The 72,089-nt window shown below is 44.8% G+C and overlaps 2 long non-coding RNA genes across 2 annotated transcripts; one reads left to right on the top strand and one right to left on the bottom strand.

Annotated features, from left to right (window-relative positions):
- The first annotated feature begins 50,595 nt into the window (after positions 1 to 50,595).
- Positions 50,596 to 55,124, top strand: LOC115032130 (uncharacterized). Its single transcript, XR_003837762.2, has 4 exons — positions 50,596 to 50,848; positions 51,304 to 51,439; positions 54,332 to 54,440; positions 55,020 to 55,124. It is a non-coding gene; the product is annotated as an uncharacterized LOC115032130 (long non-coding RNA).
- Positions 55,125 to 55,317: 193 nt separating this feature from the next.
- Positions 55,318 to 58,841, bottom strand: LOC115032129 (uncharacterized). Its single transcript, XR_003837761.2, has 3 exons — positions 58,646 to 58,841; positions 55,641 to 55,779; positions 55,318 to 55,456 (listed from the first exon to the last, which is right to left on the bottom strand). It is a non-coding gene; the product is annotated as an uncharacterized LOC115032129 (long non-coding RNA).
- Positions 58,842 to 72,089: the final 13,248 nt, after the last annotated feature.

Here is a 72,089-nt window from a genome sequence, read left to right as displayed (position 1 = left end):
TCACCCACATTGTGATCCAGGCTTCCTGGATCTCTGACACTGCAGCTGTGCCTGGGAGCCCAAACACTTGATGCCACATGCCGGAGAAGTAGACAAATGACTGAAGCTGATTTCCTTGGCAGCTCTGTGATATCGGGGAACAAGAAGCTGAATCAATTATTCGTGTAGAAGTAGAAAAGGGTAAAAATGGCTTGGCTTTGGAAAAAAATGAGGTGCTGACACGGACTAGGACATGGATAAGCCTTAAAATCCTGCTAATGAAACCGTCATTCCAAAAGGCCACATAGCGTCCACATGCAGGAGATGCCCCGAGTAGGCAAATCTACAGGCAGATCATAGATTTGTAGGGGCATGGAGCTAGGAGGAAGGAGAGTCAACTGTTGGTGTTTCTGTTTTATTATTTTATTGGTTCTTATCCCTTTACCTCCCTTCCAACCCTTATGCTACCCTGATTTCTGCTAACCCCCCAACACTAGGTAGGAGAGAAAGAAGGTCAGAGGGGAAAGGGGGCATAGACCTTATAGGCTACTTGCTTGAGTAAGGGGCAGAGCCTCTCTGTGCCCTGGCACCTCCTAGGTGGTCAGCTGCATCGGGATGAAGATGGCTGTCTCCTCTCCAGTCACTGGCTATCAGGAACTCACCAGAGTGGACCCTGAGGCAGACTTCGTACTTTCTATGAGATGCATATGGCCACAGAAGCGGCTGCTGATGCCCTGGGTGAAGGGTGGACAGACACGAAGAACAGGGATAGACAAGTCTGTTCCTGGGCTGACAGATGCTACTGTGCCTCACTGACTGGGCTCAAAAAAGCCAGCGGGATCAGGAACTTCACAAGCTCTCTAGAGTAGATGCCTGCTAATCTGTAGTCAGAAAGTCCTTAATGTTTAAGGCGCTCAATACAAACCAGCGGTAGCAAACGACGCAGCAGCAGTAGGGACAGTAGTATATAATTATTTTTGTTGCGGCTTCATAACTGTAATTCTGCTTCCGTTATGAATCACAATGTAAGTATGTCCGATATTTTGATGGTGTTAGATGACCCCTGTGAAAGGGTCATTGGATTCCCAAAGAGTCTTGACCTACAAGTTGAGAAACACTGATAGTAAGAAGCCCAGAACCAAAACTAAAGCATCCTCCTCTATAAATGAGTAATAACCATAATTTCTAACTCCTGGAATTGCTCTGGGGATGAAAGCAGACCATACATATAGAAACATCCAACAGAAGGCCCATGTATACGGTAGGTACTCAGAAGTCAGTGGCTCTGTAAAGTAGGCATTCATTTCAATCTACCTCCGGGCAAAACAATACATGGAGTCCACCCAGATCCTTCTTCTAAGCCACTTTAACCTCTTTCTTCGGTGCTAAACGGAACACTGACATTTGCTTAATCTAGAGCTAGGTGTGGCACATGCCTAGAATCCCAGCACTCTGGAGGCTGAGGTAGAAGGGAGGGTTGTGAGTCTGGGGCTATATCCTGAGAGCCCATCTTTATAACTCTGTAACAAATGAGAGGTGAGCATTGTTGTATTCTGGGAGTTGCCTGGATGCATTTTTACCTAGTTATAGGCAAATAATTTACTTGCAATCTTAAGAAAAAAAAAAAAGATGTTGCTTGTGAGATGGAAAAATACATAAGGAGTGTAAGGAGTGGGGACACCACCAGGAAGCCCTCCAAGCCAAGGTGTCACTTGATGGGAAAGGCAGCTGTGGCCTGCACCCCTATCAGCATCAGTAAGCTGAGTGGGGGGCCCTTTCTGGGAAGCAGGAAGTGTTGCTGTCAGATACTCAGTCCTATCATCTTGTCCCTACCCTGTGGCATTGTCTGTGGCAAACAAAGGAAACCCTGAACCGGGGAGATACAGGAGAGAAGTCCTCAAAAGGTGACACCCGCCCGTATCTTGGAAAGCATGTGGTAAGTGTGAGATAGTGCCAGGGAAGGATCAGAGAGAGGGGGAAGGCTTTGATATCCTTTGAAAAGGGTGCTGCGCTTACGAGAAAACTAGTTCAAAGTTGAATGAAACACACAGCAGGTGTCAGGCGGGTGCAGAATCGAAAGTCTTGGGCTATGGAGGTAAAAAGCTTAGAGGATGAGGTTTAGGAGAGAATAGTGTGTGTGTGTGTGTGTCTGTGTGTGTGTGTGTGTGTGTGTGTGTGTGTGTCTGTGTGTGTCTGTGTGTGTCTGTGTGTGTCTGTGTGTGTGTCTCTGTGTATGTATCTTTGTGTGTGTATGTATGTGGTATGTGTGTGTGTCTGTGTGTGTCTGTGTCTATGTGTGTGTCTGTGTGTGTCTATGTGTGTCTGTGTGTATGTGTCTGTGTGTGTCTTTGTGTGTGTATGTGTGTGTGTCTGTGTATGTGTGTATGCATGTAAGGGACACACATTTAGCCAAGGGTGCCTGACTGTTTGTCTCTGCCCTATATTTAAGTGCATGCCCTTAAGGACAAATCAACCTGTGTCCATGTGTTACATGTTATGTATGAGAGCCAGGGGAGGTTCTCCGGCAGTGGGAAATGTGGGAGGTGGGACTGTGATGGGGTTTGGCAGTTGAGGATTAAGGAGCAGGAACTCCAAACTGAATTCTGAGTCCACCTGTTAGGAACTCATCAGACCATTACTGTCAGCTCACTGCCAAGGCTGCATCTTTTAAGAGAAATAGTGTCTGTTTGTGAAATAGTTGCCCAACCTCACTCAGAGCTAGATAGATAGTTAGATGACTGATAGATGATTGGTAGATAGATAGATAGATAATCAATTGATAGATGATAGATAGATAGATAGATAGATAATCAATTGATGGATAGATAGATAGATAGATAGATAGATAGATAGATAGATAGATAAAAGTTTAGAGTTTCGCAGTTTTCTTTTTTTTTTCTTTTTCTTTTTGGTTTTTCATGACAGGGTTTCTCTGTGTAGCCCTGGAACTTACTCTATAGACCAGGCTGGCCTTGAACTCAGAAATCCACCTGCCTCTGCCTCCTGAGTGCTGGGATTAAAGGCGTGTGCTTTGGTTTGTTTGGTTTATACATTTCTATGGTTTTTTTTTTTTTCTTAACGAATCCGGGAGGTTTGCCTGCATGCGTGTTTGTTCACCACTTGAATGCCTAGTGTTCAAGGAGGCCAGAAGAGGGGAATGGATCCCTCCAAACTGGAGTTCCATGTGATTGTAAGCTGCCATGTGGGTGCTGGGAACTGAACCCAGGACGCCTGGAGGAACAATAAATGCTCTAAACTGCTGAGCCATTTCTCCAGCCCCAGTTTTGTGGGATTTGGGGACATGATCCCACTCTGTAGCCCAGGCTGGCCAGGAACTTGATTGGTAGAGCAGGCTGGCCTTGAATGTGTGTTGATCCCCCTGCATCACACTCCCGAAAGCTAAGTTTATAATTATCAAATGTAAGCCATCACATCTGGCTGAATTTGTGGGGCATTTTTTGCTCTTCCTTATCATTATTATTATTATTATTATTATTGATTTGCTGCTGCTGCTGATGATGATGATGATGATGATAAAATATAGAGGGATATGTGTATGATGATGGAGTGGGAGGGGCGTGCCACAGTGCATCTGTGTGGATCAGAGGACTTTAAGGAGTCAGATCTTATCTCCTACCATAGATACTGGGACTGAACTCAGGTAGTCAGTCTCACACAGAAAGCTTGTTTACCCTCTGTGCCATAGGTTGGCCAAGATTGTGTTTCTTAATCACTTCTCTATTAAAAGCAGCCAAGTTGAACCCACTGCATATAAGCACCTGTACTGAATAATTATCCAGCAAAGAAATCACTCAAGATCTCAAAGCTTTTTCATTGGCTAGAACCGCATCTTAGTCCCGCCTTCCTATTGTTTTTAAGTACCCAGGTAATGTTAAATGTTACATTGTTTACATGACTTTGCTTTTGTGTCAAAGTGTCTGTTGATTCAAACACAGTGTAAGCCAGCTTGCCATTGCTGTAACAAAGACCTGAGGTGATCAACAAATCAAGAGAGAGGTTGCTTTTAGTTTATAGTTTTGGATGTTCCAGTCCATGGCAGATTGGCCCCGTTGCTCCTTTGCCTATGTGGAGGCAGGCCATCATGGCAGGACCATGTGGCAGAAGTCCCAAGCAGCAAGCAAATGGGAAGGAGAGGGAAACTGAACACGGTGCTTGCAGAGCAGAGGAAACCGAGTTCTAGGCCAGCCTGAGCCACATAGCAAGATCCTCTGAGATAAAGAGAAAGAGAGAGCAAGGATTCCCACAATCTCCTTCAAGTACACACAACATCTTGAAAAACTCCCCTTAGGCCTTGTCTTGTGAGACCCCGACTTAGAGCATTTCTCCCTGGAAGGTAAAGCCCCTGGACATTCCCCAAGCTTGTTTTTCCTGATCTCTAAAAATACAGCCAGAAAGAAGCTCTTTGTTCTCTATAGCCAGCAAAAAGCCTTTTTGTTTCTATACTTTACAACCAGAGATGCGATAATTGTAAAAGACCCAGCCAGGCACTTGCCTGGCTTCCTGTGCGAGGACACGGAGATAAAAATTCAGAAAGAACTCACTCCCCAATCCTGCTGCCTTGTAAATTTCACCAAGGACACCGGGAAGAGAAGAACTCCTCCCAGCTCCTCCCAGCTCCTCCCAGTTCCTCCCAGCTCCTCCCAGCTCCTCCCAGATCCTCCCAGATCCTCCCAACTCCTCCCAATTCCTCAGCTAGCTGTTAAAAGCCCCCTACTGTCACCACTCAGGGTCGAATTCCCCTGCCCTGCATGGTGGAAGGAGTTTGTCCTCAGCTATCTGATAATATCTGATAATAAAACCTCAGCTATCTGATAATAAAACCTCTTGCAGTTTACATCAGGTGTGGTTTTCTCTCGAGTCATTGGGGTGCTGGCCAGCTCATCCCAGGACTTGAGCAGAGGCCCAGCTTCGGGAGTCTTACAGTCTCTTAAAAGTTCTCCCACCCACCAAAACCACCAAGCTGAAAACAGCCTTTATATGCATACACCTTTGTAAGATATTTCAGATCTAAACTACAGAAAGTAAAGAAAACGCACAGTTGATATTGCAAACAAAAGCTAAAAATGGTGACTCATACCTGTAATTCCAGCACTTAGGAAGGTGAGGTAGGAAGGTCATGAGTTCAAGGCCAACCTGGGCTGGATGGTAAGAGATTGTTATTGCTGTTTTTAGAAGCAGGGTTTACGTGTATGAATGTTTAAATGGTATTCTAAGATCAACTCCAGAGCTCATAGATCTTCCGGGAAATTTTCCCAAAGGAGGAACAAGCATTATGGGGAAACAAAATTTCCCAAAGTCTTAGAAAATTGTGATGAATTACAAACTACATTTCAGTCCACAAAAACACCTTCTCTGAACAACAATGCACACCTGCCCACAAGTGACACCTCCCCACCCCCAGTTCAATGTTATCATGTGTTGCCTGCATGCTCACCCTCCCCCTCCCCCGGCCCCCCAGTTATCACACCCAACTGGATGACTTCAGTGGCTCTGTTCATCTGGCCACATCCACGAAGCATCCTGCTCTTGTCTATATCCCCATACCTTCTTGTCCTTGAACTTCCCTGACACTTGTCTCTCTTCCCTGAACACAAAATAAACAAACTCTCCAGCCAGTTTTTCCTAGATCCGATTTTAGGATGGTGAACGATTGCTAATGTTTGTCTGGGAACTGCTGGGCTTGCGGGATTTTCCAGCTTATATTTTCATTTCGTTTTGGTTGGTTGGTTGGTTGCTTGCTTGCTTGCTTATTATCCAGTTACAGCATAGCTTTGCCCATTGAGGTCATTTTGGGGAATTTATATTTAGACATACACCCACAAGGAGGGTAACAGGCAATATTTTCATGATATGTTTCATTAGACTCTTCCATATTTTACATTCCTTAGCCACAACTGGTTATTTTACACACACACACACACACACACACACACACACACAAACAAACAGGAGAGTAATTGGCGTGTAGCTTCAATTCATTCTTGTTAGTCACTCTTGGCTGACAGCCATCTTTGTTAGTCTATCTAGGAAAGCATAGTCCATTTATCTTGCTACTTAAGTACACTAGGGAAGAGGTGGTAGCCAGACTCAGATACAGACTCAGAAGGTTGGAATTGTAACATTTGTTAAAGAGACTATATCTTACCCCATCTCACTCCCTGATCACACCAAAATCCCTAAGCAGAGAGAATCTCCATTGACATCAGGTTCCTGGAGGTTGCAAGACACAGTAAAGACCCACAGGGTGAGAGAGATGGTGCCTCTTTCAGCAGAGAAGACCCCAGCATCAACATGTGCATCTTACGAGGGATATGGAAGAAAATCAAAGGGAACCAAGGAAAGAGAGACAGCTGCCCCCTGAGCCCTGTGTGGTCTGTCTTCTGTGTAGTACACAGTACAGTAGATTCACATTTCTGATGTTTCTATTTCTCCTACTCTGTGCTGATCTTCTGTCTTGAGAACTAAAGCTGTGGACTGAAAAGGAGCAGTCTCCAGATACTTCTGCTCCAGGGAATAGACAACCAGCTGACCTGACACACCCAGATAGGTAGGGAAAGGCAGACCCACAATCTCCAAGAGCTAAAAGGCTTGGGAAAATAAGACTTCAAGACCAGCAAATCTCTATTGAGCATCTACTAGGAAGACTTGCTCACACACAAAACCTCTCATCCATATCTCCTCAAAGTGTTGTCCTCCACTGGTATTTCCCAGTTTAATAAAGGGAAACTGTGCTGTTTCGCTTGTTAAGTCTCCAAACCCAGCAATCATCACTGACTAATTGGTGTCTTCACATTGCACGTCCTGTCAATTCTTTTTTTTTTTTTTTTTTTTTTTTTTTTTTTGGTTTTTTCGAGACAGGGTTTCTCTGTATAGCCCTGGCTGTCCTGGAACTCACTTTGTAGACCAGGCTGGCCTCGAACTCAGAAATCCACCTGCCTCTGCCTCCCGAGTGCTGGGATTAAAGGTGTGCACCACCATGCCCGGCTCTGTCAATTCTTTAAAGAACTATTTTCAAAGTCCGCCCACTTCATGCCTCTACCTTTCTGATCACCCCTCAAATGGATTGCTTTAGAGATCCCAACTCCCCTTCATTTCTGCTAGCTTGCACTCCTCCAATCCATTCTCTGCCTAAAGCAATGGCCAAATTAGACCATCCTTCCTCTAACAATCTGCCAAAGCCCCCACATCTCACTGGCTGTAAAATGTCCATACTGCTCATGGTAACCTGCATCCATTTCTCCCTTACCTAATCCAGGGCTGCCTCTATGGCCGCCTCTTGGACTGGCCTCCCCTTAATCTTTGGACTGGCTGCATTCATGACTGGACATGCTCTTCTCCCAGACAGCCAACATTCAAGCTCCTTTCCTCTTTAGGGTTAAATGTCATCTCATTAAAGACTCACTGACTATAGCAGGGCTTCATCTCAGATGATCCCTGACAACCCTCACTCTCTGGTTCTCACGACATCATGCAGCTCCTAACTCTTGATAATGAGATCCAGCAAACTGCTTCTAGCGAATAAAGTAGGCAACCATGATGGAATGACACTTTGCAAGTTAGGCTCCAAGAATGTTCTGTCTTTCATCTTAGGTCCGTTCCTTGATTTCTTTCCTCCCTTTCTGACTCTGAGGAATACCTACTATCACACCATCTGTGATTGTATAGAACTCAAAGCGCCAAGGGATGGTGAAAACCACCCTGCTGCAAGGCACTGAGTTCTCTTTGCCCAACAGGCAGCCTCAGGCTGGGTCCTGCCAACTGTTCCACAGCAAATAGAACTTCCTGAGAAGATCTGAATCAGGGGCACTAGTTAAGCCCCACCACATTCCTGGCACACGGAAAATATCCCATAAATAAATATGTTTTGTTATACACCTCTGAGTTTTAGAGTAATTTGTGTTACCAAATGTGTGTGGGCTCATCCCTTTTCCACCCATAACTGTTCCCAGCCCTGTCTCCATACTATCTCATGCTGGGGCTGTTGGTTTAGCTCAATCATCTCCACCTGGCTTGGTCCCTTTCCTGTTGCTATGATAAAAAAAAAAAAAATACCCTGAGAAAAGCATCATGGAGGGGGGGGGTGTTTTACTTTGCAGTTCATAGTACAGACCTTTATGGTGAGAAAACCACAGCAAACCCAAGAAGCAGCAGCAGATCACACTGTATCCACAGTCACAGTCAGGGAAGCTGGTCACACTGTATCCACAGTCAGGAAGAAGTCAGTACATGGACACAGTGCTGGCTTTTCCAACATCATCAGGTCCAGGGTCTTCCATCCCAGGAATGATCCCACCGGTAATTAAGATGGTCTTCTCACTTCTCATAGTCATCCTGGTTGAGACAGTCTCTCACAGCGATAGCCAAAGGGATACACACCTCCCCAATGATTCTAAACCAAGATAACACTAGCCAGCACACAAACACACACATGCACACATCCACACATGAACACTCACTCACACACACACACAGACTCTCGCACACACTCACATGTACACTCACACATACATGCACACACATACTCACATATATACACACACTCATACTCACATATGCACATACACACTTACATTAACATACATTCACACGTATGCACATTCACACATATGCACACACTCACACACTCACAATCACACACATGCATGCACACACACACACACGGTTTCCACAGGTCAGTGGCATTTGCATGTTTGTTCAGTGCTGTATCTTGGCACTAGAAGCACACCTGGCATAGAGTAGTGCCTTTGAAAAGGGTTGAGGAGTCTGTATTGGAGGAGAGCTCTGCAAAGTGATGAAAACCCAGCTTCACCCAGAAAAGACTGTGGCGTGTGTTAAATGAACAAAGCAGACAGTTTGTCTGATCTTTAGCACTTTCTTAACAAAGTGTGTTTCCTCCCCTCAGGAGAGACTTAGATCAAACAACAACAGGTATAGCAGATAAGAGTGTAATTTTCAGATACTTATTTTCACAATACTTGGCAAGGTAAAGAGACATAGCTTGTTTAAATTTGGAGGCAGGCACGGTGTTAGCGGCTGTTTTACGTTCTACGTCTCATGACATTTATCCCCTAAAAGCACACACATCCCACTTAAAAAGGTGCCTCACCTTTGGCTCTCTAAATTGCTCTATAACTCCATCTCCTAAGTTCTTTCAGACCTTTATGGGCTCTGAATTAGATGCTCACTTTGAGAGCCATTCAGAGAAAAATAAAAATTAGTTCATCTGCCACTCTTACTGAATGGCCTCTTAAAGCCCACTGTCTCCATAGCAGTTGCCAGACAATAGGATAATCCCCAGAGCAATTGGCAATTATTGCCCATTTCAGAGCCACTGTGTGGCTGCCGCTGAAATGGAATCATTGGGTAGATGATCTTTGGTTATTATGGACCTGTGTGCCGATCTCCGGCAGGAAGCTGTGTAAGCAGATCGCTTCTGCAGAACAATGATGTTTAAAACCTTAACAGTGTCCATGCAGTAGGAGCAGTTTTCCTAATAGGATCGGGCTGAGGATAAACGAGATGTCTGACAAGCCACTCCGCTGTACCGTTATTTCCTGAGCCCTTCGGGGACTCGGCTTTATTTATTGTTCTATTCTAAATCGAGCATAGTTTCCAGTCACATGAGAGGGGCACTGTGGATGTGTGTGGATTAGAAGATAAACAGGCAAATGGAAGTTATTACAAGCCCCTGGATGAGGGTTTCCTTGTCTTAAGAGCTGGTCTGTCCTGGGTGGTCCCTGCTTTACTGAATCGCCTCGTTGGTCTTGCCTTGAAGATGCACGGATATGGAAATCCTGGCTAATCACTTCCTCAATGCGTGACATTGATCCAGCTACTTAACCATTCTCCTGCTCAGGTCCTCTTTGTAAAGCCAGCACCATAGCTTTTATAGGCTTATTAAAAAGGCTCGAATGAGCTACCCCAAATCGTTAGTACCAGTAACTAACGCACATGGGCAATCAGTACATAATTGCTTGGTAAAGCTAGAGCCGTCTGCTACCATAAACAAAAAAGGCATCCATGTGTCCTCTCGGTTCTCCCTTCATCAGACTTGACTCAGACACCCCAAGCTAAGTGAGGAGAAACTCGAGAATACAACTCACTTGTATTCTTCTGTTGCCTAACCCCTTTTACTGAAATTTAATTTCTCCGTTCCCAAAGTGCTCTCAAAGATCTATCTTTGAGATCCTCAAGACGTGTAAGTGGTTGATAGAAGATTCAAGACCCATTTTACTTATGCATAAGTAATTAAATTGCTGGGGCTGGAGGGAGAGTGCAGTGGTAAAGTATCTGCCGTGCAAGCTGAGAATAGGAGTTCAGATACCAGCTTCCACGTGAAAAGCCAGAAATGCTGGGGGCGGGGGGCGCTGTCACAGAGACAGGTGGATCCTCAGTGCTCCCTAGCCAACCAGTGTGCTCTGACCTCAGGGAGAGACCTTGTCTCAAAATCTAAGGTGGAAAGTCATAGAGGAAAACACTTCAAACAAGTTGTCTTGAGCAGGGCCTAGGCCGTCAGCTTCGTTTGTTCCGCAGCTCCCAGACACCCCTTCTCTCGGGAACTCCTCTCCAAGCTGAGACTGGTCCTTGGCAAATGCCAGCCCAAACACATCTCTTAACTACATACATAGTAGATGAAGCTGCCTGGGGAAAATGAGATTCTTTGCAGGCCACCCCTTCTGGACTTACAAACTTTGGAGTGCCTATCCCACAGTGCTTTGTGACTAAGGGAGAGGGAGAGCCCGTGAGAAGCTAGGGCTAACCCTTCTTTTATCTGTTCTCTTGGAAGCTGGGTGTAAGGTGCCCATGTCCTCTCTGGGCCACACACACCAGTTGCTGTGGGTGAGAGGAATCCTGGTCCTGAGAGGTGACAGCCGTGTTCACATCTCAATCTGTTTTATTCACCCCACAAATGGCAGCCTTGAAACTCCCAGAGGAGAAATCACTACAGCTAGGACATAGCATCCTAGCTCAGCTGACTAAATCCAACAAGGAGGAACAAATTAACAATGATTGTTATTGCTACACGCCAGCATTGTGCAGAGCCCATTTATGTATTATTACATTAATTTCATCCTTAAAACAGTCCTTTCGAAAAATTCCTGAATAGACCAGCAATGGCTTGTGCTATAAGATCGAAAAATCAACAAATGGGACCTCATAAAATTGCAAAGCTTCTGTAAGGCAAAAGACACAATCAATAAGACAAAAAGGCCACCAAAAGATTGAGAAAGGATCTTTACCAGTCCTAAATCAGATAGGGAACTAATATCCATATATATAAAGAACTCAAGAAGGTGGACTCCAGAAAATCAAATAACCCCATTAAAAATGGGGCTCAGAGCTAAACAAAGAATTCTCACCTGAGGAATACCAAATGGCTGAGAAGCACCTGAAAAAAATGTTCAACATCCTTAATCATCAGGGAAATGCAAATCAAAACAACCCTGAGATTCCACCTCACACCAGTCAGAATGGCTAAGATCAAAAATTCAGGTGACAGCAGATGCTGGCGAGGATGTGGAGAAAGAGGAACACTCCTCCATTGTTGGTGGGATTGCAAGCTTGTACAACCACTCTGGAAATCAGTCTGGCGGTTCCTCAGAAAATTGGACATAGAACTACCAGAGGATCCCGCAATACCTCTCCTGGGCATATATCCAGAATATGTTCCAACTGGTAAGAAGGACACATGCTCCACTATGTTCATAGCAGCCTTATTTATAATAGCCAGAAGCTGGAAAGAACCCAGATGTCCCTCAATAGGGGAATGGATACAGAAAATGTGGTACATTTACACAATTGAGTACTACTCAGCTATTAAAAAGAATGAATTTATGAAATTCCTAGGCAAATGGATGGACCTGGAGGGCATCATCCTGAGTGAGATAACCCAATCACAAAAGAACTCACATGATATGTACTCACTGATAAGTGGATATTAGCCCAGAAACTTAGAATACCCAAGATATGAGATACAATTTGCAAAACACATGAAACTTAAGAAGAATGAAGACCAAAGTGTGGACACTTTGCCCCTTCTTAGAATTGGGAACAAAACACCCATGGAAGGAGTTACAGAGACAAAGTTTGGAGCTGAGACGAAAGGATGGACCATCTAGAGACTGTCATACCTGGGGATCCATCCCATAATCAGCCTCCAAACGCTAATACCATTATATACACTAGCAAGATTTTGCTGAAAGGACCCTGATATAGCTGTCTCTTGTGAGACTATGCCGGGGCCTGGCAAACACAGAAGTGGATGCTCACAGTCAGCTATTGGATGGAACACAGGGCCCCCAATGGAGGAGCTAGAGAAAGTACCCAAGGAAGCTAAAGGGATCTGCAACCCTATAGGTGGGACAACATTATGAACTAACCAGTACCCACCCCCCCTGGAGCTCGTGTCTCTAGCTGCATATGTATCAGAAGATGGCCTAGTCGGCCATCACTGGGAAGAGAGGCCCCTTGGTCTTGCAAACTTTATATGCCTCAGTAAGGGGGAACGCCAGGGCCAAGAAGTGGGAGTGGGTGGGTAGGAGAGTGGGGGGGAGGGTATGGGGGACTTTTGGGATAGTAATTGAAATGTAAATGAAGAAAATACCTAATTAAAAAAAATCCCCTCATCCCTTGGATCTGATGTACTTTCCTGACATTCATTCCAATTTTTATTAAAATGTCTGCAACCAAACATAGATAATGTGTAAGAGCTGCCCTCATTTTTGTGCTAGGAGTAGGTTAAATGCCTTGGGTTAAACTGCTCTGTCTAAGGCCCTTTTTGGTCACAATTAAAGGAAGCAATGTCAACAAAATAGGGCCAATAAGTTTTCTAGGGGTAACTGAAGTAATTCTTCCTCCTGGAAATACCAGAGTCATTTTTTCACAATTAGGGTTGAAGAAGTTTTAGGTTGAAGCTAACTTCAGGAATGACAAAGCAATAGCATAAGGAGAAACTGATTCTTCGACGATGTCGCTAAACATTGAATCATAGGACCCTATGGCTGTTTCCTTGATCCTCAGGTTTTCTCTTACGTGGGAGCTAAAAGTAATATTGTTCATCAGTGCACTCATTATGAGTTTGGTCTATGGTAAACCCATTTTCTGTTACTGTAACAGCACACCCGAGGCTGAGAGGCTTATAAAGAAAAAAGGTTTATTTTAGTTCATCGTTTGGAAAGTTCATCAACATGTGCAGTTCTGACCTCGGCTCAGCTCCCGTGGATCCTCATGACAGATGGCATCACAGTGTCATAAGCATGAGGCAGAGGTCACTTGGGGGAAAGAGAAGTTAAAGAGACACTTGGGATCTCATGAGAACCATTATTCCCTTCCAAGGATACATGCATCAAGGAATGAACAACGTCACAGAAGGCTCCGCCTCTTAAAGGTTCCATTGGCTCGCACACAAACATCTAAATCGCAGTAATGTTTTATTGCCCAAACATTCTAGGCTCTGGTAAGGCTGGACTGCCACAGTGACGTCCAACAATTGCAGAAGGGCCAGTATGTGTTCAGGTATGTTGCTCAGATCCTTGATTTTATGTAGACACCCAATTCTTCTGGAGAATTGCTGTGCTAGCCCAGCAGTCCCGCCTTGGTCTCCGTGGTTGAGCGTGTGCTGCCCTCAGTCCTACCTAACTCATGGTGAAATGAAGGCCATGGAAGAGTCTCACGTCCCAGAGCCAAATGTGACACAAGACTTCCGTTCACATTTGGCAACACGCAGCAGTTAGAATGACTTGGAAATGGCAGGGGCCATGTGCCCAGCTGCTTACCTAGTACCACCAGGGAAAGCAGTGGATTGCCATCAGACTTAGCCACGCCTACTGTCAGGGAGCCCACCTATAGGGACGCAACACTAGGAAAACGCACTGTGGTCCCATGTCCGTGGGTTGTAAAGCAAGGGTTGAAGCCAATTCATCAATTCTTCTGGCTGCTCCACGTATGTGTCTGCCTTTCTCACAATTCCAGAGCCTAAAATGACGTCAGACACCTTTGTCAGCATGCGTGTCAGAGGTTGCAGACGCCTGCTCATATCCTGCAAACAGATAACAAGCTTTCTGCTGACCCCTCATCGGTGACCATTTTCTACACGTAGGGCTGAGGTGCTGGGTCAGGGATGAAAGGGCAACCACCTCCAACCTGACCCATAGGAGCGATCTGGGCGGCCACGCTTAGATGCTACTGAAAGATTACAGAAGGGTGTAGAAGGCAAACAAGGTTAGAAATGTCAAACATTCAACCTGGGGGTAACATGTAGCCTGGAGAAAGAGGAACCGCGGCCACTAAAACATTCAGCCTGGAGGGGAGCCTACAGCCTGGAGAAAGAGGAAACGCGGCCACTAAACAGCAGAAAAACAGGCAGAAAAGGGAAGCAGAGGGCATCGTGCAGATAGGATGAATTCGGATCCTTTCAGACAAAATGTGTCAGAACATTTCTATCTTTCTTTTTTAATGTTGACTAATTTGAATTGGCAATGCCTTCTTTCAGTGGGGTTAGATTCCCCTCTCCTATCCTAAATTCCGGGCACCAAATTCCTCTCCGCCAACATCCTAAAGAGTATCAATTTCTTGGCCATCTTGCTTGAACATTTCATAGAGAAACAAATCCATTCTTTAATTTTGTTACCTAATTTTCTGCACCCTGGTTTTTTTTTTAAATAAAATATCTTGGTAATCTTTTGATGTGTATTCATAAAGAGTATTGCCATTTTTATGGCGACAGCATATTTCATTGTATAGGATGCCCATAATTTACTTAACTATTTCCCTGTTGACAAATATTTGCATTGTTTCAAATCTTCTGCTCTTACTGTAACACTGTGAGCATTTCAATCACTCTAGATAAATAAGTCTATAGAATAAATTCTGACAATGGCGTTCATACGGTGAAGTATTCAAGATGTACACAATTTTGAAGGCTGATTCCAAATAACTGTTCGTGAAGTTATACAAGTTTATTACCTCACTGGTAATGTCTGAGAACACCAATCTCCTCATATCTGTCTACCTTTGACTTCCTTCTCACCATGCAACAGTGGTGCCCAACTTCAGGGTCCCAACTCTTTGGGAGTCAAATAACCCTTTCACAGGGTTCACCCTAGACACCAGAATATTTACACTATGATATCTATACCACGATTCACAAAAGTGGCACAATTACAATTATGAAACAGCAACAAAAATAGTTTTATGGCTGGGGTCACTACAACCTGAGGAACCGTATGAAAGGGTCGCAGCATCAGGAAGATTGTGAACGGCTACCCTGCAACATTAAAAATGACTATCTGTAGCAATTTGATCCCTAACCACAGCAGTATAAAGCTAGCTATCTCTTAATGTGTTTAACAAGTACATCCTCTTTCTTGTGGATTTTATTTTACACATTTTTCGCATTGGACTTGTGGCCTTTTTCCTATTAACTTATGAGAAAGTTCTATACATAAAGAAGATGAGACCTTGTTCACTCAATAAACTGCAAATGCTTTCCGACTTCATATTTAATTTATGGCTTTGTGATGGTACTTAAAAAAAAAGATGTTCTCTCTCTCTCTCTGTCTCTGTCTCTGTCTCTCTCTCTCTGTCTCTCTGTCACTCTGTCTCTGTCTCTGTCTCTCTGTCTCTGTGTGTGTGTGTGTGTGTGTGTGTGTATGTGTGTGTGTGTGTTGGTATGTTTATGTGCATGCCTGCAAATGTCCACAGAAGCCAGAAGAGGGTGTCAGATCCCCTGCAACTGAAGTAGCCGGAGGTTGTAAGCCCACTGATGTGGATGCTGGACCTCTGCAAGAGCAGGCAACATACCGAACTGCTGAGCCTTCTCTCCAGCCCCTGTGTAGCTTCCTGCATTGCAGGAAACCCGTATCCTCTGCTCACTTTCTGAAGCATCACACTGAATTGAGGTGAAAGAAGCTGAACCTTATTAGAAATGAGGAATGGGGCACAGCCAAGAAGGAACCACACCCTTCGTGGTTTCTTCTTTCCTTCGACACCATCACTACTTTCTGGTGCTAGTGCTGCCCCAGAGCTCAGCCCACTGACTAGACAAAAATCATCCCTCATGACGTCAGCCACCACAGTCCAAAGGAAGGCGGGCTTCCTGGCTGAATCAGAGAGAAATTGGTGCTCTGAGGTCTCCAAAGGATGCAGTGACCACAACAGATTTCCTTATGCTGAAGCTACCTCCTCAGACCATCCAATTATAAGAGTCCAAAGAATCAGCCTGCAGATGACTTGGTAACTGAATGAGGAAAGAAAAGAAAGGAGGGGGGAAATGACTAATGGAAATCACACTGTAAGCCAGGGGTGCGCCACACAGGACCCAAATTGCCGGCAGCAGATAAGCGAGTAACCTTGGAACCTTTCCGAATGAGGGAGAAGGGAGCCCTTTTCAGAGGCTCACATATCAAACGCAATACAGAGGAAGTGGTGGGAGGGGAGACACTTCTGTTGTTGTTGTTATTATTGTTAACATTTGTTTATTATTATAAGTAAGTACACTGTAGCTGTCTTCAGATGCACCAGAAGAGGGCGTCAGATCTCATTACCGATGGTTGTGAGCCACCATGTGGTTGCTGGGATTTGAACTCAGGACCTTCTTAAGAGTAGTGCTCTTAACCGCTGAGCCGTCTCTCCAGCCCCACGATACTTCTTTTAAGGGTCTAGGAAGAAAACTAAGCAGTTCTATAACAATACCAAGAAAATGGGCCAAGACTGTTTGCAAAAAGAATGTTTCCTGCATTTCTCAGCCCGATCTGTGGCGGTTTCGGAAAGCCACCAGCATTCTGTCTCATCTGAATCAATTCTGCCCCTGCCTTCTAGGATCCTGGGAGCCTTACCCTTGTTCACCACCACCTAGTCCAGGCCTCTACAGTCTATTGGCTCTCTGTGTGCTTCCTTTTTCTCCGACTGGCCTCTCTATATATAACTTTTGCGCTGGACCCTGGCAGTGCAGTCCCATAACCTGGCAGAGCAATCTTCCCCATGCCTTGGCTTCTGCTTGGCTTCCTGACCCACGTTCGGGCGCCTGTTCCTGCTGGAACACTGCCCTGAACTTCAGCCTCCTTGGCAAGGGCACCAGCAGCCCTGCCAGCATCCTGTTCCTCTCGGAGACAGGACAGAGTTCTTTTCCAACCCGGATGGTACTCCAGGCTCCTCTATGGCCACTCTTCTCTTCCTGAGCACCAACTGAATATTTCCATTTGCCATTGTTCCATCCGGTCCTAGTATAGATCTCCCTCCCTCCCCTACGTGGGAACTCACAGATACCTGTGTCAGCAAAATCAAGTCCGGATTCATCACACACCAACTCCACCCACTTTCAACCGTAAGTGTGTTTATTAAAAACAAGAAAATCAGAGGTCCAAAAACTCCAGGTTTGATTAATCCTGCAGCCACTAGGAGAGACTGGCCAGCCAGCTGCTGAGCTACTCATGGTGTGATCTTGGACATGGTGGGAGAATGAACACCACAGGGATGGAAATGAACACACACCGTAGGAGCTTTTGGGGAAGTGGGTTTACAGGAGGCTACTGTTGACTAGCATCCTGGCACTATAATATCTAGAGACAGAAAGACATTTCTTGGAACGTTGTATTTTGGGGAGAGAGAGAGAGAGAAAGAGAGAGAGAGAGAGAGAGAGAGAGAGAGAGAGAGAGATTTTTCTAGAAGCATCGCAGCCCACTACATCCCCCTGCCATCTCGTCCTGGTTGTGTCCCGGTGTTATATGTTTTAGCCAAGACTTCCAAATAGATAGAATGGCAGGTCCCCTGAAGAACATGAGCAACTGCTGCCTCGCTGTTTGTTGTGTGTTCTCTTAGGTGGGAGATAGCTAGCTGTACTGGCTGGTTTTGTGTGTCAACTTGACACAAGCTGGCATTATCACAGAGAAAAGAGGAAATGGCTCCATGAGATCCAGCTGTAAGGCATTTTCTCAGTTGGTGATGGGGGGGGGGAGCATCCATTGTGGGTGGTGCCATCCCTGGGCTGGTAGTCTTGGGTTCTATAAGAAAGCAAACTGAGCAAGCCAGGGGAAGCAAGCCAGGGGAAGCAAGCCAGTAATAAACATCCCTCCATGGTCTCTGCATCCATTCCTGCTTCCTGACCTGCTTGAGTTCCAGTTCTGACTTCCTTTGGTGATGAACAGCAATATGGAAGTGTAAGCTGAATAAACCCTTTCCTCCCCAACTTGCTTCTTGGTTGTGATGTTTGTGCAGGAGCAGAAACCCTGACTAAGACACTAGTCTTTCTGCTTGGACCCTTCTGGAGGACTCAGTGTGTTTCTGAACTGAGTAGACTGTAACGTCAAATGACGTCAAATGACTGAGCTCATCTGTAACGTGACTGTGACTGTACCTGAAGAATAAAAGACAAGAGAAACAGCCAGCAGAGCTAGAGGTAGAGAGCAAGGAAAGGGGGAAAATGGCATAATATGGTACCCAAATATGAAAATTATCCCCAAAAATGTAAATTTAAAAATATTCCAAAGAAGTAATCTCTATGGAATGCATACAGATTTTTTTCTCGCCATTCATCAAATGATAAATCATAATGGATCAAATGTTATCTAGGAAGAGAACTGCTCTTTTCTTTATATGGAAGCCTGGACTTCCATAAACAATGAAGCAGTTGGCTCAGAATTAGTATTCTCCAGCCAGGCTTAACCTGCTCCTCCCTCCAGCAAAGATGCAGCCTGTGAGCTAAAATGCATCTCGGGTTTTTGCGGAGACACTGCTCTGAGGTTGCAAAGTTATCAGGATACGGTGACTTGTCTGTCCCTGTACCACTATCTACACCAGCTTGCTTGTAAGAAGGAACCTGAAGACAGCTCTGATCATGTCAACATGGCATCTAAATGGCCCTTCTCTGAGCCCCATCTAGTTTCCTAAGCCTCTCTCTTTGATTAACAAAAACAAACCTTTGGGGCTAGAGAGATGGCTCAGTGGTTAAGAGCATTGATTGCTCTTCCAGAGGTCCTGATTCAATTCCCAGCATCCACATAGCAGCTCAAAATTGTCTATTATTCCAGTTCCGGGACATCCAACATCTTCTTTGAGCCCCAGTATATATATATGTGTGTGTGCGTGTGTGTGTGTGTGTGTGTGTGTGTGTGTGTGTGTGTTGTATATATATAAAATGTGTGTGTATGTATATATATATATGTGTGTGTGTGTGTGATATATATATATATGTATATATGTGCTGTGTATATATAGTATATATATAGTGTGTGTATATATAGTTTGATATATAGTATATATATATAGTTTGGTATATATTATATATGCACATATATATAACATATATGGGTTATATAATATAATAATATGTACATGCAAATGTATATATTTCAATTTCTATAATATGTATATTTATCTGTTTTTTTACACAAGCTTTATATAAATTTGTATTGCTTAGTTTTCTGGTAGATGTAATAAAATCCTTGCCAAAATCAACTTAAGAAAGGATGGGTTTACTTTGGCTCATAGTTTGAGGGTAGAGTGCATTGTGGGAAGGAGGTCACAGCAATGGCTGAGGCCACTGGTCACACTGGGTCTTCAGTCAGGAGTCAAAGAGGTGGGGGCTGACACCCAGTCGTCCTTCTTTCCCTCAGTCTGGGACCCCAGCCTATGGGACAGTGGCATTCACATTTGGGGCGAGTCTTCCTTGCTCTGTTAAAACTTCCTGAAAACACCTTCATGTGTTTCCACTGTGACTGTACACCCCCTCAAGTGACAATGTGGTCCTCTTAGCTTATTTTAATGTAGAAGAATTTTCTGACATATTTATTTATTTATTTATAGTCTTGACAATCTTTGAAAACAATACACCAGTAAAAAGAAATCCTCAATTCTGGACCATTTGGTTTTTACGCCAAGGTATCATTTAACCTGTTTTTCTAGTTTGAGTGTGCGGTTAAAAGACAAGCCTGATTAGACTCAGGCTGAGTTTGTCAGGAGCCCTGAGTGGAAGCGCATAGCCCATTGAAAGAGTTTGATAGAAGGAAATTAAATGAAGAGGCTGTTTTCCAGATGTGTGGGCGGGCATAGGGAGTAACACCGATGGGGGCTGTCTGCATCCCTGTCCTCAGGACTGAGCTGATGAATAAAGCTCTATGGGAGTTGTAGTTTTGAAAGAGATCCCCCACGTGAATCCTCAATCTAAAAGTAACACAGCAGCCATTGCCTAGCATGCACGTAGGGAGAGCATAAGGCAGTGGAGCCTAGACACCATCCCACCCCTCCACCCTGGGCATCCCCCCCTACGCACACACACACACACACACACACACACACACACACACATACACACGACCATAGTCGATAGGGAAAGTCTCCAACACCCAGGGCTAAACCAAGACAGACACCAATGTGTTGATAAGGGTAAATGGAGGAAAACACACAGCTCAAACATTTTGGCCTAGGATGCTTATAAGATACAAACAACCGTGGAATGAAAATATTTGAAAGAAATTATACTGACCCGGTTCAGTATAATTTTTTTTTCCTTTATATCACTCCCCCAAACTATCTGCATAACAACAATTTACAGTGTGCCACCTATTATACTTAATTAGGGAACGATTTAAACTATACATGAGAATGTGCAGGCACTATACGGAAACCGGTTTATATAAGAGTTTTGAGCATGCATAGGTTTGGAAGATCATAAGGAGTCCTGGGACTATTCCTTACAAATGCCGAAGGCAGCTTCATTCTCCAAGATCTTAGTTCAAAGGTCACATACAAGAAACATCCAATAAATATTCACTGTGTTAGCAGGTGGGGTGGGCTACACCTTTAATCCCACCCAGCATGCTTAAGGCAGAGGCAGACAGAGGCAGAGGCAGGCAGGGGCAGACAGGGGCAGGCAGGGGCAGGCAGGGACAGGCAGAGGCAGGCAGAGGCAGACAGAGGCAGACAGAGGCAGAGGCAGGCAGAGGCAGGCAGGGGCAGGCAGGGACAGGCAGGGACAGGCAGGGACAGGCAGGGGCAGGCAGAGGCAGACAGAGGCAGACAGAGGCAGGCAGAGGCAGACAGAGGCAGGCAGAGCTCTGTGAGTTCCAGGACAGCCTCTGGTCTTCCGAGCAGGTTCCAAGACAGACAGAGCTACACAGAGAAACCCTGTCCACATAAATAAATAAACAAACAGACAAATAAATAAAAATGTGCTGTATTGAGCTCCTCTGTGGAAGACCCCCAAGCTGAACCTAACAACCTCTCACTGTTTCAGAAAGTCCCCCACCAGGCCCCCAACCATTCCCCTCCTAGTTAAAGAAACCATTCAGTCACTCAGCCATCTTTCACACAATGTATTCTTTTTGGAAGCCCAGGGCTTGCATTATTTCTAACTATGAAAACATACCCGGGGTCATATAATACACCCACTTCATTCTTTAAATAGAATAGATTAGTTTTTAAACGGGCATCTCAAGTGCTCGGCATTTGCATGTAAAAGTGTCATTAGGTTGAAGTGAGAGTGATGCTCAGTGCTTCACAAAGGAAGTGATTGAAAAACCTCTGTGGGCTGTAAAGAAAAAAGGCCGAGGTGTACTGAGACTGTCAGCCCCCCTCCCTGTCCCAGCCAGAGGCAAATGGATACATTGTTATATGAAACCCGGAGGCTCCCTTTGGCTGGAAGATCTTTTTGTTTTGTTTTTTTTTTGTTTTTTTTCGAGACAGGGTTTCTCTGTGTAGCCCTGGCTGTCCTGGCACTCACTTTGTAGACCAGGCTGGCCTCGAACTCAGAAATCCGCCTGCCTCTGCCTCCCGAGTGCTGGGATTAAAGGCGTGCGCCACCACGCCCGGCTCCTGGCTGGAAGATCTTAATTGAGCTATGTAGATTTACCAGTCCCACCTGTCTTGTGACTACGCTAAATTGGTTTGGATCTAAACCTCATTATCCCCACATAGGAACTTCATAGGCTTGGCAATATAGACATCTGTTGGACTGCATTTTCTTGTCAGTAAGACTAGAAAGCTGAATTGATTAATATCTATAGTTACCAAGCACTCTAACTCCATAAATCTTTTGGGACTCTGTAATGGATCAGGTATATACTTCCTATGATACTGACTGAAAATATCCTAAATATATATTATATGTAAATGCATATAAAATACATATACTATATGTAAATAAATATCATATATATATGTATATATATATATATATATATATATCCTAAATCTTCTGAGTGAAAGATAATTTGTTATCTAAAGAACATGTTTAGCTTTATTCAATACCTTTTGATTCCCAACAAAAATATTACAGGCGGGGGGGGGGGGGGGAGGGTACGGGGGGGGAGGAACTACCAGACGTACTGAAATTTTCAGTGGATTCAATTCCTAGTTCTGCCAACCACAAACTGTATGAACTTGGTCAATTTACCTACCCTTAGCACAATATGCAGAATGTCTCTGATGCCAGACCTTACCCATCAAAGGCTGCCCGGTGTGTGGTGGTGTTTGAAGGTGGGGGTCTCTGGAAGGTGACAAGTTCCTGAGAGCAGAGTCACCCTGAACGTTTTAGTACCTGAGAAGTACAACCCTGGAGAGCTGAAGCTGCCCGAGGTCAGAGATTAGGGCTGCAGCATATCAGGATCTGTGAAGTCCTTCATCTTGGGACTTCTAGGCTTCAAGAGGGTAAGGAGTGACTTTCTGATATCTGTGGCAGGCTGTTATAGACGCCTGGAAAGACTGAAGTGCCTGGTGTTTCAATCCAAAGTAAATCAGCTGTCCATCTCTACTTGTATAGGTGTGAAGAGTCAGTAGCCTGCAGGACAGTCCCTGGCATCTTACTTGGCACCCTGTGATGAGTTTATTTATTCACATATACATGTGAATATATATTAGCATGTATATGTATATGATGTATGTGAAGATGTATATGAAGACATATATGAAGATGTATATGAAGATGCATATGATATATATGTATATGATATATATGTATATGAATATGTGTATGATATATATGTATATGAATATGTACATGTGTATGTAATATATGTTGTATATGTTGCATATGTGTATATATATGTATATATATGATGTATATGTGCATATGAATATATATTGATTCATATTGTTTTTTCAAGATAGGTTTTTTCTGTATAGCCCTGGCTGTCCTGGTCACTCTGTAGACCAGGCTGGCCTCAAACTGCCCATCTCTGCCTCCATCGCGCCTGGCACTGATGAATGAATATTTACTGGCATGATCCTTGTTAAAGTCTTTATGAAAATTATTGATTGAAACTCCCAGGTAAGACTGCCCATCATGTCAATTAAGGTTGGCGATTAATATTATCGATTCGACAAGTCCTAGACTATCTAGGACACAAGTCTCTGGGCATGCCTGTGAGAGGTCATCTGGATCAGGGTGGCCCCTGAGCAAGTTCGTGAAGCATTACTGAAACTGGGTGAATTGAACTGAGAAGATCGGCCTTGAATGTGGGTGGCACCACTCATGTCCGGGATCCCAGATGGCATAAAAAGAGTTGAGGGGGAACTTTTGTAGCTCTCTGCTTCCTGTCTGCAGATACAACGTGACCATTCAACCTTAGGTTTCTTCACTACTGTGAAATGCTTCTCCCAGAACTGTGAACACAATCACACCCTCTCTTTCCCTCAGCTGCTCTGGTCAGGGGGTTTTATCATGCAACAGGAGAAGAAAATATAAGGTTGCTAGTCTACATTGACTAACTTGATGAAAAAGAAATTTACTAGAAGGATTTGGGAGGGCTCAGAACCCTCAAGAAGGCTAAAGAATCAGGCCCAGCAAAAAAAACAAAAAAACAAAAAATGAACAAACAAACCAAAACAACCAAGATCCCTAGAAGGCCTGTGTCACCAGAAGTGTCAGAGTCTCTGGTGTTATTACTGGAATAAGTGAGCTCTCTTTAGTTTTTGTGTAGCCAAGTGAGATCAGGTTCCAGGGTGGCACCCATTTCGGTGAGTCCTACAACTTGTTCTGCAGTGTGGCTGGGGTGAGTGAGATAATCTCCATTACCAGCCCGGCTAGAATGGAACGGAGTGGCAAGAAATACCCCCAAAGGAAAATAAATATTCCCGTCGCTGCCAAAAGATACTGAACAGATAGAGGACTGCCAAAAATCACAACAAAAATTTCCACTAAACACCCCGTGCTTTTTGTATTTTGGCATCGAGGAAGAGTTTGGGAGATAAAAGTATGTGCGGAAAGTCTTAAACGCACTGCCCGTGCCTGCAGTTTCAGCTCTTGGGAGGTAGACGCAGGACAGGCCTGGGACTAAGGAGGTGTGGGCTTTGATCCCAGATATGACCGACCGACAGCAGCTCTGCGGCTGGCTAAGCTGCTAAATTTTCATTGGCCACACCTGGCTGCCCAAAGGGCCTTCCTCTTCCTTATGAACAGTCTCTGCTCCCAGGTAGATCATGAACATAGCATCCTCTAGGGATCATTGCATACCCGTGAGCCAAACTTAGTCCTCTGCATCTTTCTCCGTCATTCGCTCTTTGTCTCACCGCTTTGGTGAACTGTTGCTCTCCAGAGTCTCACAAGCACTGACTGATTTTATGTCCTTTTTTTTCCAATCTGGATTCTTGAGCCCCATACAAATCTTGTCCCATTCACTTTTGAGTGACCCAGATAGGCCCCTTTGCCTGCTTTTTCCGTCTTGGTGCCCACCCCCCTTTATGAACATGACTTATAGGCTGTCTAGATCACCCAGATCATCCAGACCCTCCGACTTCATAAAGATCACATCCCACAGTGCTCCGCAAATCCCTATGCCATATCTAAGGGCCCAGCTTTTTGACTTGCCTGTGAATTAAGTCTTATCTGTCAAGCCTGGTTTGCTGGGTCTCAAACACTTGCCTTTAAACTCCCGGTGCTCCCAGTAATGCCACCCATTACTCTATCGCAGTACTTCTCAACCTGTGGGTCGCGACCCCTGGTTGGTCAAACAACCCTTTCATAGGGGTCACCTAAAACCATCAGAAATCACAGATATTTACATTACGGTTCATAACATTAGCAAAGTCACAGTTACGAAGTAAGAGGAACTGTATTAAAGGGTTGCAGCATCAGGAAGGTTGAGAACCACTGCTCTGTTGTCTTCTAGTCACTGATATGCACAGGGACCTGAGCCAGTGGCTCATATGAGACAGTATACACGTAACTTGTCCCCTCATGTCACCTCGCTTTGTGCAGCCCTCGTCTCAAGCATGGGCGAGTACTTACATTACTCAACATCTCTACTTCTGCAACACTGGGACCCCTCTCCTCCACTTCCTCACATCCCACAGCCTAATGAGCTAGACTATAAGGAACTCTGTCACTTATTTAAAGCCTTTCCTGGTTCAGGCATTCAGAAGCAGAAACGGGCCCTGATTATCAGTTTCCTGTTCTGAGTCACTAGCAAACCTCCTGCCTGCCTGCCGAGTCACAGGAGTTTTCACTTCCTCTGTGGTAAATGTCAGGCCTGTGGGTATCCGCCATTATTTCTGCCTCTCTCTCTCTGTTTTCCTCCTTGCTGCCTGATTCTTCTCATAGCATCCAAGTTTGGGGGAGGTCCCCAGAAGGGCTTTTAGCATACACTCAGCTTGGGTTCTCTTTCTCTTGAACGCACTACACGCTACAAGGAAAGCCACCTGTGCCTTTACCTCATCCTCTTGTTGATGCTTTTTCCTGTCAAGCAAAAGGATAAGCCAAAGGCTGCTGTCCGTCCATCTTCCCCTTGTACTTCCTTTTACTGCAACTTACAAGAGTGTGTTCTTTCTGAGCAGACAGCCGATCCTCAGTTATATGTTCTTGTATATGGCCTTGCCACCCACAGCAAAGGCCATACAACTGTGACCACAGCTGCTTCTGACTCCGTTCTAGCTGATACAACTTTCAACAAATGTAGTACATTCTGGAGTCCATCAGCCACCGGGTGCATCTCCACGCTCAAACACTAGACCAAGGGCACATGCTGTCATGTGCCACACAGAGGAAGATGCCCACCCTGGTATTACCATGAAGATTCTCCGAAGAGGTCAGCTCAGGACCTTTGGAAAATTCCACCAGACCCCTCCCCTCCTGGAAGAGAGGGGTCATGGAGTCTGTAGGCACTCCTCCCCTCCAGAAGGGAGAAGCTAATTACATTCCTCAGAAAGACCACAGGGTGGACCAACCATCAGCCACCTGCCGATGAGGGAAGCATGTAGACACAGGGCAGACCAACTGTTGGCCATCTGAAGATAAAGAAACCCCTGGCTACCTCATTCCCTAAGGACTAATCAGTTTAAAAATCTCACTGTTCTGCCAATCACACTGTTCCTAGTGGCTATTGCTCTATTCCACCCCTGAAAACTGTATAAAAACTGGCCGAATGGACTGCCCAAGGTCACTGCCTCTCCTTTGAGTGCAGGACGACCCCAGCACGCTGGAATAATACATTCCTCATGCTTTTGCATCGATTCCCGGCTCATCGGGGGTGGGGAAGGGGAGGGGGGTCCCCGGTAGCTAAAGTTCATCAGAGTCTTACACCTCAACCCTTAGATGACTCAACCTTGATCACATGAGTGATCAACAACATCAGGGTGCACACAACTGCTACTGCTGCAAAGAGGCATCCAATCCCATATGGAACGGAGAGAGGTAGCCACATTGGATATGCCCCTGGGTGTGCTCCGCCCTCAGATGTATCAGCCTTATTTTAACTCTTTATCACCATCTCAGGGCCATGGAGCTGCCCCTCACACATCTTTGGTTCTGTCCCTTTTCAGGCACCAATTGTGGTGTGTGACTTTTCCTATGGGAGACATGAACAAATGCCTCTTTACCCCAGTTAGGGCCCCAATAACAACTTTGGAAAGGAGTCTCCCAAGCCCTGTAACAGTCTGAGCTTCCTCACCCTCTTCAGACTCCCACCAAGAGTGTGGTGGTTTGAATGAAAATGGCCTCGCCTCATAGGCTTAGGCATTCTTGGGGGTGTGGCTTTATTGGAGTAGGTGTGGCTTTATTGGAGTAGGTGTGGCTTTATTGGAGTAGGTGTGGCCTTGTTGGAGGAAGTGAGTCACAGGGCATGGACTTGAGGTTTCAGAAGCTAGGCCCAGAGCCACTCTCTCTTCATGATACTTGTGGATCTAGATGTAGAACTCTCCAGCACCATATCTGCCTGTATTCCACTATGCCTCCTGATATGGCGATAATGGACTAAACCTCTGACCTGTAAGCCAGCCCCAATTTAATGTTTTCCTTTATAAGAGTCACTGTGGTCATGGCATCTCTTTGTAGCAATAGAACCCTAGCTAAGATAAGGAGAGAATATGTCACTTCACTGAGCTAGGCCCACATCATGATAACACAAAGCTCCTCTGGGGGAGCTTTATCATAAGACATAGATGAGAAGGGTACCACAAACCAAGAGGAATGGTCAAGTGTGTGGATCTGGTTTCCAGTCTAGCTTTGTTATGGATAATGTAGGTCATAGTAGAATATTTAATTGTCTCTTTAGCATGGATTTTCTCCCTATAAAATGAAAGCATTGTACCATATCTGATCTCTAAGTCACCCCTGGCTTTTATGTTCTATAACGTCAAGCAAAGCAGATGAGATCCCCAGTAAGAGATAAGAAGAAATGTTAAACCAGAGCATGGAGACCACAGCTCTATCTGAGGTGCAATCACTGGGGAAGGCAGAGACTTCCTCCTCTTGAGAGTGGAAAGGAGAGCAGAGACTGGGGGAAGCGAAGGCGTCAACTATGGCTGCTTTACCCGGTTGTGCTTAGAGCAGTGGTTCTCAGCCTTCCTAACGCTGTGACCCTTTAACGCAGTTCCTTGTGTAGTGGTGACCCCCCCAACCATAAAATTATTTTTGTTGCTATTTCATAACTGTAATTTTGCTACTGTTATGAATCACAATATAAATATCTGAAATGCAGGATATCTGACATGTGACCCTTCCCACCAAGGGGTCACAACCCATAGAATGAGAACCACAGCTTAAAGCAAGGTCTTCCTTTTTAAATGTTAGTCTTCAGTGCTGGTGGGACATGAAAACAACTTTCATGCTGCGTGAAATCTCCCGTCCCTGTCAGGTGGGAACTGTGGATTGACCATGTTAGGCCAGGAGCCAGATGGGGTCCTGCAGGGTATGGATGCCCACTTGAAGGTAGGCCTTGAAGTCATGTAGGATGGCAATGGGAGAAATGCACACAAGCAAATCTTAAACAGGACACCGAGTTAACTGACCAAAAAAGGGGAGATTCTGGAGCTTAAGACAGGAGAAGAGAGAAATGAAAGACCTTGGAGTCAGGTTGGAGATCAGAACTTGTCTGGGAATGGAGTTTTTAAAACAGAGTTATTACATCAGTGTAGTGGGTCATGGTCAGCTTATTGAGGAACTATATTAACAGAGAACAGACTTGCTGGGATTATCACATGGAGAATAGTGGGGTGATTTCTTGTGGGAACTTGGTGTCAACAGTAAACAGGCATAGGTTGAATTGTTTTGTAAAACGTTTTTGTCATTGAAGTGACAGCCAAAACAAAAACAAACAAACAAGCTCAGAAAACTTCCAGGCAGTTGGAAGATTTTCATTGAGAGATCAGTGTGAGGGCTGGAGGGATGGCTCAGCAGTTAAGAGCAATGACTGCCCTGGCAAAGGATTCAGTCACAATTCTCAATGAACACATGGTGCTCACAACTGTCTGGAACTCCAGTCCCAAGGGATTCGGTGTCTTCTTCTGGCATGCATGTGATGCACAGACAAGCATGTAGGCAAAATGTCCATATACATAAAAACAAAATAAATCAAAATAAAAACAAAATAAATTAAAATAACAAAATAAGATCGTTGTGGGTGGGCCATGTGAACTGGAAGGTGCCGAAGCAGGACACAGGAATGCAGCTAAGGAAAGTGTGCGAACAGCCTTTATAGAGACAATTTGCCAATCCATCTCAATAACTTTCAAAAGACATACGGAATACTTCCACCTCTGCACACCTTCTGGTATAAAGGCTCACATCCTGGCGTTATTTTTGAAAGTAGGAAGATAGAAAGACCGAAGTGTTCCGTTTTAAGGGAATGGATAAATATCGTACAGTCTCCACTAGCTTTAAACTTGCCAAGTAAGAATGGAAATCTCACTTAAAAAGAAACCACACCCATGATCAGAAGCTCTGATGGAGGCTGGGGTGTGGCCAGTGAAGGAGCACTTGTTAGCATATGGGAGATGCTGGATTCCGTTCCCAGGAACACACACACAAGGATAGCAATGGGTCCATCATCCCTAGCCACAAGTTCCACTTCTCTGCTTGCTTCTTGCTATCAAACCTGGTAGATCTCTGACCAAGTATCTCAGTCTCCACTTTGGCCTAAGCCACTGATTATAGAAGTGTAGTTTGGGAGCCGCTTCAGCAAACACATTAAAGGTGACTTCAGAGTCACCAATGCGTTTGTGTCACATTAAGCAGTGAAATCTCGGGTGTAGTTTGACCAAGTGTGAGCCCAGTTTGAATCCTGCACTTCTCTCCCTGTGTGTTCCGTCTGTCTGCAGTTACTGTCTTACCTGTCTATTGTATGTCTCTGGGCCTGCTTGAATGATGTCTTATGTCTAACTATCCCTATGTCTGTCTGTCCCCAACAAAGGGCTTTGCTCTTTATCAAATAGTACAGAAAACATGGCACAGGAAAGGGATAAGGGATCTTTATGAAATTTTTTCACAGTTTTACAAGGGAAGAAACTTTACTGACCCTGGGATCCCCAAGCACAGAAGAGCCACAGATGGCGGTCAACGTTCACGGTGGACGTTTGTTGTATACTGATAGGAGTATACTTTCAGCCAGTGATCACCACAGCGTACACACACACACATCATTCTGGGTCAAGGGCACGGAAGAGCATATAGATATACATTTAGTTTAGGTTATAAGAGCTGGTTGGGTAGGAAATCCAAGGCAAGCAAGGTTACATTCTTCTCTTCAAGTCAGGCTGAATTTAAATAGACGGACCGCATAGCAGGATAGCAGATTAAGTCTTAATTGGCCTCAAGGCGTAATTTTAACTTGGCTGTGAGGTCCAGCAAAAGTTCCAATCTCTTAGAATGTGAGAGAGATTTTTATAACATTGTATCACTATGTGGAATGTTTTGTTAGACTTCTGCCTTTTCAAATAACCACTTCTAGAATCTTCTTATTGGTACCCTGTATCTACCCCTCCTTGTCTTCCCTCCATCCTGTCACTGGCTTGTTACCTCCGGACTGTCTCTGACCTGCCAGCTCCTGAGTAATGACACAGAGACTTACATTTATTTATGAAAGCTTATAGCTGTTTAGGCTGTTTCCCAACTCACTCATATAACTTTGTTAATCCATTTGTTCTAATCTCAGTTCATCCACGTGGCCCGCTACCTCTCCTTGAGTCCCAGAACCTGTTTCTTCCTCTGTGTTTCGCTGGTGAATCTCCTGCACCTGAGTCTTTCCCACAGTTAACAAAGCCAAAGTCCAGATGGCACTCGGCACTCTGCTGGTACAGAAATCAACATTTGAAATAATAGAAAGGCAACATTTACACAGCACCCGAGAAGATTATCTCAACAACTTGTCCCCCTGTTGGGCGGGACACTTCTCAGTGAACCTTCCCCTGTGAGAAAAATTGGACAACTGAGAGTCTTCGTAGTCATGAAACACTGAATAGCCACTAACATTGACCTGGCTCCGTTTTCATGGGGAAGTATTTATAATGGAGTTATGGTTGTGCCAAATACAGAATCCTAGTCTAAAAGAAAACAAAGAGAAAAAACAAAAAACAAAATAAAAGACAAAAAAAAAAAAAAAAAACAAGAGATCCAGAAAATGTCATCTGGGATGAGAAAGGCTTTCCTCACTGTGAAACAGTTGACAATGTAGGAGAGTTATCTTCTTTTCTTTTTATTCTTTCCTTTATGTGTGTCCATACACACACTTGTGTATATGTGAACATGTATGTTTGTATGTGCGTGTGTGTGTGTGTGTGTGTGTGTGTGTGTAAGTACCCACAGAGGCCAGAAGAGGGCACTAGATCCCCCAGAGCTCAAATGACCGGCAGTTGAAAGCCATCAGACATCGGTTATTTGGGAACAGAATTGCAGTCTTCAGAATGAGCAGCGGGCACCTTTAACAGCTGAGCCTTCTCTCCAGCCCCTAGGAAATCTTTTCTTAGTAAACTCAGTTTTACTGTTTCGTAGAAACCTGCCCACAATTGAATAAGTAATGTACAGGGTAGGTTTGGGGTGTGCTTAAAGAAATACATCTTCAAGATGCAGAGCTTGTTGGAATTTTAGATCACCTAGGAAGGAAAAACAGATGGCAGGAATGAAGAGCTGAGCTCTTTGACTCTAGCTCTATGCCGAGGAGTCAGAGGGACTGTAACCATTGTCATCACTTCCCAAAAAGAATAGACTGGCCTCTGAAGTGTTCGATGAAGAATTGTGTGTTAATTGACAGAGCGAAAACTTAGTCACCCGCCAGGACTTGAGACTAGGAACAAAATAAAGTTGAAAAGTGTAGAAGGGTAGAGAGGAGGACTGAGGCGGAAGTAATACACCTGATCCGCCCCGTCCCGCCTTGCCCTGCCCCGCCCAGCCCTGCCCTGTCCCACTGTGCCCTGCCGGCCCCGCCCTGCCCTGGCCACGGCCCGCCCTGCCCTGCCTTGCCTGGGCAAAGCAGCTGCTGCACAGCCCAACAGCTGTTACCTCTCAGCATGCTCAGCTCCTAGCATGCTTCCAGTAGAGGCTGTTGGCAGAAGAGAACAGTCTGAAGTACTAAACACGCCGATCTGCAGCAAATGCAAATAGCTGCCGCAGGTTTAGGCTCATTCTGAACTTCACTTTTACATTTGCCTCCGGGTTCCAGAACTTTTAACAACGAATATGCCATCGCTTCGCGATCAGAAAACAAGCCAAATGCTGCTCGTTAAATATTTGGAAGTGAATTAACTGAACATGGCATTCAAATAAGGATCAAAACAACAAACAAATGCTCCAGGAATTGTGTCTGGGCAGATGTTAACTCGCGACAAGACTTTTATATTCTCCAATTAGACTTCTTCTGCCTGCATGCTAACTACAGCATATGCAAAGCCCCAGGTGTGTTGAGTCTAGGTTGGTCACTATCAAGGTCTCGTTTCCACAACAGGATTGGTAATAGATTGTTCCAGGATATTATCATTTCTGCTTAAGTGTTTAGGTCAGAATCTATTGGCTAGATGAATAAGGAGCAAGCAATGCTACCTGCGGAGTACTGTCAGGAGATCCTGTTGTGGGAGTGGCTCTGAGTAGTGAGGGAACTAAACTTTCTAAGCCCCATAGATGCTTGGCACAGGGGAGACACAAAATGGGCGTGTCTTAGTTAGGGTTTCTATTGCTGTGAAGAGTCCTCATGACTGCCGTGGCAACTCATAAAGAAAAGCATTAAATTGGGGCTGGCTCACAGTTCAGAGGTTTAGTCCATTGTCATCTTGGTGGGAAGCATGGCAGCATTGCAGGTAGGCATGGTGCTGGAAAAGGAACTGAGAGTTCTACATCCGGGTCTGCAGCAGCAGGAAGAGAGAGTCAGCCACTAGGCCTGGCTTAAGCATCTGAACTCTCCAGGCCCACCCCATCTCACCTCCAGCACACACTTTCTCCAGGAAATGCTTCTCCATAGGAGTCTCCAGGGGTCTTTTTCATTCAGGACACCAGAGGTGCTAGCCAGCCATTATTACCAGTTTCTTTCTTACTACATGGGAAACAGCATTTAAGGGAGATCAAGTCTTGCTTATGGAGGAGAGAGAGCGGAAGAGAGAGGGCATAAGAATAGAGAAAAATGGACAGGGCTAGTGTCTTAGGATTTTACTGCTGTGAACAGACACCATGACCAAGGCAAGTCTTATAAAAAAAACAGCATTTAATTGGGGCTGGCTTACAGGTTCAGAGGTTCAGTCCATTATCATCAAGGTGGGAGCTTGGCAGTATCCAGGCAGGCATGGCACAGCAGGAGCTGAGAGTTCTATGTCTTCATCCAAAGGCTGCTAGTGGAAGACTGACTTCCAGGCAACTATGGTGAGGATCTTATACCCACACCCACAGTGACATACCCATTCCAACCAGGTCACACCTATTCCAACAAGGCCACACCTTCAGATGGTGCCACTCCCTGGTCCAAGGATATACAAACCATCACAGCTAGAGAGCTGCTCGGTGGTTAGTGCATTTGTTGTTCTTCCAGAGATCCCAGAATCCACTCCGTGCACCTACACGGTAGCTCACCGACATAGGTAACTCCTCTCCAAGGGATCTGATGCCCTCTTCTGACTACACAGGCACCAGCAATGTGCACAATGCAGAGACATACATGCAGACAAAACACCCATATAAAAAAAAGAAGAGTAATAAAAAAAAAAACATTAAGGTTGGGGTTGGGGTGGGGTGGGGTGGGGTCCTGGAAGGAATTGAGGATGGAGAACAGCATGATCAAAATATATAAAATTCTTTTCAACAGAGAAAATATGGAGAAAGGAAGAGAAGATGTGGCTGAACTGCTGCTTTTACCTTAGGGGGAACTGGAAGAGCTGAGACCACGGCAAATGTGTCAGGGTTTGAGACAGAAGGCCAAGGAGTAGACTCAAGTTGGAAGAAAAGTCTGGCCAAGTTCCATATACTTTTTAACAACAGCAAATCCATTTTTTAGGTCATGGATTAATTAAGTGTGTGACATCAGCACCTTTTTTTTTTTTTAAGAAAAAAAAAGTGTAGAACACAACACAAATTACAAGTCTTGAAGGCAAGCAGTGTTTATTGAAAATTTGCTTTCATTTCATATTGACGGGGGTGGGGGTGGGGGGGACAGCTGCATCAACGTTTTCTGCTTCCCTAGATCAACCTGAAGCACTGGCTTTTCCCAGGGTTAGGTCTGTAGTCAGGTAATCATCCTGAAAGAACTTCAAGTAAAGGAATTTAAAAAAAAAAAAAAAAAAGGTAAGAGTGGGGGGGGGATCACTTAACGGAAATAGTCTAAATTTAAAGTTGCTCATTCTCAGACAAACTCTTCAGTCCTGATAGATAACTAGTATGTCCTGATTGATCCCTCATTGAGAGCCAGGCACTGGGATAAATACTCCACATGTGATCCTTACTCCACGAGATGCCGAAACATCAACAGTCCAACAAAACCTGAGAATACCAGGTAGTATAGATTAAAAACCCACAGAGACGGACACTTCTCTGTCTTTCCCTCTCCCTCTCCCTCTCCCCTTCCCTCTCCCCTCTCCCCTTCCCCCCTCTTCCTCCCTCTTTCTCCTCTTCCTCCCTCCCTCTCTGGCTCTGCCCCCCCTTCCCTTCCTCCCCTGACCCTTATTTTGTATGTCAGGAAAGAAAGAACAGTTAAGAAAAAAAAGTGGGGGCGGGAGAAATCCGTAGGAATAGATCAATGTGTACAAAAGAAGAGGAGGGGAAAACAAGCAAGAAAGGAAGGGAGTTCTGACAACGCTGAGGGCGATCCGAGCTCTCATTCCCAGTCTGGAACCTTCGGGAAGCCTGTTTTAAGAAATCTGTTTGGGGAACAGTTGAGAAAGGCAGATGGGTATCTGTGCCAACACAAACTCAAGCTTCCTCCTCCTTCTCAAGGTCAGCCTTGGTGACTCAGAACACAGCTTTCGTCCTAGAGGCTGGGAACCAGCTTCACGGGCCGCCTCTGTGGCACCCAGACCTTGAGGAGCAGCTGGGCAGGGGCAGCCTAGAGTCTCGAAGAGGCTGCGATAGAAGCCGGAAGATCTCCCCTTCATCAGTAATTCCGAGTTTTGAGTCTCTGTGAGATTTTAATCCTTTTGGCTTCCAGGAGTCTGTTGCATGAATGTAACTTCAGCCCAGTAAAGTTTCTGCTGGGACAGAACATACGAGAAGGTCTGCAACCTGCCCTCTGCCAGACGCTGAGGTCAGGGAACATGAGGGAGATTCCACCTCTAGGGCTCAGGTCATGACACTTGATAGCAGCCGTTCTCAACCTGTGGGGTCGCGAGAGTCCTTTGGGGGGTCGAACAGGGGTCGCGTATCAGATATCCTGTACATCAGATATTTACACTGTGATTCATAATTGTAGCAAAATTATAGTTATGAAGTAGCAATAAAAAATAATGTTATGGATGGGGGGAGGTTACCACAACAGGAGGAACTGTATTAAAGGGTCGCAGCGCTGGGTGTGGTGGCGCACACCTTTAATCCCAGCGCTCGGGAGGCAGAGGCAAGAGGATTTCTGAGTTCAAGGCCAGCCTGGTCTACAAAGTGAGTTCCAGGACAGCCAGTGCTACACAGAAAAACCCTGTCTCGAAAAAAACAAAACAAAACAAAACAAAAAACAAACGATCAAACAAACAAAAAAGGGTAGCAGCAATAGGAAGGTTGAGAACCACTGCTCTTTTGCCTAGAAAGCCAAGAACATAAAGCCATAAACAAACAAGTCCTTTGTGAGATAGACATCACACACACACACACACACACACACAAACCTTACATTTCCGTTTTGTTTTGAAGAAGAGCCTGCTTTCCTGCCTTTCCCACACACCACCTTTCTCATTGAGCTAAGAGGCCATAATAGGAATATGCCTGCTTGTATTGACTACATCACTAAAATCGTTGCTTCACCAGGGAAAACCAATTGCTAGGACTTGTAAATTTAATGTTTTTCAAGCCACAGTGCATTTTATTTATTGCAAATGGATAATTTTAGAAAGGTTTTTCATATCTAATTTCTGATTTTAAATTGAGCTACCATAAGGAAGTATACTTTAAGGTCAAGTCCACCACCTGTTCATGACAGATAATGGTTTGGGTTTTTTGTTTTGTTTTGTTTTTTGTTTGGTTTGGTTTGTTTTGTTGATTTTATTTTTAGTTTTTAAAAACATATATTAGAAATAAATGTAATAAACCAAATATATGGACAAAAAATACAAGAATCATATGATCATCTCAATGGAAGCAGAAAAAAAAAGAAAAAGTCTTTGATAAGATTCAACATGCATTCTTAATAAAAGCCCTAGAACAAGTAGGTCTGTAAGAAACATATTCCAACATAATAAAGGTTATGTATGACAAACTCATGGCCAGTATCATCCTAAATGAAGAAAACCATTAATAAACCCCATTAAAGTCAGGAATGGGAGAGGACTGCCCACTGTCCCTACTGTTCATCCATAATGTGATTGAAGCATTAGCTGGAGCAATAAGGTAAGAGAAGGGATACGAATGGGAAAATATTAAGTCAAATTATTTTCAATTGAAGATTATATTATCTTATACCCAATGTTCCCAAAATTTGACTAGAAAAATTGTAGAAATTATCAATAATTTCAGCAAAGTGTTATGATACATAATTGACTTACAAAATTTACCAGTCTTAATATGTATGAGTCACAAGCCTGCTGAGAGAGAGAGATCATGGACAGGCTCCTCTTCTCAGCTTCTCAGATAAAATAAAATATTTAAATATACATAACAAAGGAAGTAAAAAAAATCCTCTACAATGAAAACTTTAAATGTGTGAAGAAAGAGATCAAGAAACATACTCGAATTTGAAGACCTACCAAGCATATTATAGCTTGGTAGAATTAACATTGTGAAAAAAAGGCCTTCCTACCAAAACAATTTACTGATTCAATGAAATCACAATCAACATCCTCATCTCATTCTTCACATAAATAGGAAGAAAATCCTCAATTTGATATGGAACAAGACACAGAATAGTCAATTAGTCCTAGATAAGTGTTTGTTTCTATACATTCTACTCATTTTAAATGCTAAGTGCCTCTGTCTATGACACCAACTTTTATACATCTATTTCTATTGAGTCGATTTTGTTCTATATTAGAATGGCTACTCCAACTTGATTCTTGAGACCATTTGCTTGGAAAATTGTTTTCCAACCTTTTACTCTGAGGTAGTGTCTGTCTTTGTCACTGAGGTACATTTCCTGTATGCAGCAAAATGCTGGGTCCTGGTTACATATCCAGTCTGTTAGTAATTATGTTTGTATGGCTATCTCCTTTTAGGTTTGTTGAAAGATTTCTTTCTTGCTTTTTTCTAGGGCATAGTTTCCCTCCTTGTGTTGGTATTTTCCATCTATTATCCTTTGTAGGGCTGGATTTATGGAGAGATATTGTGTAAATTTGTTTTTTTCATAGAATATCTTGTTTTCTCCGTCTATGGTAATTGAGAGGTTTGCTGGGTATAGTAACCTGGGCTGGCATTTGTGTTCTCTTAGGGCCTGTATGATATCTGCCCAGGATCTTCTGGCTTTCATAGTCTCTGGTGAGAAGTCTGGTGTAATTCTGATAGGTCTACCTTTATATGTTATATGTTCCCCTTACTGCTTTTAATATTCTTTCTTTGTTTAGTGCATTTGGTGTTTTGGTTATTATGTGACAGGAGGAATTTCTTTTCTGGTCCAGTCTATTTGGAGTTCTGTAGGCTTCTTGTATGTTCATGTGCATCTCTTTCTTTAGGTTAGGGAAGTTTTCTTCTATAATTTTGTTGAAGATATTTACTGGCCCTTTAAGTTGGGAATCTTCACTCTCTCCTATACCTATTATCCTTAGGTTTGGTCTTCTCATTGTGTCCTGGATTTCCTGGATGTTTTGGGTTAGGAGCATTTTGCCTTTTGCGTTTTCTTTGATTTTTGTGTCAATGTTTTCTATGGTATCTTCTGCACCTGAGATTCTCTCTTCTATCTCCTGTATTCTGTTGGTGATGCTTGCATCTATGACTCATGATCTCTTTCCTAGGTTTTCTAACTCGAGGGTTGTCTCCCTTTGTGGTTTCTTTATTGTTTCTAGTTCCATCTTTAGATCTTAGATGATTTTGTTCATTTCCTTCGCCTGTTTGTGTTTTCCTGTAACTCTTTAAGGGATTTTTGTGTTTCCTCTTTAAGGGCTTCTAGTTGTTTACCTGTGTTCTCCTGTATTTCTTTAGGGGAGTTATTTATGTCCTTCTTAAAGTCCTCTATCATCATTGTGAGAAGTGATTTTAGATCTGAATCTTGCCTTTCCGGTGTGATGGTGTATCCAGGACTTACTATGTTGGGAGAATTGGGTTCTAATAATGCCAAGTAACCTTGGTTTCTGTTGCTTATGTTCTTATGCTTGCCTCCTGCCATCTGGTTCTCCCTAGTGATACCTGCCCTCACTATATCTGGCTGGAGCCTGTCCTTCCTGTGATCCTGTGATTCTGGGGTCCTGTGATCCTGCAATCCTGAGATCCTGGGTGTGTCCGAGCTCCTGGGAGTCAAGCTGCCTCTGGGACCCTGAGATCCTGGTGTGACCAAGCCCCTGGGATCCTGGGATCCTCGAATCCTGTGATCCTGGGTGTGTTAGAGCACCTGGGAGTGGAGCTTCCTCTGGGTGTTGTGGGACTGGATGCAGAGTTCGTACCCAAGGTCTGCTCAGGGCTCTGGCCCAGACTGGAAGGAACCTGTGCCACTGCTCAGGCTGGGTGCCTGTGTCCTTGGATCCCACTGGTCTCCGGAAGCCTATTTTTAATGATGGTTCTTAAATGCTTTAACCTACCTTGTAGCCCACCATCCATCAGAGGTAGTGGGAAAGAAAGAATATGGGGAAGTGGGCCTGTTTAGAAAGGTTCTTTGGACCAACTGTGTCATCTGGAATTCAGTTCAGTTCACAGGTTAGCAGGCAGCAGCAGCTTCCTCCACTGGAAAACACTTCACAGATGCACAGCAGTCCAGTTCTATAGAGTTGGGATAGCAAACGCAAATCAGCAGTGGTGGTACTACCTAGCAGAGACAGCTAGGCCTCAGCCTCAGCTCGAGTCAGCAGGAGGAAGGCCAGGGGAAGTTCTCAGCCATGCCTCTCTCAGGGAAGCGAATATCAGCAAAGACTCTGAGACCAGCAAGCATTGCACAGCTAGCTCTATAAACAAGCCTAGTTCAGCCTCCACCACTGTCTGTCGAGTCCTGTTTATACCCTCCAAACATCACGTATCCTCCATGTGTCTTGCTTCAGCATGTGCCTTGCCTCAGCTTGTGCGTCTGTCTCAGCTGACATCACTCAGCCAATCAGCCTGAATCCTCAGAAGCAACAAGAAACTGCAGCACAGCACCAGAAGGTTTTTGGTGCATTTATCTCTGTATAATCCCAACAACTGCAGCTCAACCACAAAATGCTAGGCGGACCAAACCTTGAGTCTTTAGCAGAGAATCCTTCATCACGTGTCCTTTCACGTGCTTGCTTTAGCAGGACATCCTTTCTCCTGTGTCTGCTTTGATGGAATGTTCCTTCACGTGTCGGCCCCAGCAAAACACCATCCAACACTACTGACTACCCCAAGACCCCTTAAGTCTCACTTCAATCACTGCTACCTGTGTTGGCCCAGAAACTCACATTTTAATCTCCTCAACCCCAAAGAAATCACATTTAACTCCCCTTTGCTTTCTATATTCTGATGAGGGCCCAGATTCTATCTGTGCCAATGATGCTCGATATAGGACCTCTCAATGCCTTGGGCCATATGGAGGAAAACAAAGAAACCTCAGACCAGGACACCAAACCTGGATTCTTGATTCAGCCTTGGGGACCTCCCCAAAGAGTGTCAAAATATTTGTAAGGGGAGAGCAGAAGAAAATATTCTCAGATTTAATTCTAATATCCTCTAATTAAATCCCTTTTAGCACTTTGTTGAGATAAATGAGTTTCTTTATGAAAATGAAAAACCAAGTGTCTCCCTGGCCCCTCTCACCAGCTTCCTGTGGTCTACCTTTAAGTTGCTGGGTAAAATGTGGCCCCCCTAAGGTCCACCTCTCTCCTGACCCCTGTGCTTCTTGTCACCCTGTCTCCTCTGCCCTTGGCAGCTCTTCCTCTCATCTTTGCAGACTCAAGGTCAGCCTTCCTCATCCTTCTCCTGACCACGGGCTGGCTCAGCCTCAGGGCTCCCCAGCGCCTGTCTAGAAAGAAGTCATGCTAACCTCCAGCCAGGGCTTTTTATCAACCTTCCAACTCCTACATCCAGAAACCACTCAGCCTGCCTCCTTCTGCTGGGACAGCTGCCGCCGCATATCCTTGTGGCTCCAACTTCTTTAGGAATAGTGTTCAACCCCACTCTCAGGCAGTCTCAGATGGTGTTATCCTAAGAACAGTCAATGCCCTCAACATGCCTATTTTTTCTCTGAAACCCCAGCTTTCTCGGTGTCCCCACTCCTTGTCAGTGTCCCCACTCCTGTCAGTGTCCCCCCTCCTTGTCAGTGTCCCCACTCCTTGTCAGTGTCCCCACTCCTGTCAGTTGTCTCCACTCCTGTCAGTTGTCTCCACTCCTTGTCAGTGTCCCCACTCCTGTCAGTGTCCCCACGCCTTGTCAGTGTCCCCACTCCTTGTCAGTGTCCCCACGCCTTGTCAGCTTGTGCTGTTCTTCAATTCTCAGAGGCTGGGGGCCTTCACATCTCACTCTCTCCTTCTCCCTGACCTCATCCTATCCATATGAGAACTAAGGTCAGACAAACTGGGCGGGATTGACAGTCACCATCTCTGTGTCCTCCTCCATTTTGTTTCTGTGGCACAGTTCATAAAACAATGAGCACGTGACCGGGCCACTGGAAAGAGCAAATTAAAAAGCAAGGGAGACCGCACTGTGCTTGACACAATAATTCTGATTATTCTGGTCACATAGTCATCCAGTCACTTACGATACCAGGGGCTCTTCTGTGTCCTCGAGACATGTCACGAGAAAAGCAAAAGAAAATATCTGTGCTTCTGAGGCTCACAATCTAGTAGGAACACTAGACAATGAACAAATAGGTCATATGTTGGGAGGTTCTCACAAAAGAAAGCGGGGTGATGGGACAGGGGGCCAACGTGCAGAGAAGTTGCTGGAATTTTTTAAAGGTGTTTGAAAAAGAGACCATTAGTAACATGGCACTTGAACAGAGCCCCAAAGGATATGAAGGAATTGCCTAGGCACATTTTTTTTTTACAGGAGGAATGGACACAGGACATTCCAGACATAGGTCTGATGTGTCTGAGCCTCAGCCTTGTATAATGACAAGGACAGGTGGGTGTGTAGTAGGAAAGGAAGCCAGTGGTCTTCCAGTGGCCTTATGGGTCCAGCAAGGGCAAGCTTGTGACCAGAGTTAGGTAAGAGCTGTCATTAGACTGTGCCTGTGTGGACCAAGGCATGACCATGTTAAGATAAGAACAGCAGCAAAGCCAAGAAGCCAGGAGGAGATCACCAAAGCCTGGGGTAACGCCAGCCTGGACTAGTGTGGATACCCTTTCTTTGGAGGTTCTCACAGACTCCCCATGGCGCTCCCCCATGGAAGCTGTAGTCCTGACGTTGGCTTTCATATCCCTGGGTTATTACAATAGGTCCTTCCTTGCTGGGCCATGTCTCTTGCCCTCAGGCTCATCCCATCATCCCTTGACAGAAAAGAAGTACGGCAGTGCCTGACAGTTGATCCCCAGTCCTGGTTCCTCTCCACCACTGGAACCTTGCTCTGGGTCCCACATACTCAGTGTTCTTTCCTATTATGAGCCAGTCCCTTCCAGAGCTCCACAAACTCAGCAGTGACTCAAACAGCAATAGGCATCCTTAACAACCAAGAGATGTTCCTTCCAATGCGGCAATTCAAAATTAGCAGTATGGCCCTTTTAATTGGATCTTATCACTAGATTTCCATGACAACAGTTAACAGTATGCTCAGAAGTTACAGATGCTGATCTAAAAGACTTGGTTTAAAGAAAAAAAAAACTTCTAATTCTTACAACATACTTAAGCTGTCAATAGTACAAAGCTAATAAGGAAACTGGGTAAGTGTGAGGGGCACTAGGGTTGGAATCCTGAAAATGTAACTCCAGAGCCAGCCCTCTCTGGCTTCCCATTCCCCACCATTTTGTCTTCCTGTGCTAAATCATGTGCACTGTTTATCATGTGTAATCACTGAAATATAATTTATGTACAATGTGTATCATGTGTAATCACTGAAATATAATTTATGTGCACTGTGTATCATGTGTAATCACTGAACAGTGTACTATGTGCTCCATGTGTCATGTACACTGTGTATCATGTGCACTGTGGATCGTGTGCACTGTGGATCATGTGCACTGTGGATCATGTGCACTGTGGATCGTGTATAATCATTGAACTGTAATTCATGTGCACTGTGTGTCATGTGTAATCACTGAACTGTAACTTAGATGTACTATATATCATGTGCACTGTGGATCATGTGCACTGTGTATCCTGTGCACCTTGTATCATGTGCTCTGTGAATCATCATGTGGAATCACTGAACTGTAATTCACGTTCACTACCAAACTCATTTTCTGCCTGGAACCTCTGCTTATGCTTTCTCTCCTTCCTCTCCTTCTCTCTGCCTTGCCAAGTCCCACCCAACCCTCTGTCCTTCAACTTCCTGTTCCTCCAGGAAGCTTTTCTAAATAAAACCTCGCTGGCCCTTTGTTCCTTGGCTATTTGAAACTTCCTGCAAATCACCATGTGCCTTCTTGGATTCTTTTTTTTCCTGAATCTTCTCAAGTGCACTACGAGCTGCTTATGTAGAGCAACCATAATTCATATTGCTTTTTATAGCCCCACAGTATGTGCAGCAATCGTGGGCCATTCAGTTCAGCATACATTCTCAGTCAAAGCCTGTGGCGAACTAGATTCTGTGCTGGTCCTAGAAATACAGCCAAGATAGCCCTCAGATTTATTTGTAGATGATGGGTACACCCGGGGAATTGCTTCTTGAAATGGACCATCCATTATAACTAGTCCTTTTTAGACGAAAGCCATTAGTGACGCCAGGCATTTGCAAGTAAGTGGCTTTCATGGCAGTCCATAAAAAGTCATTGAGTATTTTTCTTGATGTAGAATGCTGAGCCATGCTCTTGTTCCAAAAATAAAACTAGATAAAATCCCTACTGATTCTCATTTTATGCTACTATGGGCCTTAGGGTGACACCGGGAATAAAGAAGCTACTGCAGGGTACAGAGGTTAACGAGAACACAACTCAGCAGTAGAAAGCAGCCAGATGAAGCACAGAATAACCCGAGATTACTTTCTCCATCATTACCTATCTTTTTGTTTGTTTGTTCCTCTCCCTCTCTTGGACGGCCTTCCTTTACCCTGCTTTCAAGTGATCCATCATAGCTTACACAAATTGGTACTCTCAGTCTCTAAACACCCGCTTCATAACCTCCCAGGTACAGCATCACTTCATATTCATGACATTTTTCATTCTCTAACCCCAAATTATCCATCAAGAGAATATAGCAAGTCTATCACATGGGATTCTATTCCTCGATCAACCAGCTATGTCTGAGGACTATGGAAAAGATGTCCTAAGTTATATCAAAGGGGCACGGGGATACAGGAGTCACTCTACACAAGATGGTAGCTTTGGGAGTATATAGAGGGACAAGTGGCCCAATAGTTGATTTAGAATACAGTCTGTGATGGTTTGTGTATGCTCTGTCCAGGGAGTGGCACTACTAGAAAGTGTGACCTTGTTGGAGTAGATGTGGCCTTGTTGGAGTAGGTGTGGCCCTGTCAGAGTAGGTGTGTCACTGTGGGTATGGGCTATCAGACCCTCATCCCTCATCCTAGCTGCCTGAAAGCCAGTATTCTGCTAGCAGCCTTCAAATGAAGATGTAGAACTCTCAGCTCTTCCTGTACCATGCCTGCCTAGATGTTGCCATGGTCCCACCTTGATAATAATGGACTGAACATCTGAACCTGTAAGCCAGCCCCAATTAAATGTCCTTATAAGAGTTGCCTTGGTCATGGTATCTGTTCACAGCAGTAAAACCCTAATTAAGACACGGGCACATCTCAGATTTTCATATCACATTTAATGGATTCATGGAATTTTTAAGATAAAGGAATCTAGGAACCATCTGATACAAGTCTTATGTTTCAGTCCTGTGTAGATCAAAGATCCTTTGCAGATATGGATGGCATCAAGAAAGTTTACCATAGTCTTTGATTCCTCATTTATGCTAACACCTACCACCAGCTATGACCACCTTTAATATGTAGGTGTCCAAAGATAGTCCATACATACCCAAAGTGGGTTTGTTTTTCCTTTTTAACATTATTCCTAAAAACTTTGTACGTGTATTGTCTTGCTTGTTCTAACAACAACCATGAAGAGCTGACTCCTAAAGAAGTTGAGACTCACCTGTGTCTTGGATTAGTACTGGGCAGAGCCAGGACTCCATCTGATGGTAAACCCTTGCTCATTCTGCTATACCAGTGGCTCTCAGAGGTCACATATCAAATATTCCACTGAAGTGGAAACTTCTGGTTTCTTTGGAAAGTCAGTATGTCAAATGTTTTGCTGAAGCAGACACAGGTGAGAGGATGTTTTGCTATAGCAAACACGTGAAAGGACACATGATGTTCAGAAGGAGTATGGCTATGACCCACAGACAGAGATAGAGCATTGGTTTGCTTTGCTCCACCTCGCCATTCTTTGCTAACAGCCTGCGTGTATTGGTTCGCCTTACATTGCATTGCTGAGCTTTGCTGTGGTGATGCCATAGAGAGAAACTCACCAAAGAACTTCTGGTGGTGTTCTGGCGGCTTCTCACACCTCATTCCTGCCCCCACACTGCCATCTAACCCATCTTACTGATAGCACACCATTTCCCTGAGCCTTTCTGGGTCACTCCTGTGGGTCACACTGATGGACACAGCACATAAAAGGTAAAGCATTGTCACAAAAAGGGGTAGAGGGTCGGACCAGTTCAGAAAGTCCCTGAGCAAATATTCAAGGGGTCAGCGATAGAGAAGAGGGTGCCTAAAACAGGGAGTCAACTGTTGCAAGCATGGCTGACTTCCATCCCTCTGCGTTTGTGACTCTAGCATGGTGGGAGGAATGATGGGAACATTTTTTTTTTTAGTGTCTGATCTGTGTGGAGTGGAAACTTGGTTCTCATCTATGGAACTGTTGTGTAGTAGCGATTCTTCCACTCTGTGAAAGGTTTTACTGGTGTCTTTTTAAAAAAGTTTTTGTTTTGTTTTGTTTTGTTTTGTTTTGTTTTGTTTTGTTTTGTTTTGTTTTGTTTTGTTTTGTTTTGTTTAAAACTGCAAGGTCACTAGCTAACTAGTAGCAAGCTAGTCATCCTAACCCAGGCACTTTATTGGCGTATCAAAATGGTATTTGTTTCTGTGTTTTTACTATCATGTATTAATTGTTTATGTATGTATGTATGTATGTATGCATGTATGTATGGATGGATGGATGGATGTATGGATGGATGGATGTCTGGTGTGATATTTCTATGCATGCACTGATCAAATCCATTTTTTTTTGTTGTTTTGGTTTTTTGTTTGTTTCTTTGGTTGGTTTTTTGAGACAGGGTTTCTCTGTATAGCTCTGGCTGTCCTGGAACTCACTTTGTAGACCAGGCTGGCCTCAAACTCAGAAATCCACCTGCCTCTGCCTCCCAAGAGCTGAGATTAAAGGCGTGTGCCACCATGCCCGGCTTAAATCCAGTTTTAAAAGCAAATCTTTTTCTCTTAATCTTTAAGACGTGTCCTAGAACCAAATGTTTCGGCAACCCAAGATGCTAATTACCCATTAATGTCTTTAAACAGCATATTTTTGTAGCCTTGCAGAAAACCCAACGTTTAAATCTGTGACAATGAAGACAGTAGGTTAGGGCTTCCATGACACCCCCGACGAAGGAGAAATACACCACGCAAATGAAGAGCAAACCTGACACAGGCAACAATGGTTCATTTCAGTATGGAAAGCCCTGGCAGGGACTTCTACAGAAAAGCAAGCCTTCAGCATCTCCTAGGAGCCTTTATTCACTGCCAGGAAAAGCTGGGACAGGAGACTTCACTTCTCTGAGGATGGGGGTGGGGCTTCACCTCATTTTCCTTATTCAAGGGCCTTCCTCTGCCTCTGCCCAGCAGTAATGGAATGAGCAACCCAAATAATTTGCACATTAATTAAATCTTCTATAGAGGTGGGAGGGAAAGAGTCTGGCAAGAGGCCAAGTCGTTTTAATCTTTCCTGGGGGAGAAGAGATAAGAACTTAGTCAATCTAATTGAAAAGAGACAGAGAGACAGAGAGACAGAGACAGAGATACAGAAAGGATGGAAAGAAAGAAAACAAAAGTAAAAGAAAAAAAAGAAAAAAGTCTACTCCTTCAAGACTCAAGTACCCCAGTTGTAATTGACTGATACCATTTAGAGGTAATCTAGCAGCATTGAATAATTTATTTTAAAATAACAGATGTGGAAACATGAAGCTACACTAGCCACTGTCCAGCAGCGCATATACTCATGATGAGTACCATGCCAAGATCAAGCCTTCGTCTTTGTTTTAAGACACCTCGTTTTAGTAGTTAAATTTAGGAAGGCAGTAATTTCGAGCCAATGGGTGAGACTGGATTATAAATCTTCATTCCATGAATACAGACCAATCTTACTGGGCACTGTGCAGGGACGTCAGAAAGACAGTAGAGGATGGAGAAACAGGCCTGCCCTTCACCACAGGCTTCCGTCAGATCCTTCCTGGTGATAAAACACCTGAAATACATCAACCTATAGAGACAAAAGACTTAGTGTGTTCATGGTTTAGAGGGGCTGACTCATGGTCTCTGGATTATAGCTTGATCAGTGAATAATTGAGTCTGGTGCCTATCTACCAGGACTCCAATATCTGCCCTGTGGAAAGTGAGAGACCCAGCACTGCCTGTGTCCTGCCCACAGCTGGGACCTTTCTGAGTCCTTTGCATCGCGTCTGCTGTAAGGCAAGATTTCCGGTCCACATTTCTGCCAGTGTTGACCTCACTGTCTACTCTCCTATCACCATAGTGAGACAGGGAGTACAGCTGCTGCCTCCTGTGCCCAGGAAGCAGAGTAAAAGGAAGAGGCTGGAGGCCCAGCAGTCTCTTCAAGGAGACACCTCCAACTACATACCTTCCTTCCACTAGTCCCCACCTCTTAAAGGTCCCACCGCCACGACCACGAATAACAACAACGTTCCCAAAGCAGTATGGCTGGCAGCCAAGCCTTTAACGAAAGCCCCATCTGAGGAATATTTAAGATCTGAATATAATAAGCGAGGAAGACCAACAATAAGTACCAAATATAGAAGAAATAAATTCCATGATCAGAGGCAGTGATAAATCTACTCTCATCTCACATTACAGCTCAGTGAACCACTTATAACATCTATGAACTCTCGATTTCAGCTACTGTTAAGACAATAAGGTTGTTAAGACAATTTTTCCTCAATGTGGTCTCTGTTGCCAATTCATCTTTAAAAGTCATGGGTCTCCATAAAGAATGATTTAACACAGTATTCCAATTTCCCCCACTAAAAAAACCTATATTACTCACCATAGGCTATTAAAGTATTAGATTGGTATTTGTTCTATCAACATATTTAAAGTCCTATAAATAATTTACAACTTTAAAATACAAAGCTTTACAAATAAATACAAATAGCCTGGCACTCCCTTCCTCACCACTGATGAACACTCCTTTTCTTGCTAGTACATCTAACACCTGTTCGTTCTAGTTTCTAGTACAAACAAGGCACCAGCCATGTAATGCGTCTGTCAGCGTGGGACAGATTATAATAGAGATGAACTCTTTCAGGGGTTTAGCATCATGGCCTTCATAGAATACACATGTCCATGATGAAGTTGGCCAAGCAAACTCAGTGAACTGCTATTAGTATAAAAACAAAGCACATACAGCTATGTGCAGACTATACTCGATAATATCAATAAAGGACTCACTGGGCGTGCTAGTACATGCCTGGTATCCGAGCACTTGGGAGGCAGAAGCAGGAAGATCAGGAGTTCAATGACAACCTCAGATACAGAACAAGTTTGAGACCAGCCTGGGATCCAAGTCATTCTTGAGTGTGGTGTGTGTGTAAGTGTGTGTGTGTGTGTGTCTGTGTGTGTGTGTCTGTGTGTGTTTGATTTAATCTCATGCTATTTTTCCCCATCGTGGCACTAAGAGCAATAGGCAATATCACATACACACATGCACACACACATACATACACATATACACACGTGTATACACATATATATATACACACACATATACACATATATATACACATACACACATACATACATGCACATACATATACATACATACATACATACATACACATACATATACACAACATACAAACACATGCATACACACACACACACACGCCTAGGTATGTAGTGGACCATGCCATCTAGATGTATGACATATACTCTCACAGACACAAGCTTGCTTAGTGATACATTTCACATAAATTATCTCCAATGTTCAATATCGCGACTGTAGAATATGGGATCAAGTCTCTGTTCTACCTCGGATAGTTTCAACCATCGCCTGCTAGCAGAGGAGCAGGCAACAGAGACAAAGCATGGTCCCATCAGCTTCCTCTCCTGGAGCCTTTTGGAATGGCTGCCCTGCTCACCCCTCAAACTCTACATATTCCTTTCATTCCCTGAAGAATGGCTACCACTTCCCAGCACTTCCCTGTGAACCATCCCCTCCAGAAGAGCTTGTTCTGCAAACTGGAGCCCAAGTTTCCCGTGCATAATTTGTCAGTGATTGATGCCAGGAAGGATATTACCATTTTAATAAGATCTATAAGAACTGAGAGTCTAAGAATAGGTCTCCAGGCCTTGTGACTGACAGGATACATGGACCAGCCCGAAGAGCTCCTGACCACTGATTTGCAGCCTTCCTGTCCAGGACCCAGGTGCCACACGGAGCGGGAAGCTGCAGAGGGTATCTTGCCTGACATTAGCTCCATGATACAATGTAAGGCAGTGCTGTTTTCAACGTTGTTGCTACCGGAAACATTGCGTTCCCTTTGGGGTTCTTAGTCTCGTTAATAAAAGGCTCTAAAAACAGACCCAGAAGGGAGCTCAAGGACCGTTTTATTAGCTCTTGAAAGAAAAACAGCAATGGGGGCAAGCTGTAAGAAGGGGAGGGATGGAAATGGGAATGGTATTCCTTTAGAGACAGGGCTCAAGAAAACCAGGATGCTCACGATGGAGGCCAGCTGCAGGAAGGGAGGAGGGCTTTAGCACACAGGTGTCAAAGCCCAGAGTGTTAGGGAAGGTGTGACCTAGGCCAGGAGAGCACACACTAGGGCTACTGAAAAAGATTCAGAAACAGGAGGAGTACCACGTGCTTTGAATTTAGAACTCAAAAATGGTACGGACTCAGCAGGGAAGATCTGCAAAACTGCTACCCTGAGGGAGGGGCTTCTGGGAGGTATAAGTGCCTGATCTCATTAAGGGGATAATTATTCCTCCTGTCCCCTTCACACTCCTTCAGGTCTATCAGATTTCCCAAGGCGTGGTCTCCCACTGGTGATTGCCAGGCCCAACTGGACTAACTCTTACAGGAGGAGACAATTGCATGTCAGGATCTACTCTTGGGAGCAGAAGAGAATGGGCTATCTCCATTCTAGGCAGTGGGTTTTGTTGTTGCTCTATTTTGTTTTGTTTCACTCAGAAGGCTTAGGGGAAGGGGCAGGGGTGGGGGAGCATTTGCGATGTTTTCCCTTTTAAGGTTAGCAGAGAATTAGGAGGTGAAACCCAGAGTCCTCTGTGAGGCAGAGGTCCATCCTTAATGGCTCCTAAGGCTTCCAGTCCCTGTCGGGTGGAGTGACAGTTGGAACATCTGCTCAATTAAACTGCAATGCTAACAGCTGCACAGACACAGCTCGGCTCGGGTCATCTTATTCAGTAGCTTCTGATTGACTGAGCAGTACCCCGGTCTAATACATCAGCCCTTGTCCCGTGCTAACGTTTGCCTCTGCCACCAAGACAGAGGTCGTCTTCTGAATCAACACGTGGGTAACGCAAATGGGCAGCCTCTTGACTGTTAAGTATAAACAGATCTTTCCAGGACTTGTTTCAAATGTCATTTTGCCCCAAGTGCTTCTCGTGTTGTTATTAATAAATTAAAAAAAAAAACACTAAGAGCAATTATGTCTGTTGGCTACTTGCCACATACCAGGTGTTCGTCCGTGAGTCTGCTCTGGCTCCGGCAGCCTCCGGAGCAGTTATTATTATCCTTTGTTCTGTCGTCGGCAAAGAACAGCTAAGGTCACCCACAGAAGCTCTTCCAAATGTGCTTGCCTCTTTTCAGGAAGATTCTAAAGGGGTTTTATGATGGTTTGGGGACCGTGTAACAGGAAAGATACAGAAATATCCCAGCTACTTACCAGGACCCAGGAAGGTGCAGGGTTAGACATGGGCAACTTTTGAAATGTCTGTGTTTTGTATGAGCTATTTATGCGTCTGAGGTGCGTCAGGGATGACACAATCGGTTGGAGAATGCGAGGCCTATAATCAACGCTACCAGCAGAAGTAGTTTAAACAGGGAAAAGCTCAGATTTAGACCCGCTCTTTCCAAAGCAAGCAACAATAGAGCATCAAGTTGACTGCCAGCCTCCGGCTGGAAGCGTGTGATGTCAGTACCAACCTCCCAAGCAGATCCAACCTTACCGCAGACTAATTTCTAAGCACACGTGTTTATTGGATAGTATTATTAGCTTTGCGTTCACAGGATAAACTAGGGTTTCAGCCAGAAGACGCCTGGGGCGTGAGGGGGGTGGATTAACAAGGTTCTCTCTTCCTCCCTCCTACTCGCTCTCTCTCCTTCACCCTGCCTGAAGAACCGTCCCAATAACAGCCCTAACTACCATTTGGAGACTTCATTCTGTCCACACAGTCTTTCACAGATGTCGTCTAACTTTGTGGGCTAGGTCTTCGCAGCACTCCTCAGCACTTTCGAGACGAACTCCTACGGAAGTTACCAATATTTGCCTTGGGTTCATGATCCTCCTTCTGCCTCACCCTCCTGAGGAGCTGTGAGTTTTTCCCTGTGTGCTACCATGCCTGCCTGTTAGCTAACTTAAACTGAGAGATGGCTCAAGCTAAGAGGGAAGAAAGGAGGGAAGGAGGGAGGGAGAGAGGGAGGGAAGGAGAGGGAGGGAGGGAGGGAGAGAGAGAGAGAGAGAGAGAGAGAGAGAGAGAGAGAGAGACTAACTTCAATTTGCAGAAGGATTTGAGCCCCAGGGACCCTCCTGTCTCTGCCTCTGCACACCGTGGTTACCATGGTTACAGGTGCCCATGCCACACATGGCTCCTTCATAAATTTGGGTCAAACTGTGTCCCCTCATGTAAGCACCATACCAACTGAGCCATCTGTCTCCCAGCCCCTGAATTACTATTCACTTTAATACAAACATCAAACAGGTAGTGTAGAGCAGAGAATGATCATGCGGTGCCCTTTGGTTGATGTGTTTTTCCTGTGGGCTCCTAGATTTGAAAACCTGCACCCAGTTCTTGCTCAGTTCTTTCTCTGATCCTCCTTGATGGATCAGGGGAGGGATGGCTAAGCTCAAATCCTTCTGCGATCATTATGCGTAGGATGGGAAGAAGTGCACATAGGCCATCAGGTACGTATGAAGGTCACAAGAGAGCTTTCTGAAGTCAGCTGTCTTGTGATTACTCAGCTTTCTAAAGTCAGGTTTTTTTTCCCCTTCCACTTTATGTGAGTCCTGCAAAGGCTTGGGCTGCAGTTGCTTAGTCCACTGAAGCCCTATTGTCAGCCCAATAGCTTCGTTACCTTTTTGAGCATTCATTGAGGGCATGGTTATCAAGCAGTTCCTATCTTTCCCCGGGAAGTGCATAAAGTATTAGAAGGGCTCAGTGAGAGGGTACACCTTCCTACACATCCTGTCTGTGCCTGGGAGTAAGTTCTGCTGATTGGTGTTGTAGAAGGAGATTAAATCTACCCAAGTCACCAGGCGGGCAGCGTTGCGAGTTCCTCACTACTCACCCAGTGTTGTGGATTCCCGAATGAAAGACACACACACACACACACACACACACACAGCCTTATATTTAATATGCCTTAATTGGCTCAATGGTTGAGCCACTCCCAAACTTCCACGTTGCTAACGCCTCCCCTCCGATACCCCTGAGTTATTACTAAAATCTATATTTCATTCTTGTTACCCTAGACCACTCTGTCTTCTGCGGCTCTCAAGGTCGCAAGCCTGCATCTTATTCCTTTCCTGACTTGGTGATTCTAAATCCTCCTTCTCTCCTTCCCCTTGCCTGCAAATCCTAAAGTCCCGCCTCTGTCTCTTTGACCAGCCAATTGGCTGCTGGCAACTTAATTTACTAATCAGAACTAACTGGGGCCTTACATGAGGGATTCTCATGCAATTTTGGGAACCCAAATAACATTATGCAAGCTTTAGGCCAAATCCACCACACCTAGGATTGACTTTTGCTGGTTGGTTATGAGCGTCTGAGGGTGACGTCTCTCCTACCACACGCAGTCTCTGCCAGACCCTCAGTCTCTGCCGGAGAGGTGATAGTCACACACACATATATACACACACACACACCAAACACACATACATACACACACACACACACACACACACACATATATATATATATATATATATATATATACACAACACACAGGTGTGTATAAAGCGGGGAAGCAGTTGGACCGTCAGTGTGGAGGGGAGGGAAGAAGATGAGGAGCAGAGAGGGACTCTCACACTGGCACTTGAAGCCCAGGAAGAAAGAGAGAAGGAAATAAAATGAGACAAGACACACAGGGGACAGCAGGCGTGTGGGCATCAGGGTGTGGGAGTGTGTAACTTTGAGGCTAAAGAGTGAATAGCAACAGATGGTGAGAGGGGGTGCAGGAGCCCCTGAGAGCTCTGTGGATGGAGACCTGACTCCTGGGCTCACCTGAGTCTCTCCCAACTTTTGGTCAATATGTCCTCAATGTTGTTCCTATACCAACCTCCTCACTCTGAAAGTATCTGGTTCTGGGAACAACAAGATGCTCAACAGGTAAAAGCCATCCTTGTAGTCAATCACCACAGCTCATGATGGAAGAGAAACCAAGTTCCAAAATTTGTCTCTGACTTCCTCGTGCCTGTTGAGGTATGTGCACACCCATATTTATACACATGCACACAAGGGTGCTGGGTGGGAAAGAGGGAGATGGAGACAGAGACAGAGAGGGGTAGAGGGAGAGAGAGAGGGATATAAACAGGTAAACTTACTCTGGACAGTAGATTCCATCGCCACGAGCACTCTCAAACTGCAGTGCCTGTCTCTGCTCTCCCCTGCTTCGTCTGTGGAAGGCCATCACTAAATGACCATGTTCCTTGCTAAGTTTGGGCTCTCCATGACAACTACCAAAAGCATCACCCAGACAGCAACACAGATTGGAGTCAGAAGCACATATATCTGTATGCCTATGAGAAAGGATAGTAGAAGGTGAGACATCTAGGAGGCAGAAAGGATTCTGGGATGGAGCCAGGTGCAGAAAATTTGCCTGGGAAGATGTGATGAGACAGATGTACCTGCGCACAGGATATAAACTGGAATATATGGGTTGCTGAAAATTATGACCTATTCAAAGAAAGCATAGCTATATGATCACGGTATTTGTAAATATATTTTGAATCTGAGTCTTTTGTGTGTGTGTGTGAAGATTCATTTATTTATTTGATGACTATACTATTGCTGTTTTTAGATACACCAGAAGAGGGCATCAGATCCCATTACAGATGGTTGAGAGCCACCATGTGGTTGCTGGGAGTTGAACTCAGGACCTCTGGAAGATAAATATATAATTTCTATCATGTCCACCTCATGTCATCCCCTCTTAACCCCTATCTCCCCCCACAGATTCCCTTCACCTCCCCAAAAAGTCAACTTCCTCCTTTCATGCCCTGTGTGTGTGTGTGGGGGGGGGGGGGGGAATACTGAAGGTTTTATGAAAGGAAGTGACAGGAAGTGACACGTGAGCTCAGATCTGGTTCTTGACATATCAAACTGACATTTGTGGGAAGGAGTGGTGGGTTACTTTTAATTGAAAATCTAAAACAATCTAGAGCAATGGTGGTCAACCTGTGGAGCCCGACCCCTTGGGGGAGGGGTCATTCACAGGGGTTGCTTGAGACTGTTGGAAAACACAGATACTTACATTATGATTCATAACAACAGTAAACATGTTAAGAAGCAGCAACAAAAATAATTTCATGGTTGGGGGGTCACCTCTCCTGAACTGTATTAAAGGGTCACAGCATTAGAAATGTTGAGAACCACAGATCTAGAGCCTCGATAAGGGATTGTCTAGTTCCAGTTGGTTTATCGGTATGTCTGGGGGGTGAGGATTGATTTGATAACTTCAATTGATGTGGGGAAACCTGTCCCACTATGGGCATCACTAATCCTTGGGCTTGGGTTAGGACCCAAATGAGCTAAGCAGTAAAAATTCATGTATTCGTTCTGTCTGCTCTTCACTACAGGTGTACGGTGACTGACTGCTTCTAAGACCTCTGCCTTAATCTGCTATAATTGACAGCATCCTGGAATTGCGTGCTAAAATAAACTCTGTGGGGCAGTGGACCATGAAAGGTACCCTGGTCTCCGGCAACCCCCCAAAACCCTTCTTCCTTAAGTTATTTTTATTGTTGTATTTTATCAGAGTAATCAGAAACAAGACTGGAACAGAGGGAAAGAGAGTTGACTAGACTGAAATCTAGCATGTCCAAGAGAGAAGGCTGTTGACTCTAGGTCAGACTATGAAAAGCCAAATTCCCAGAGCACCCTGAAAAAGTATAGAAATTTGACAACTTATCTGCTGTTTCAGATCCCTTATCTGAAAAATGTGATTGGTGAAATTTTTAGCTGAAAATCTTAATTTCTATCTAGCAATGTCTTAATAGCTTCTCTTTCCCTCATGACTGAAAAACATGGCATCTGGAGGCATGTCAGTTGCTCAAAGATGCCTTGGGGCCCCAGGTTCCTTCTGCCTTTCAACATTACTTTTCTATATTGGCTCCTTGCCTCACGTTTCCAAGATAGTTGCTACAACTCCAGCCCTCACGTGTGTGTCTAGAGGGGCAGAAGGAAATAGAGACAAATGAGAGGGAGTGTTTTGTTTAAGTTTTTTTTAATTGAAATTTTTATATGTATGTCTATCTATGTACATAGGTTCTCCTAGAACTGGAGATACAGGCAATTGTGAGCTGGGAATCAAACTCCGGTCCTTTGCAAGAACAATGCACAATACGCTTAACTTCTGAGCCACTTCTCCACTCCCCAGTTGGGTGTTTTACACTATGCTTATCTCGTGTTATGGAGAAGAATAAAAACTGTCTGTCTGTGATAGAAGCCACATGAGCAGCCATGGAGGCTGGAGAAGTATTACCATCACGACATGAGTGAAAGTTGAGTTCTGCTAAGCAAAGCTGGAGAAAAGCTAAGTGCACACATGCGTTGATTGTTTGAGCCGATGATGGAAACATTGTTTCAGCTGCTGGAGCCTGGCGAGGAGCAGTGTGGATAGCTGTTGAAGTTCCCATAATCCAGGCACGAGTGCTTCATCATGAACACAGCAGAAGAATGAAGACCCAGTTAAGCTAAAGGGCCTGAAAGGAAGATGAAACTTCTGCTTTAATAAAAAGCTGGGATTTGGCATGGCGTTTTATTATTATGTTTATTCCTCCTCTTTCGCACAATTACAAAAGTCTGTTTCCCTCATTAAGATTGGTTTTCAATTGCATTTTAAAATTCTCACCGTGAGAATATAAACTTGCTTTTAAACTTACTCACTTAGAACTCCACCTGCTGCGATCCTCCTCCCAGCGAGCAGTCTGTGCAGGGCCAGATCACCGGGGCTGACCACTGGACCCTGCTCTTCCCAGCATGCCTGCTTTAGATACAGTTCAGCAGCATGAAGAAGAATTACTGCCTACAGTTATAACAAAATTAATCACAGCATTGTAGCCATGTGTACTAGATGTTCCCATAACTAAGGGGCAACACAGAAACCCAACACTTTTTTACTCCTTGCTGAATGGTCTATGTGGATTAGATAACAAGTAAGGCTGTCCCACATGCCCCTAACCAAAGACAGCAATGCAGGGCCCAGGATGCAAAAGCACTGACAGTTGTGGAGTTGCATGGTGTTAGGATAGGAGACATATTGTGGTAGACAGAGGTTTTAAGGGTTTTTTTGTTTTTTTGTTTTTCGGGACAGGGTTTCTCTGTGTAGTCCTGGCTGGCCTGGAACTCACTCTAGACGAGGCTGGCCTCGAACTCAGAAATCCGACTTGCCTCTGCCTCCCAAGTGCTGGGATTAAAGGTGTGTGCCACCACTGCCCAGCTTAGCCAGAGGTTTTAAAAGACAGAAAAGGAAGGTTCTAGGTGCCTGCTTAAAAGAATGGGAAACAGTGCCTAGAAGAGATTCTTGCACTGCCTTGTTCATAGTAGGAGTGAGACAGGCTGACTCCACGACAGGCTTCAAACTGGCAGTTCAGGAGACTAGGCCTAAATCTCTGTTTCCAAGAACTGGCCAGATCCAGGCAAGTCAGTTACTGAAAAACAAAACAAAACAAACAAACAAACAAACAAACAAACAAAAAACCCAGGCTTCAGAAACTGCCCCACCACCTGGCCTGAGGCAAGGACAAAGGATCAGCAGCAGTTTCCAGACTTTCTCAGCAATAGTTTCCAGACTTCCCATCAACAGTTTCCAGTCCCCACACCTCAGGAATGGTTCTGGAATGTCCCTAGAGATGGACCCAACAGATTAAGATAGAGGTCACCTACCCTGAGATTCCCCTAATATGCTTTAAATCAAGTCTGTGAGCTCACTTTGGAGCCTCTCCTTCTTTGTAGATGGTAGACCCGAGCATGCTAGCTAGACCTCTGTGAAATAAAGCACTCTTTGTGTTTATATACTATTTGAGTCCGGGATATCATTCTTCGGAGAATCATGGACCCTTACAGTATGAGTCGCAATAGGCAACAGCTGTAGCAGCCACCAAAGAATGAATGAGCCAGCAAACATAAGCTAAATGCACAATGGAATAGTATTCAGGCTTAAAAGGAAGGGAAAGGTTAACCTCACTTAACTGGGGTATCTACAATAGTTGAGATGATACAGACAGATGTACATACGCAGGTGGCTGCCAAGGCTGGGCATTGTCAGTATTTGGTGGGAATAGAGTTTCAATGGGGAAAATGGAACGTTCTGGGTAATGATGATGGTTGACAGCAAGGTAATATGCTCCTGGGTCTCGGAGCTGTGTGCCCAAATACGTGCACGCACACAAGAATGCGTGTGCATCCACGAAGGCTCATATAAAACTCCCACCACCACTCTACTCGAAGTCCTTAAAAATTTGGTCAGGGAGGAAAAGAAGGAAGCAAACTAGAAGAGCGTTCTAGAAACAGTTAATATCTTTCAATCACGTTGTGGCATTTTGTTGCTGTTGTTTTGTGGTTTGTCTTTGTTTCCCTTTTTATAGTAAATAGCCATTACATTTGTGATTGGTGGAAAGGGGACATAAACTGTGAAATGGACAGCTAAGAATAAGAGGTCTGAGTTCCTCTGCCCCCATCCTCACCCCTGACCCCAGGCCCAGGGAACCCCCTCCCCCGAGGTCTGTTTCTGCTCAAAAACCTGAAACATCCCCGCCTTTATCTTTCATGCCCAGGACCTATGGTAAGTCTGGGTCAGATGTTATATTCTGATCTGGACCAATTTGGTTTTGCTGCTGCTGCCGCCGCTGCCGCTGCCACGGTGCTAGCTCCAGGGGACTCAGGTGACAAACTGGAACAGTCACTCTGTAAGCAGTTTCTGGGGCATCATGCTACAAACAGCCTAACTCTTTGTTTTCTGATTGGCTCCTTTTACATTCCCGTTTGGTTACTTTTTGGAGAAAACAGGGGTCTCTCATGAAGCTTAGGGAAACGACTGAATTTTAATGGAATCTAATTGGGCCTCATGGTTATCTCAAAGAAGCTGTGGTCATAAAAGTTAATTAAGTTAGATTCATTTGCATATTCAAGACCTTTCTTTCTTTCCTTTCTTTCTTTCTTTCTTTCTTTCTTTTTTTTTTTTTAAGAGAGAATGTGTCTCAGCCTGGAAGGGATTAGGAGACACAACTGTGTCCAGGTAGCTGGGTTTGTTCATGGAGAATTGGAACAGCAGCCTATTATCTTAATCCTCTTGCCTCCTCACCTTGTGTTCTCCGCTTCCTTCCTTTAGGAGGGTGTTGACACTGGAGGTAACCTGGTAGGTTTGCCTGTTCACTTTGAGATGTAGAACAAGCCCCTTATAGAAAAAGATTTGCCATACTAAGCCATAGAAGTAATTTTCTAGACAAAAGGTGACTTCAGAACCTTCAGTAGCGGCACATACAGCCACAGGACAGGACTGGCCAACAGTGTGTGTGCGCATTTGTAAGCATGCTTGACTGCTTCTTGGCAACAGGAGTGCGGCTTCATTTATTATGGGTCAGAGGAAGGGAACAATCGGACCCTAAGAGGATGTCTCGTCTGCCCCGCTGCCTGGGGTAAGCCTAAAATAACCTGCTGAAATGGAACTCTGGCCTCTTTTTTTCTACCCTCTAGGGAAGCTTTCCACAACTATGCTCTGTTATCCGACCCATTTTTAACATTTAACTTTAATATCATATCAGAAAGCATCCTGTGTGCCAAAACTCTATCCCCACTGCTGCTGACTAACCGTTTACTCTCACATGCATACCAAGCAAATGTGGGGAGTCGTCCCTGCCACCACCACCTCCACCTCCACAGCCATAGCTCACCTGCACATCTCATCTGAACTCTAGCCGGTGCCTGGGTCAGTCAATAGAGTCCGATGTCTGCCCTGCTTCCGCCAGCCTCTCCTGCTTGTTACCACAAATAAAGGTTTATTATCTCTATCCTCACCTTGTGAGAGGAGCAGATTAATGTATTCTTTTCTCTGATGTCAAGTTCTTGAGGAGCAGTAAAAGCAGAAGACAGGGCAGACCCTGTCACCGAACACAGAGAGGTTACAAGTGCTTCCAAATGTGAGACTTACAGGAAGTACGGGTTACCAAGCAGCGTTCCCCGCCCCCCCCCCGCCCCCCCCCACTGGCTGGGAGCACAGAAGTGCTTTCTGAATAAAGAGAAATTTCATGTGAAACCTCAAGAGATGACCAGGAAGCATCAAAGTGGGAAGGGGATAAAGCCAGAGGGGCAACCTGGGTGTGGTCCTTACCATGACAGTCATTATGTCCAGAGTGAGGGTGGGCAGTGCAGTTTAGACAACAGGACAGAGGTGGCTGTGGTCCTTTCTGGAGTCATTACTGTCTGCACCAGTGACTTGGTCCTGCCTGTGTGGATTGAGAACACCGAGTACCTAGACCCTTAGAAAATAAGCCAAGTACCATTCAGCATCCAGGCAGCCACGATTGCATCGGAGACCTTAGTCATCAGTGTGGCACAGGGCTATGGCTGCTGTCTCTTTGCATGTATCATGTGACTTAGCAAGTCTCAGGATCTCCAACCCCTGGTCTGTCAAGTAAGAAGGTTAGACACAGGTGCCTGACATGTCTAACCTATCTTCTGGAATCCGTAGTGAGAGTCCCCCCAGCTCTTAAGTGGGTCACACTATTACTGACTAGCCTACATTCAGGAGCGGGGAAGGGTTACCAAATAGGCTGTACTCTCTCTGCTTGCTGTTTCTTTACTGTGGGAAATATACACAGCATAACACTCCCCATTTTGAGCCTTTTAAGGCTCACGGTTCAAAGACAATGCATGACCTGTGTGACTGTCTGTGGCTAAAATATTCTCCCTCCCACTTTTTTTTGGAGGGGGGGCTGAGACAGGGTTTCTCTGTGTAGCCCTGGCTGTCCTGGAACTCACTCTGTAGACCAGGCTGGCCTCGAACTCAGAAACCCGCCTGCCTCTGCCTCCCAAGTTCTGGGATTAAAGGTGTGCGCCACCACTGCTCGGCGTCCCTCCCACTTTTAAATGAGTCTGAGTAAGTGCTAAAAATATTTACAACCCATCGTCATGGCTCTAAAGGAGTTTTAACATATAATATTTCTCTTTTTTTCAGATTTTCACACATGTATACAGTGAATTTTGGTCATATTGACTCCCCATTTTTCCACCCATATCTGCCTCCGAATTTATGTTTATTTGTGTGTTTTTTGGTTTCGTTTTGTTTGGGTTTTTTTGTAACACACTGTCCAACTACTGCTGCCTAGTACACATGGACGCAACCATCATGACTTTTGTGTGTGTGTACCTTAAAAGATAAGTTATGGTTCTTACAGCAACTGATACATACTTCTATCACCCAGTGAGTGAAAAAATGGAAGGAGGAGGGGTCCAAGAAGTGACAGTTACTTATACACACACACACACACACACTGCCTCTACAATGTCGGTTCTCAACCCTTCCCAATGCTGTGACCCTTTAATACAGTTCCTCGTGTTATGGTGACTCCCAACCATAAAGCTACTTTCATTGCTACTTCATAACTGTAGTTTTGCTACTGTTATAGATCATATGTAAATACTTTTGGAAATAGATGCTTGCCAAAGGGGTCTGAGACCCACAGGTTGGGAATCGTTGCAAAAAAAAAAAAGTCACCTTGCTCAAGATCACAAGGCTTAGTACCCCAAATTTATCCCAGCTCATCTGTCACACCAAGCCAGCTGCTTTGCTTATTATCTCACAGGTAGGCAATGTCATCCCCATCTTACCCACAAATAAATAGTAGAGTCCTGCTCCCAACGACCAAGTCAGCTTGGCTTTCCAAATTTAGTTCCATCTCTATAGCTGTCTGCTTTCCCCCAAAACACCTACAGGGGACTGACTGGTAGATCTTGAAAGGATAAAAAGCAAAGGAAGATGCAGACTGAATTTATACTCCACTGCTTTTGTCTCGGGCTTAACTCTTCCATCTTCCACTTCCGCCGCCACCACCACCATCATTTCCTGTCTCTCTTGCCCACGGAACTGATGGCATCCTCTGTCCCACGTGGTGCCTTTTCTTAATTAAGAATTAATTCTGAGAGCATCAGGGAGCCGAGCGGTCGGGAAGGGTTAATAGCCTGAGGAAGGGTTGAGTTCCCACAACTCAGGTGGTGACAGAGGGCCAGGAATAATGAGGCAATGGAACCTCCCAGCAACCCAAAGCCTTCTCAGCAGATCTTAATAGGACCAAAAATAAATGTTGAGACCAGGAAACTGTCAGGCAAATTAATGTGAAGGGCACAGGTTCTGTTTTCTCTCAACAGGTAAGAACTCCAAGCATACAGCCGGAGGATGCGTTAAGAATAGTATGACAGTAGCTAACTGGTGCTCACTTAATACAGAGGTCGCGGCACCCAGGAGGGCTGCATCGGAGAGCTGAGAAGAAATACGAGCAACCACCGAAGCTCAGCCACAGATGCTCCAGGACCTTTAAAGGCTCAAAATGCAAACAAATTGGGACACTCTAATATATACATATACATGGGTCCAAAGGTTTTTTTAAAAAACAAAGTATCTATCTTTACCTTGACTTCCAGGGCCCACAGGGTTTCTCTCCCAAGCCCTCTCACCCCAACCGCCACCAAGAGTATCCTGTGGTGGTTTGAATATGCTTGGCCCAGGGAGTGACACTATTAAGAGGCATGGCCTTGTTGGAGTGGGTGTGTCACTGTGTGGGTGTGGGCTTTAAGATCTTCCTCTGAGCTACATGAGAAGCCAGTCTTCTGCTCTCTGCCTTCAGATGAAGATGTAGAACTCTCAGCTCCTCCCGCACCATGCCTGCTTAGCCACTGCCATACTCCCACCTTGATGATAATGGACTGAACCTCTGAACCTGTAAACCAGCCCTAATTAAATGTTGTCCTTATAAGAGTTGCCTTGGTCATGGTGTCTGCTCACAGCAGTAAAACCCTCAGACAAAACACACCACAGGAGAGCTTGAATGTCTTTCACATGCCAGACTCTCCCCTTTACCTGCAATCCTGTCTTTCTTTTGACCCCTTAGTGTGGGAAGCCGTTTCAGAGTGGCAGTTACACAGTGGCAGTTACACAGTGGCAGTTGCAGAGTGGCAGTTACAGAGTGGCAGTTACAGAGTGGCAGTTGGCTACTGCTGGCCACCACACATACATAGGCAGTAAAGGTTCTTTTGCCAAGATGAGGTTTTGAGAATTAACCAAAGTTAACCAATCAGATGAGAGACAAGTTAACCAATCAGATGAGAGACAAGTTAACCAATCAGATGGGAGACAAGTTAACCAATCAGATGAGAGAGAACGCCTCTCCTAAGCCTATATAAGCAGCACCAGTTCTGGGCTTGGGGTCTGTCTCTTCGCCTCTACAATCAAGCTCTCCTAATAAATGTGTGCAGAAGGATCCTGTTGCAGCGTCGTTCTTCCTGGCCAGTTGGGCGCGCGCAAGACCTTAGCATATGCACCATCTCCCAGTCACTCCTTCTGACCACCCAGAGCCAACCTTACCCTCCTCCTCAGCACTGTGTAACAATCTGCTTTCCTGTTACAAAATCTAGATCCATTAATAAACAGAGTTAAAAACTAACAAATTCTGTGCATGTTAATGACCACCCACATTGCAGACTACCTAGGATCATAAGTTCAAAGCTATCCTGAGCTACAAAGTGAGTTCCAGGCCCCCTGGAGATACAAGATATCTTAACTTTAAAAAAAAGGATGCTATATCTAACTAATTAAGTAATTAGTTAAATAAATAAATGAAATTTTAAAACAAGGGGAGGGGTTATTTTAGATGACTATAACCCAGTTAAAAATAGAAGCTATTTTTCTTCACTTCCTGAATGCTGGGATCACAGGCTTATATCACCACCTATGGCATCTGTGGCGCTGGGGACTGAAGCCAGGGCTTTATGTGTATTACCAAGTACTGGACCAACTGGGCTATAGCCCCAGCCAGAATACTAAGCCTTTTAAACTAATTTAAATTTATCTGACCAGGGACATTATACCCTCAAGAACCCTTTCAAAGCAGCACCTAGTATTGTGTTTTATTATATAATTGAGAGCTGTTAGGCTCTCCCTGTGAATCACTCCAGCAGGGAACTGCCCTCAGAAAGAGAATCCTAGAGGCTGCTGTTCAGCCTAACCAAGTATACACATGATAACACCATCACAGATCACCTCACAGAACAACTTTCTCCTTCACCCTAAAGGAAAGAGCTAAGAACTTAAAACCCGGTGATATTCAGAAGTCAGATGGGCAGATTTGCTTCAAGTCCTGGTCCTATCTCTGTCTTAGTTAGGGTTTTACTACTGTGAACAGACACCATGACCAAGGCAACTCTTATAAGGACAACATTCAATGGGGGCTGTCTTACAGGTTCAGAGGTTCAGTCCATTATCATCAAGGCAGGAGCATGGCAGCATCCAGGCAGGCATGGTGCAGGAGGACCTGGGAGTTCTCCATCTTCATCTGAAGGCTACTAGCAGAGTACTCACTTCCAGGCAGCTAGGAAGAGGGTCTTAAAGCCCACGCCCACAATGATACACTTCCTCCAACAAGGCCACACCTACTCCAACAAGGCCACTCCCTCACACCCTACTAAGGTAAAGGAAATGGGAGACTCTAGGTAGGGAAGCAGAGTTCACATCCTTACCCAAGTAAGACCCCAAGAAGTGTGCATTCCCGTGTAGATGGAAATTTCTCTGGGTGTGTACATAAATGTGGGCGACTCCTTACAGTGGGAGAAGCTAAAGATCCTGAACTAAACAAAAGGGAAGGAGCGAGTGGGGTGCCAGCACTTATCCGTCTTTGCTTCCTGGCCATGGATGTGACGTAGCCAGCCATTTCCTGGTCCCCCATAATACTTCCACACCGTGATCGATTGAACCCTTGAATCATGAGCCAAAATGTTCTCTTTCTTACTTCGGTTGCTTTTCCCAGAGTTTTCTCACAGCAATGAGAAAAGCAGCGAACAAGACCATCAAAGCTGAAGATCTTCATTCTACGCCGTCTCCAGGCTGGAACCTTGGTGTTCATCAGCAAACATGTACTGAATGAGCCAACTAAGGGAGAGAGGGGCGGCAGCTACCGTCTAGCTCACTTAATGAGAAAAGCTCAAGGCGTTAGGCTCGACTCAGGGGATACAATGACCTCCTAGTCCATTCAGGCTAAGTAATAAAAATCTATTGCTCAAGCTCTGGGGGCCCTGGTAATTCTAGAGTCTGCTAAAGGTAAGTCCTCTACTTCAAAGTCATTACCTCTGTGCAGTGTCCTCCCATGGTGGGAAGGACAAGGCAGCTCATGTCACCCTTAAGCAATAAGCTTCAAGCCAAGGGTTCTCCTAAGTAAGATGTTTGTTGGTTGGTTGGTTGGTTGGTTGGTTGGTTGGTTGGTTGGTTGGTTGGTTGGTTGGTTTTTTTGAGACAGGGTTTCTCTGTGTAGCTCTGGCTGTCCTAAAACTCACTCTGTAGACCAGGCTGGCCTTGAACTCAGAAATCTGCCTGCCTCTGCCTCCCAAGTGCTAGGATTAAAGGCGTGCGCCACCAAAGCCTGGCCTAAGTAAGACTTTTTTTTTTTTTTTTTTTTTTTTTTTGGTTTTTCGAGACAGGGTTTCTCTGTATAGCTCAGGCTGTCCTGGAACTCACTTTGTAGACCAGGCTGGCCTCGAACTCAGAAATCTGCCTGCCTCTGCCTCTGCCTCCCCAGTGCTGGGATTCAAGGCGTGCGCCACCACGCCCGGCTCCTAAGTAAGACTCTTGATTGAGAATAAATTGATCGACATCAGGCCTACAGTAGGTCCTTGATTCTTCCCTGCCGCCATTCTGTATCACTACACACACACACACACACACACATACACACACACATATACATGCACACACATGCCCATACACACACATGCACACATGCACACACACATATACATGCACATACACACACATGCCCAAACACACACATGCACACACACACATACACACAGACATACATACACATGCATGCATGCACACAGACATACACACACATGCATACATGCACACAGACACACACTTGCATACATGCACATGCACACACACACACACATACACACACAGGCATGCCCATGCAGTTCTGCTCAGTTTTCAGCACAAAATTAGGAGCCAGAGATGATTGTGTATAACAACAACACTCTGACAATTATCGGAACACAAGTGTGACATGCCTTAAGCAATCAGTGACTGACTCAATGCCTTTAAGCATAGACTACACCAAATGCCTCCAGGAAAAGCTAAGGGGTTGGGGGGGGGAGCCTCAGGATTTGCTCTCTCCCTTCCAGTGACTGAGTTATGCTGTGGGCTGTGGTAAATTCTTGCTGTACTAAAAATAGATGAAGGGCAGATCAGTCACCCTTGGGGACTTTTTATCTGCTTCATCCATGCATCCAAAGATGCCACTTGCATAAAGCCAAAATAAACACAACCAAAAGGTCACTGAGGTGGCAGGCAAGGGTGGTGATTTGGATAGAAACCTGGAAGACAAGCACACACACAGTCCATGACAAAGATGAGGTCCTCATGACAAGGACATGAGCGGGAGCTGGGTCTGTGTGATTGATAAATAAATAGCTTGAATTTTTTGATAGTTTCTAAGGGACAGATTTAGAACTGTCCTCTTAAAGAGAGCCATAGCCTCCAGCTGTTCCCCTCCACTCGTGCTGGCACAGACCCTGGTCACAGATTCACACTTTACTCTGACAGAGCCCTCACACCAGCCCCCTCCTAGATTCTGGCTCCTCCTGGAGCACCAGGCAGAGCACCAGAAAGGCAATCCAGAACCACGGGAAAGTGTGACTCAGGCGACTCACGAGCAAAGATACCCAAAAAGTTTCGGGAGTTCCCCCAAACCAGGCTGACCACCAACTTACTTCATTATGCGAGTGGTTTTAAAGGAAAATGTTTAGCACTAGGTCACCAAGAGGTCAGCTCCCTGTCCTGAGCCTCTACAGAGACTAAGGAAAACTGACTAAATGTTGGTCTACAAGGCTGAAAACCCAGCCCCTGGTCAAGCATGCAGTGTTTTTAAACACTAATAAACCCAATAGCACCATCTGTATAATTCGCAAGAATTCTTGCTAAATCAGCTGGCCAAAGGCAGAGGCAATTGCTCTGGCTGCAAGTGTCACCACCGTGTCCCCGGGAAGTATTTTAAGTGGATAATGAGTAGTCTCTCCTCTCAGTGACTATATTCAAATAACATCGTGTGTCTATAATAAGCAAAAGTCCCCAGTCAAGGGCCTTAGGAACCCATGTCCCTTCACTTGGGGCTTTCGTCCTCATGAATGCAAATACCAGATCTCTCTCCTCCAGGGAGATTTAAGGAAGCAATTAGCTAGTGAAGGGTGAATACACGTCCCAGGCTCACACATACCCATGCACAACATCACAGGCACAGAAACGCCCAACACATAGCGCCTACGCGTTCTGAACAGCATGGCTCTCACTCACCCCTGCATCCTAGCCTGACGGCCAAGACTTCCTTATTTAATGATGGTTTCTTCTTGAGAATGATTTTGGGGGTCCAAAGTGGCCTTTTGCTTCATGAACAAATATACATAAGAAATACAAATACAGTTATCTACTGGAAATGGGGAGGTGGCGAGAGAGAGAGAGAGAGAGAGAGAGAGAGAGAGAGAGAGAGAGAGAGAGAGAGAGAGCGCAAAGCATATGGAAACTCACTCTCTAACAAATCCAAACATTTATATTCCTATATCCAGCCCCTCCTTCCCCAGCTCCATAGCTCCCAGTCTGAGACAGAAATACCATGATTGTGGGATCATTTAATCTATTGAGTCTTCCTTCCCCCCAAGGTCCCTTGGAGCCTTGGAGCTGCTTACCATATGACCCACAGACGGCACCAGCACCAGCAGCAGCAGCAGTACTGTGTGTAATCAGAAACACAAGCCCTTACATCCTGTACTCCCCCCAGTCACCAGCTGCATTTGAACAAGAGTCCTGAAAGGTGTTGTAAGGCTGAGATAGCAACCCACTCTTAGACTGTCAGTTGCTATGGGTCTAGTAAATTTTATAGCACCTCAGAACCATAGCTGGCTATGAAGGACACGTGTTGGAGGGCTGTCTATGTGGTGTGCATGTTTGTGTACATGCAGGTGGGGAAGGGTGCATGTGCACATATGTGCATGTGCATGTACACGCCAGGGGACAGCTTTAATGTCAGTCACCATCTCCTCCTGTTTGGTTTGGTTTGGTTTGGTTTGGTTTGGTTTGGTTTGGTTTGGTTTGGTTTGGTTTGGGTTGGGTTGGGTTGGGTTGGGTTGGGTTGGGTTGGGTTGAGTTGGTTTGGGTTGGGTTGGGTTGGGTTGGGTTGGGTTGGTTGTGGAGAGGCATGGCACACAGACCATGGCACTCATGTGTCAGTCACAGGACAACATTCAGGAGTCAGTTGTTGCTTTTTACCATGTGAGTTCTGGGACTCAAACTCAGGACATCAGGCTTGGGGGCAAGTATCTTTGCCTACTAAGCAATCTCAGGCTTCCACAGCCAAGTTCATCTGTTTGTTTGTTTTTAATAGAATCTCTAAGAATTTCCTCACGCTTGCAAGCACTTAGCTGGTGGCACCATCTCCTCAGCTTCATGGAGGATGCTTTCTGGATGCTGCTGAGAAAGATGTGACATTATTTGGGCCTTCACCACATGGCAGGCATGTAATTCCCAGGATAGCAGGTGCACTGCTAATAAAAGGCAGATCGAGTTGGAAGCCAGCTAGCTTCTGGGTCCCCATTTCCCATCAGTGGAATATGAAGCCAGAAGCAACCTCCCAGCAGGGGTCCCATTGACATCTGGGACCAGGCTATTTTGTGAGGCCAGTCTATGTCCTATGGTGGCAGGGGTTCCTGTCCATTATCCACTACAGATGTCCATTATCATAACAATCTGGGGACCCCTTTCTCTACTCCCTGATACCTGTGAGGTTTTACTGACCACATCGAGAACCATTGTGTCATATCGTATGGCATTCAGTCATTCTGAGAAACCCATTTTCTCGGTTTGTTTCTTTCTTCCAGTGTTGAAAATACTTAACAAAATCCTCTAAGCTTACATTATGTTTCATTTCAACAGAAGGCTATAACTATTTAGGGCATGCTCTGTGGAGACGAGAAGATGAGGCTCCTGCCTTCTAGGGGAGGACCATCTGGTTAAGGAAGTAGGAGTTGGTATGTGCAGTAGTGAGGAAGCAATTCAAAGCACTCTATAGTAAAATCTAGAACGACCCCAGAGTCCTAGATCCCTACTATGGCTTTGTGCCACCTACTGAGATGACTGCAGTTCTCCAAGTTCCTGCCCCTCCCTCTGTAAAGAAAATAAAGTATTATTCAACAGCGACCATTCATCACAGGCTGGTGATTAAAACATGATGTGTGTTCCCTAAATATCAGCCATCCCCGCTGATCAGCTTCCTCTCCATCAGGGAGAAAAGTGGATTTCAATGAGATGGGAGAAGACGTGCATTGTGGGGGAGACGGGATAGTGGGCAGCCAGCACAACGTGAGTAAGATAGAGCCTGGTGTCAGGAGGGAGCCTAGCTGGGGAGGAAATTACAAAGGAGACACGCCCCGGACTGAGGAAAGAGTCTGGGAAGGATTGGTAATGAGAGGGAGTCCAAGAAAGTGAAAATGAGTTTGTATTTAGTATGTGGACTCAGAATCTCCTGAAGGTTTTTATTTTTTTTTATTCTGTATCAAGACTTTCAAATACAGAAGAATTTCGAGTCTATAGGCCAGAGTGAAGCCTCCAGCTCTTCCCACAGCAGCGAATAGGGATCTGCCTAGTACTGATGCCTTTGTGTGTTTGTCTTTGAGTTTGTGTGGTAGACAGATAGATAGATAGATAGATAGATAGATAGATAGATAGATAGATAGATGATAGATAGATAGATAGATAGATAGATAGATAGATAGATAGATAGATAGATAGATAGATGGTTAAATGTGCATGTGTGTGTTGAGGCCAGGGGTCAATGTTAAGTGACTCCCTCACTTGTCTCTATTTTTGAGGTAGGCTCTCCACTGAACCTGAAGCTCCTCAATTCGGCTAAGCTGAGCGTCTAATGTGACCCAGGGATCCCCCTGTCTCCATCCCCAGTGCTGGGCTTACCACACTGGGGTTCTGTATGTGTGGGCCAGAGAGTCAAGTTCACAGAGGAACTCAGAGAATTGTTTCATCCTCTCTGTCCCATGTCACTGGTGCCTCTAAGAGGTCAAAAAAAAAAAAAAAAAAACCAAAACAAAACAAAACAAAACAAAAAAAACCAAAAAACAAAAAAAGCAAACAAACCAAAAAAAAAAAAAAACCAGACACTGCAGTCATCTTATTTTTTTAAGATTTATTTTTCTTTTCACCCCCATTTAAATGTGTGAATGTGTGTGTGAGTGTGTGTGTAAACTGTGTGAAAGTGTGAATGTGAGGTGAGAGTGTGTTGTGTGTGTGTTTGAATGTGTGTGAGATTGTGTGGGTGAGTGAATGTATGTGTGAGTGTGTGTGAATGTGAGTGTGCACGTGAATGTGTTTGTGTGTTGTGAGAGTGTGTGTGTGAGTATGTGTGAAAGGGTGTGTTTGAATGTGTGTGTGTGTGTGTGTGTGTGTGTGTGTGTGTGTGTGTGTGTGTGTGAGCATGCATGCGTGCAATGTGTGCAGGTGTCCTTGGAGACCAGAAGCATAGCAGAGACCCTGGAGCTAGAGTTACAGGAAGTTGAAAGCTGACTGACAAGGGCTCTGGGAAGCAAACTTGGGTCCTCTGAAGAGGAGGAAATACTCTTGACCAAGAAGCCGCCTCTTTACTCCTGTCCCACCCTTTCAGCGGAAATGTTTTGTTTTGGTTTGTTTTGTTTTAAACTCAAACGCTATCTAATTTAGTGTCAATTTTATTAAATGTGCAGATTTGAGTTAAGTCACATAAACTGATAAATAAACCCGAATACAGGGAGATGTTTAGTCCTCTATTTTATGAAGTGCAGGATTTCATCATAAAAGGAACCAAAGCACCTTAAACACTGTCTCAGAGACCCCTGCTCACAACTGTGTTACAGTTGCTCTCCACAGAGTTCTGCTTCTGCTGCTCTTTAGGAAAGTACTTTAACACCCAGCAGAAAAGAATAATTAGCAAATCAATTAATTAAGGGCCTAGCAACACTCTTCCTGCCAGCCTCAGCCACAGCTTCGTTGTAAATAAGCTCTCTTGCCTACATTAAAGTCATTAGCTCTCCATATGTAAATAGTAAAGCCCTTGGATTTCAGCTGACTGCCTATCAGGGAACAGATTTCCGTCCACCTCGATCTAGTCGGGATACTGCAGACAAAGAGCCATACTGTCTTAACCAAGAACGTTCAACACAGCTATACATAGCTTCTGGGTCCATTCATTTCCCAGATTCACCTTTCCTCCTTGGGACATTAGCCAAACATCTATTTTAGTTATAACACAGACACAAGGAAACGCTATAGTAATTAAAGAAACCACCCATTTCCTTCCCATTACGTTCCAGGAAGCCACGTTGTTTCTGCAGACCAATCTCTATTTGCTGACAGTTCGCCTGAGCTTGAACAACCAAATCAAATGTCCTAGAGACTGAGTCTTGGCTCCTTCCACAGGAAAATGCACACCAACAAAATATGTGCTTGTGTGTATTTAAGACACGAGGAGTGTCTAAGGTCTCATTAGGTTCTGAGAGATTTAAAGTCCTACCACCCTGTAAAAACAAGCGTTTGAAGGAACTGGCTGGGTCCTTTGCCAAATTCACCTCATATTTTCATTCCTGTGGTTATCCTCTTTTTAAATTACTGCTGTTTATTTTTGTGCCTCTGGCCATCGTCCCCCACGCCACACTGTTTGCAGCGAGTTTTAAAACAAACAAATCATTTATATTCATATACACCTGTTAGTCATTTTAGCTTTTCAGCACGTGTCCCCCAACACACACGCTGTCAGTTTTGGAATTTTGTTCCTTTCTTTTTTTTTTTTTTTGTTCTTTTTATCTTCTTTTGTCATTTCTCTTCTCCACTCTAAAGAAGAATAAACGATCGGAAACCAGCCTAACAGAAAGGAAGAGGGTCCAAAGCAGTGGTTCTCAACCTGTGGGTCGAGATCCCTTTAGGAGTCAAACGACCCTTTCTTCCACAAGAGTCGCCTAAGACCATCAGAAAAAAAAAATCAGATGATTTTTACATTTTGATTCATCACAGTAGCAAAATTACAGTTATGAAGTAGCAACAAAACTAATTTTATTCCTCACCACAACATGAGGAATTCATGGGCGTATTCAAGGGCGGGAGCGTTGGGAAGGTTGAGAACCGCTGGTCTAAAGAGACGTTTGTGTGGCTTAATCCATCAGACTGTTGAAACGATGGACCCTAAGAAAAAATAAAAATGAAAGAGTCCCTAGGAATCTCGAGGCAGAAGAAGGAAAAGGCCCCAGGCAGGGCGGGGATTTGTCTCCCAGAACCCGATTCTAACAACTCCGCAGACTGCCTTCCGGGATGAGACTATAGCCCAGAAGATGAGCCAGAGATGTGAGGGACCACCGGAACTGCTTAGATGCGCACAGCCTTGGTTCCTGCGGCCCCTCCCCCAGCAGCTCTCCCCTGTGACCTCAACCCCAGCTTTCCACCACTGCTCCTGACCGCCTCACCAACCTCACCTTAATGTTGTGAAACCACCTTTTACCCAAAGGCGCTCAGGAGGTGGTGTTGCGGCCCGCCCGCGGTCCACAACACGAACGGTTCAACTGAGAATGGCAGTTCCCTGCAAAGAGAGGTAACTAGATAGGGCGGAAGAAACAATGGAGTCAAGACAAAACTCTGATCAAGACTCAATTTAATATTTCCAGACACTCAGTTTATAAAGGAAGGGGGAGGGAACCCAATTTCCCGCCAAGTAACTCAGGGTCCAGTAGCAGGACGAACACGTGTGTGCCTCCAGGCAGCAAAGTCAGGTTCCAGCAGTGGGCGTGGCAGGACGAATGAGCCGGTAGCTCCACCCTAGAGCAGGCAGGTTCCAGGCTGGGGGGAAGGGAGACCACAAGGTGGGGCCAGTCGGGACCCTTTAACATCCATTCTGTGGGTTCTGGTTTGTTTGACTTGCTTAATGGAGACAAACCCATTACCTGCCATGGGATACTATAGCTTTGAAAGAACTGGGATCTTCCATTTATACTTTACATTTAATTCAGCTGGTCAGCTTTGAGTCGTGCATCTGGTATATTTTTTAGGGT

This window comes from Mus caroli, unplaced genomic scaffold (assembly GCF_978045245.1).
Source record: "Mus caroli unplaced genomic scaffold, Mus_caroli_1 scaffold_9, whole genome shotgun sequence".
NCBI lineage: Eukaryota > Metazoa > Chordata > Mammalia > Rodentia > Muridae > Mus > Mus caroli.
The sequence above is the reverse complement of the archived record's forward strand: the minus strand, read 5'-3'. Positions and strand labels throughout refer to the sequence as shown.